At 43.2% G+C, this 72,089-nt stretch overlaps 1 protein-coding gene across 2 annotated transcripts; it reads left to right on the top strand.

The window, feature by feature from the left end:
* The first annotated feature begins 20,248 nt into the window (after window positions 1-20,248).
* LOC141116338 (uncharacterized) lies at window positions 20,249-69,635 on the top strand. Of its 2 annotated transcripts, none has more exons than XM_073608563.1 (6): window positions 20,249-20,314; window positions 42,234-42,560; window positions 45,861-46,163; window positions 58,753-58,860; window positions 65,763-65,806; window positions 69,196-69,635. In XM_073608563.1, the coding sequence occupies exons 1-6, from the start codon at window positions 20,281-20,283 to the stop codon at window positions 69,250-69,252; spliced, it is 873 nt and encodes a 290-aa protein (XP_073464664.1). In that variant the 5' UTR covers window positions 20,249-20,280; the 3' UTR covers window positions 69,253-69,635. The 2 variants fall into 2 exon arrangements, with proteins under 2 accessions (XP_073464664.1, XP_073464662.1); XM_073608561.1 differs by having other exon boundaries at window positions 65,763-65,824.
* The last annotated feature ends 2,454 nt before the right edge of the window (window positions 69,636-72,089 follow it).

Raw genomic sequence — 72,089 nt, 5'->3', positions numbered from 1 at the left:
CTTAGGCGGCCATTACGGAGCTCTCGCGCATGCGCCCTCTCGCAGAAATACGTTTAAAACATAATCAATGGGCGTAACACAAAACATGTGCAAGAAGATGAGCAGTCTATGAGGTTTTTTACTAAAGGAAAATATACTGTGCACTGCAAGTCCACTTTAAGTGCATTTGCTCTAGATTTGAATGGGAAGCTCTGAAACGAGGGGAAGCTCTGCTGGTTTCTATCATCCAATCATACACAAACAAAATAGCTGTTTTTCATTTTCCTTGCAAGTGATTGGGTATTCTTTCCAAAGTGAAGTTTTACCTCAATTATTAAGCTCTGGAGCAAGTGCACAGTGTATTTGCCTTTAGTGAATCACCCCCTATGTGTTTCATAGTACTTCTTGCTTCAACAGGACCTTCTTTGCCTTTAGAAATATATAGTGATCGATGAATAAATGTGTACTGATAAGAACAAAAAAAATAAAGTTCACAATACAAAAAAGAAAAACTATAATCAAAAATACCCAAATTCAAAGCAAATATTATTTCCTGTTCAGAAAAACAGAGAAAAGAAAAACTTACCACCACCACAGTAAAGACGCAATCCCTAGTCCAGGGGGTAGGCAGGGAGTGCCCACCAGCCCGTGGGGGGACCTTGCAGGACACCCAATAGCTGGAACAAACCCAAAGTGCATAAAATTAAAGATGATCATAGATGTCTGAAAAAAAAAAATATATATATATATGAAAGGGAGAACCGGTCTTACTAGGGAGTCATAAAAGCTAAATGTATGAAAGGTCTAAAAAGTAGGGATGAGCTTCGTGTTCGAGTCGAACCCATGTTCGACTCGAACATCGGCTGTTCGCCCGTTCGCCGAATTGCGAACGATATGGGCCGTTCGCGCCAAATTCGTGTGGCGCGTCACGGCCCATAATTCACTGCGGCATGGCAGTGCATTGCTTGCTGATGATTGGCCAAGCATGCACTATGACCCGCATGCTTGGCCAATCACAGCGCCGCCTGAACAGAGAGCCATAATTGGCCAAAGCCAAGGAGGCTTTGGCCAATTATGGCTCAGGGGATTTAGTACACGCCCCACACTATATAAGGCCGCCTGCACGGCGGCCCTGTGTAGTGTGTGTTCCGGCGTTCATTGAGAGAGAGAGAGAGACAGACAGTGTCATTTGATTTGAGTTAGATAGATTAGGCAGAACAGTCAGTCAGTTAGCTGCACTTACAGTGTATTGTGTATATATATGCATCCCAGGTGTTGCATATATATATATACACTGTATTCAGTTTAGCTAGATCCGTTCCTGTTATCTTCTAGACTATTTACATTTAGTGCAGTGCGTCCTGCTCACAGTGTTCAGCTAGATCCGTTCCTGTTATCTGCCTACTGACAGGCAGGCTTGTCTGGTTACAGTATATAAAGCTACCTGAAGAAAATTACTGGTGTTCTATTTGATCCTATTAGTACCACGGTCAGGCAGCTAGACTATTTACATTTAGTACAGTGCGTCCTGCTCACAGTGTTCAGCTAGATCCGTTCCTGTTATCTTCCTACTGACAGGCAGGCTTGTCTGGTTACAGTATATAAAGCTACCTGAAGAAAATTACTGGTGTTCTATTTGATCCTATTAGTACCACGGTCAGGCAGCTAGACTATTTACATTTAGTACAGTGCGTCCTGCTCACAGTGTTCAGCTAGATCCGTTCCTGTTATCTTCCTACTGACAGGCAGGCTTGTCTGGTTACAGTATATAAAGCTACCTGAAGAAAATTACTGGGATTCTATTTGATCCTATTAGTACCACGGTCAGGCAGCTAGACTATTTACATTTAGTACAGTGCGTCCTGCTCACAGTGTTCAGCTAGATCCGTTCCTGTTATCTTCCTACTGACAGGCAGGCTTGTCTGGTTACAGTATATAAAGCTACCTGAAGAAAATTACTGGTGTTCTATTTGATCCTATTAGTACCACGGTCAGGCAGCTAGACTATTTACATTTAGTGCAGTGCGTCCTGCTCACAGTGTTCAGCTAGATCCGTTCCTGTTATCTTCCTACTGACAGGCAGGCTTGTCTGGTTACAGTATATAAAGCTGCCTGAAGAAAATTACTGGTGTTCTATTTGATCCTATTAGTACCACGGTCAGGCAGCTAGACTATTTACATTTAGTACAGTGCGTCCTGCTCAAAGTGTTCAGCTAGATCCGTTCCTGTTATCTTCCTACTGACAGGCAGGCTTGTCTGGTTACAGTATATAAAGCTACCTGAAGAAAATTACTGGTGTTCTATTTGATCCTATTAGTACCACGGTCAGGCAGCTAGACTATTTACATTTAGTACAGTGCGTCCTGCTCACAGTGTTCAGCTAGATCCGTTCCTGTTATCTTCCTACTGACAGGCAGGCTTGTCTGGTTACAGTATATAAAGCTACCTGAAGAAAATTACAGGTGTTCTATTTGATCCTATTAGTACCACGGTCAGGCAGCTAGACTATTTACATTTAGTACAGTGCGTCCTGCTCACAGTGTTCAGCTAGATCCGTTCCTGTTATCTTCCTACTGACAGGCAGGCTTGTCTGGTTACAGTATATAAAGCTACCTGAAGAAAATTACTGGTGTTCTATCCCAGCTTAGTGCAGCTACAGGCCATTAGTATGTCTGGAAGGCCAAGAAGGAGAGGCAGACAGTCACAAGCCAATAAGAGAGGGCAAGCAGGCTCTGTGTCTAGTGCTGGTCGTGGAGACGGTGCATCCTCATCAGCACGTGGCCATGGGACACGCTGGGCCTTTTTTTCGGCAGCTGGCCGTGTTGAGCCGCAACATGCGGAAGACTTGGTCGAGTGGATGACCAAGCCGTCCTCATCCTCCTCATCCTCTCTCACCCATGCCCAGGGTGCTTTGTCTGGCAAAGTAGCGGCCTCTTCCCTCAGCTTAATGTCATCAGTGACTCCTTCCCTAGCTCCACCATGTCCTCATGAGGATTCCCTCGAACTGTTTGACCACAGTGTTGGGTACATGCTCCAGGAGGATGCCCAGCGTTTGGAAGACTCTGATGATGATACTGAGCTCGATGAAGGCAGTAACATGAGCACGGACAGAGGGGGTGCCCAAGAAGGACAGCAATCTGGCAGTCATGCTCCCCCTGCTGCAGCATACTGCCAGGTTTGCTCCAGTGATGAGGAGGGAGGGGATGATGAGGTCACTGACTCAACGTGGGTGCCTGATAGGAGAGAGGAGGAGGAGGAGGAGGAGGAGGCGGCACATCACCAACGAGGCAGGATGCCCTCCAGGGGCCAGCCTAAGGGCAGCACATTGACTGCATCACACCCCAAAGCTCCACATGTGCAGGGCGCTGCAGTCTCTGCGCGTTATTCAAAAAGTTCTTTGGTGTGGGCCTTTTTTGAGACGAGTGCATCAGATCGCACCGCTGCTATTTGCAACATATGTCTCAAGCGTATCTCACGTGGCCAAAACATCTCCCGCTTGGGTACCACATGCTTGACCAGACATATGTTGACCTGCCATGCAGTTCGTTGGCAAGCGTATCTAAAAGACCCACACCAAAGAACAAAGAGGATCTCTCCTTGCTCCTCATCAGCTGAGATTTCCAACCCCACTAGACCTCCAGTCCTCTCTGAGACCTGCAGTGAGAGGAATGAAGGTGTAGAATTAGGTGTGTCACAGCCAAGTACTTGTGGGCAATCTGCTTTTGGTACACCGATGTCAGATTGTACCAGGCAAATTTCCCTGCCCCAGCTGCTGCACCGCCGAAAGAAGTTTGCTCCCAGCCATCCACATGCCCAGCGGTTGAATGCTAGCTTGGCAAAATTGCTAGCACTTCAACTGCTGCCTTTTCAGTTGGTAGACTCTGCCCCCTTCCGTGAGTTTGTGGAATGTGCGGTTCCTCAGTGGCAGGTACCCAAACGCCACTTTTTCTCACGGAAGGCGATTCCGGCTCTCTACCGGCATGTGGAAGGCAATGTCCATGCCTCGCTGGACAGGGCGGTCAGCGGTAAGGTGCATATTACCGCTGACTCATGGTCCAGCAGGCATGGACAGGGACGTTACCTAAGTTTCACGGCACATTGGGTGACTCTGCTGGCAGCTGGGAAGGATGCAGGACAAGGTGCAGTAGTGTTGGAGGTTGTTCCGCCACCACGCCTCCAAAATGCTGATTGTGACACACCTCTCTCCTCCACCCCCTCCTCTTCTTCTTCCTCCATGGCCTCTTCCTCGGAACCAGCGGTGCTCCGTAGTCGTTCAAGGGGCTACGCAAGTACGCAGGCCAAAAGATGCCATGCGGTGCTTGAGCTGGTGTGCTTGGGGGACAGGAGCCACACTGGGGCAGAGGTTCTGTCAGCTCTGCAGGGGCAGGTTCAGAGGTGGTTGACGCCATGCCAACTTAAGGCAGGAATGGTGGTTTGCGACAATGGCACCAACCTCCTCTCTGCCCTCCGACAGGGACAAATGACCCATGTGCCCTGTTTGGCTCACGTCCTTAACTTGGTGGTGCAGCGGTTCTTGGGCAGGTACCCGGGCTTACAGGATGTCCTGAGGCAGGCCAGGAAAGTCTGTGTGCATTTCCGCCGGTCATATAATGCCAGTGCTCGGCTGACGGACCTCCAAAAGGAGTTTAACCTGCCCAAGAACCGCCTAATCTGTGACATGCCCACCAGGTGGAACTCAACGTTGGCCATGCTGCAGCGGCTGCACACGCAGCAGAGGGCCATCAATGAGTACCTGTGCGACTATGGCCCCAGGACAGGGTCAGGGGAGCTTGTTTTTTTTTTCCCCACGCCAGTGGGCCATGATCAGGGATGCATGCACTGTCCTGTCACCATTCGAGGAGGCCACGAGGATGGTGAGCAGTGACAGTGCATGCATCAGTGACACTGTCCCCCTTGTCCACCTGTTGGAGCACACGCTGCGTGGAATAATGGACAGGGCACTTGAGGCAGAACAGAGGCAGGAAGAGGAGGACTTCCTTAGCTCTCAAGGCCCCCTTTATCCAGACAGTGTTCCTGCGTGCCCGCCGATCACACAGGAAGAGGACGAGGAGGAGGAGGAGGAAGATTGTGTCAGTATGGAGGTGGAGCCTGGCACTCAGCATCAGCAGCAGTCTTTAAGGGATCAGTCCCAAGAAACACATGGACTTGTACGTGGCTGGGAGGAGGTGGCTGCGGATGTTGTCGTCCTTAGTGACCCAGAGGACTCCGGACCGAATGCCTCAGCAAACCTACGCTGCATGGCCTCCCTGATCCTGCAAAGCCTGCGTAAGGATCCTCGTATTCGTGGTATCAAGGAGAAGGACCAATACTGGCTGGCAACCCTCCTTGATCCACGTTACAAGGGTAAGGTTGCAGACCTTATCTTGCCATCGCAGAGGGAGCAGAGGATGAAACATCTTCGGGAGGCCTTGCAGAAAGCTCTGTGCAACGCGTTCCCAGAGACTGGGAGGTTACAAACTCCTGTTTCTGGACAACGTGTTGCTGAGGCTTCGGTCAGTCAAAGAAGGAGCGGTGGAGAAGGTGGCCGTCTGACCGATGCGTTCAGTCAATTTTTTGGTCCGCAGCCCCAAGGTATGATCGGTTCCAGCAACCATCGCCAGCGTCTGTTTTACATGGTGCAGGAATACCTAGGGGCAAGATCAGACTTGGACACCTTTCCCACCGAAAATCCTCTGGGTTACTGGGTCTTGAGGATGGATCACTGGCCAGAGCTTGCACAGTATGCAATTGAGCTACTGGCCTGTCCTGCATCCAGCGTTCTTTCGGAACGCACATTCAGTGCTGCTGGAGGCGTGGTAACCGATCACAGGGTGCGTCTGTCCACTGACTCGGTCGATCGGCTGACCTTCATAAAAATGAATCAGTCTTGGATCACCACCAGTTACCAAGCACCTGATGCTGATGTAACCGAATAATTTTTTTTGAAATCTCAGATCCCTTCAAAGACTGCCTATGCTGATGCTGAGTGACTATCCCTGAGTAATTATCCTCTTCCTCCTCAATCATCACGCTGATAGCTTGTAAGAACATTTTTGGATCTGGGCGCCACCACCAGTGCCTAAGGCACAATTTTTCAGCCCCTGTTTAACAGGGGCGTGTTAATTACAATTTTTGATGTAATACTTTGCAACAGGGCTCGTTCCTGCATTCCAACTAGAGTGTCTGTGAGGGGTTTCAGTGTTGTGGCACCAGCACCAGTGCCTAAGGCCCAATTTTTCTGCCCCTGTCTAACAGGGGCGTGTAATTACAATTTTTGATGCAATACTTTGCAGCAGGGCTCGTTCCTGCGTTCCAACTAGAGTGTCTGAGGGGTTGCAGTGTTGTGGCACCAGCACCAGTGCCTAAGGCCCAATTTTTCTGCCCCTGTCTAACAGGGGCGTGTAATTACAATTTTTGATGCAATACTTTGCAGCAGGGCTCGTTCCTGCGTTCCAACTAGAGTGTCTGTAAGGGGTTGCGGTGTTGTGGCACCAGCACCAGTGCCTAAGGCCTAATTTTTCAGCTCCTGTTCAACAGGGGCATGTAATTACAATTCTTGATCTAATATTTCACAGCAGGGCCCTGTGAGGGCTTACAGTGTTGTGGCCACAGCAACACCTAAGGCCCAAATTTCTGCTGAGTATATAGGGCAGGACCCTACTTTCAAACATCTAACTTACAAACGACTCCTACTTGCAAACGGAAGGAGACAACAGGAAGTGAGATGAAATCTACCCCTAGGAAGGGAAATTCTCTCCTGTAAGAGTTAATATGGGAAAACAATTTCTCCTTTCCACTGATGCTTTCCAATCCTTGTTCCACAAAAAACCCAAATTTTCAAAAAACATTTTTCATTGGGACAAAAAGTGAGGTGAAATCTTCTGAAGAGGAGGAAAGACAGCAAAACAAATGTCACAGGGGTGATAACCCTTCCCTATGTTTTCCAAAAAGCTTAAAAAAGATTTTTTGGCTGGAGCTAAACGCTTTAAAAATGTACCCGTTCAAAATTACAAAGAGATTCTACTTAACAACAAACCTACAGTCCCTGTCTTGTTTGCACCGCCTGTATACTGCTGTTCAGAGTATATAGGGCCTTTCCTTATTTTAATTTGGGTGCGGGGTTCCCCTTAATATCCATACAAGACCCAAAGGGCCTGGTAATGGACTGGGGGGTACCCATGCCATTTGTCTCACTGATTTTCATCCATATTGCCATGACCCGACATGACATTAAACCCGCAAGCAGTTTTAAATGAGATTTTTTCCTTTAAAAATGACATTTGGTGCAGGGACTGTTCTAAACACGGGAAACACGAGCCACTTTACAGGCCTACTATAGACACACCCCAGGTACGATATTTAAAGGAATATTTCACTTTTTTTTTTTTTACTTTAAGCATCATTAAAATCACTGCTCCCGAAAAAACGGCCGTTTTTAAAAGTTTTTTTTGCATTGATACATGTCCCCTGGGGTAGGACCCGGGTCCCCAAAACCTTTTTAGGACAATACCATGCAAATTAGCCTTTAAAATGAGCACTTTTGATTTCGAACGTTCGAGTCCCATAGACGTCAATAGGGTTCTAACGTTCGTGCGAACTTTCGGTCCGTTCGCAGGTTCTGGTGCGAACCGAACCGGGGGGTGTTCGGCTCATCCCTACTAAAAAGAAATGATCCAAAATATGGGTCTAAGGTAAAAAAAAAAGGCCCTAAACATCTCAACAAGGAGAATAAACAAAAAATCTAGTCAACAACCAGGTACATACAAATCTATCTTGATAAATAGAACATAGAACCAGGTCTCCCAAATAGTAGACATGAGACCAACAGAAAGCCCTTGTGTTTAAATATAATCACTGGGGTCCACACAAGTATCCACCAGCCTGTAAGGAAACCTTACACAGAGCCCAGTGACTGAAACAAACACAACATATATGTAGTGCAAACACAGCCAAGTGCACAGCATTTCTTCCCTCTCTCTCTCTCTTTCTGGTTCAGTAAGTCTAGGGAGTGTCTTTTATTTCAGATTAAACTTGCATGAGGTGCGGGGAACATGAGATACCCCCCCAAAAATAATAAAATGTTAGAGGACACTTCTCACTGAACTGACACTGTGGGGGTTATTTACTAAAGGAAAATCCAGTTTGCACTGCAAGTGTACTTGAAAGTAAAGTCGCTGTAGATCCGAGGGGGACATGCAAGGAAAATTAAAAACAGCATTTTAGCTTGCACATGATTGGATGATAAAAGCAGCAGAGCCTCCACTCATTTCAGATCATCCCCTTAGATTTAGAGCGACTGCACTTCCAAGTGCACTTTCAGTGCAAAGTTGATTTGCCTTTTGTAAATAACCCTCTGTGTCACAAAGCAGGCAAAAGAAATGAGATATGAGTTTCCAAAAGAACCTCTGACTGAGTAAGGACTAGTAACTTTTTGAAGAACAGAAAACTGCTCACAGTCTCCAGAGCTCTGAGTTTAGGTCAGTACTCACAATGCCACAGGATCATCAGTTGCACCTTTTGATATCCATCAAGCACTCTTCAGTGAGGGAAAAACAAAACTCACAATACCACAGGACAACCGGACACTTTCCTCAGCGGGCTCTCCAGACCAAAATCCTGGATAGGTCTTTGAAATAGGCCCCCAGCTATGCTACAACTGGGACCTCAAAGACACTCAAGCATCTTTCCAGCAGACTTTTTTATGGGCCACCTACTGAGCACTAGGGATGAGCCGAACACCCCCCTGTTCGGTTCGCACCAGAACATGCGAACAGGAAAAAAGTTCGTTCGAACATGCGAACACCATTAAAGTCTATGGGACACGAACATGAATAATCAAAAGTGCTAATTTTAAAGGCTTATATGCAAGTTATTGTCATAAAAAGTGTTTGGGGACCTGGGTCCTGCCCCAGGGGACATGGATCAATGCAAAAAAAAGTTTTAAAAACGGCCGTTTTTTCAGGAGCAGTGATTTTAATAATGCTTAAAGTCAAACAATAAAAGTGTAATATCCCTTTAAATTTCGTACCTGGGGGGTGTCTATAGTATGCCTGTAAAGGGGCGCATGTTTCCTGTGTTTAGAACAGTCTGACAGCAAAATGACATTTTGAAGGAAAAAACTCATTTAAAACTACCCGCGGCTATTGCATTGCCGACAATACACATAGAAGTTCATTGATAAAAACGGCATGGGAATTCCCCAAAGGGGAACCCCGAACCAAAATTAAAAAAAAAAAAAATGACGTGGGAGTCCTCCTAAATTCCATACCAGGCCCTTCAGGTCTGGTATGGATATTAAGGGGAACCCCGGCCAAAATTAAAAAAAAAAAATGACGTGGGGTTCCCCCTAAATTCCATACCAGACCCTTCAGGTCTGGTATGGATTTTAAGGGGAACCCCGCGCCAAAAAAAAAAAAAAAAACGGCGTGGGGTCCCCCCAAAAATCCATACCAGACCCTTATCCGAGCACGCAACCTGGCAGGCCGCAGGAAAAGAGGGGGGGATGAGAGTGCGGCCCCCCTCCCTCCTGAACCGTACCAGGCCACATGCCCTCAACATTGGGAGGGTGCTTTGGGGTAGCCCCCCAAAACACCTTGTCCCCATGTTGATGAGGACAAGGGCCTCATCCCCACAACCCTGGCCGGTGGTTGTGGGGGTCTGCGGGCGGGGGGCTTATCGGAATCTGGAAGCCCCCTTTAACAAGGTGACCCCCAGATCCCGGCCCCCCCCTGTGTGAAATGGTAAGGGGGTACGTACCCCTACCATTTCACGAAAAAAGTGTCAAAAATGTTAAAAATGACAAGAGACAGTTTTTGACAATTCCTTTATTTAAATGCTTCTTCTTTCTTCTATCTTCCTTCATCTTCTGGTTCTTCTGGCTCTTCTGGTTCTTCTGGTTCTTCCTCCGGCGTTCTCGTCCAGCATCTCCTCCGCGGCGTCTTCTGTCTTCTTCTCCTCGGGCCGCTCCGCACCCATGGCATGGGGGGGAGGCTCCCGCTCTTCTCTTCTTCTCTTCTTCTCTTCTTCTCTTCTTCTCCGGGCCGCTCCGCAATCCATGCTGGCATGGAGGGAGGCTCCCGCTGTGTGACGGCGCTCCTCGTCTGACAGTTCTTAAATAACGGGGGGGCGGGGCCACCCGGTGACCCCGCCCCCCTCTGACGCACGGTGACTTGACGGGACTTCCCTGTGGCATTCCCCGTGACGTCACAGGGAAGTCCCGTCAAGTCACCGTGCGTCAGAGGGGGGCGGGGTCACCGGGTGGCCCCGCCCCCCCCCGTTATTTAAGAACTGTCAGACGAGGAGCGCCGTCACACAGCGGGAGCCTCCCTCCATGCCAGCATGGATTGCGGAGCGGCCCGGAGAAGAAAATGAAGAAGAGAAGAAGAGAAGAAAAGAAGAAGAGAAGAAGAGAAGAGCGGGAGCCTCCCCCCATGACATGGTTGCGGAGCGGCCCGAGGAGAAGAAGATAGAAGACGCCGCGGAGGAGATGCTGGACGAGAACGCCGGAGGAAGAACCAGAAGAGCCAGAAGAACCAGAAGATGAAGGAAGATAGAAGAAGCATTTAAATAAAGGAATTGTCAAAAACTGTCTCTTGTCATTTTTAACATTTTTGACACTTTTTTCGTGAAATGGTAGGGGTACTTATGTACCCCCTTACCATTTCACACAGGGGGGGGGCCGGGATCTGGGGGTCACCTTGTTAAAGGGGGCTTCCAGATTCCGATAAGCCCCCCGCCCGCAGACCCCCACAACCACCGGCCAGGGTTGTGGGGATGAGGCCCTTGTCCTCATCAACATGGGGACAAGGTGTTTTGGGGGGCTACCCCAAAGCACCCTCCCAATGTTGAGAGCATGTGGCCTGGTACGGTTCAGGAGGGAGGGGGGCCGCACTCTCGTCCCCCCCTCTTTTCTTGCGGCCTGCCAGGTTGCGTGCTCGGATAAGGGTCTGGTATGGATTTTTGGGGGGACCCCACGCGTTTTTTTTTTTTTTTTTGGCGCGGGGTTCCCCTTAAAATCCATACCAGACCTGAAGGGCCTGGTATGGAATTTAGGGGGACCCCCACGTCATTTTTTTTTTTTTAATTTTGGTTCGGGGTTCCCCTTTGGGGAATTCCCATGCCGTTTTTATCAATGAACTTCTATGTGTATTGTCGGCAATGCAATAGCCGCGGGTAGTTTTAAATGAGTTTTTTCCTTCAAAATGTCATTTTGCTGTCAGACTGTTCTAAACACAGGAAACATGCGCCCCTTTACAGGCACACTATAGACACCCCCCAGGTACGAAATTTAAAGGGATATTACACTTTTATTGATTGACTTTAAGCATTATTAAAATCACTGCTCCTGAAAAAACGGCCGTTTTTAAAACTTTTTTTTGCATTGATCCATGTCCCCTGGGGCAGGACCCAGGTCCCCAAACACTTTTTATGACAATAACTTGCATATTAGCCTTTAAAATTAGCACTTTTGATTTCTCCCATAGACTTTTAAAGGGTGTTCCGCGGCATTCGAATTTGCCGCGAACACCCCAAATTGTTCGCTGTTCGGTGAACTTGCGAACAGCCAATGTTCGAGTCGAACATGAGTTCGACTTGAACTCGAAGCTCATCCCTACTGAGCACATGTCCACAAGGATTGCCTGGGTCTCCATAAATATTCATGCTGCGTCTCTGTCTTTCCTCCCATTGTGATTCCAGAACCCTCTAATATGCAGGGAGAAATAATCAGACCAGCAGCTTGTGAAAAACTGAGCAGGCTAGAATAATCAACCGCTGCTCCAGTGGCTACTTATAAAGTGAAGAATTCTCACATAGATATCAAAAATACACCCCTAAAGTAGTGGAAATCAGAGCCAGTCTTACCCAGAGTTCAAGACCAGGAGAACTCAGACATTAACTAAGGCCCCTTTCACACTGAGGCGTTGCAAAACCGCGGCAAAAACGATGAGCGTTATTAGCGCGTTTTTACCGAGTTAGCGTTAAAGATAGCGCTAACGCCCATGCGTTTTAATCGCGTATTTGTAGCGTTTTTTAAGTGTTCGCGTCAGCAAACAACCCGTCCCTCTTACATCACATCCTGTGCACTTCCTGTTTTTACGTCAGAGAAGAAATAGAACAGGGAGAAGATGGGGTTCCATGAGCTGCTGTTGTTATTTGTGCTACATGTTTGGGAACATATTCTCCAACAACAGAGACCACAACGTCGCTTTTTTGTTCATCCCATCACTCAAATGCACTCTGAGAGAGGACAATTTGTGCTGCTTTATTGTGACCTGAGAGAGCACCCTGATAAATTCAGAAACTACACTCAGATGAGCATTGCAACGTAAGTATATCCTAGTTCACTAAACCCTAATCCCACCCCTCCAAGTCCCAAACTCCTAACCCTAATCCCACCACTCCTAGTCCCTAACCCCCAATCCTAACCGTAATCCCACCCCGAGTCCCAAACACCTAACCCTAATCCCACACTTCCTAGTCCCTAACCCCCAATCCTAACCCTAATCCCACCCAGCCAAGTTGCAAACTCCTAACCCGAATCCCACCACTCCTAGTCCCTAACCCCCAATCCCAACCCTAATCCCACCCCTCCTAGTCCCAAACTCCTAACCCTAACCCTAATCCCACACTTCCTAGTCCCTAACCCCCAATCCTAACCCTAATCCCACCACTCCTAGTCCCTAACCCCCAATCCTAACCCTAATCCCACCCCTCCTAGTCCCAAACTCCTAACCCTCTAATCCCACCCCTCCTAGTCCCAAACTCCTAACACTCTAATCCCACCCCTCCTAGTCCCAAACTCCTAACCCTAACCCTAATCCCACACTTCCTAGTCCCTAACCCCCAATCCTAACCCTAATCCCACCCCTCGAAGTCCCAAACTCCAAACCCTAATCCCACCACTCCTAGTCTCTAACCCCCAATCCTAACCCTAATCCCACCCCTCGAAGTCCCAAACTCCAAACCCTAATCCCACCACTCCTAGTCCCTAACCCCCAATCCTAACCCTAATCCCATCACACAATGTCACAAACTCCTAGCTGTGGTTTTTAACAACAAATCTGTTTCTTTCCATAGATTTGACTTTCTTCTTGATTTGCTGACACCTGTGTTGTTGAGACGGGATACTAATTGCAGAGATGCAATATCACCATGCGAACGCTTACTTATAATGCTGAGGTAAGCTATGTTATGATTCCATGCATTTATTCATAAACCATAAACATACTACAATTTTTAGTTTGAAAAAACTAACATTTATTTTTTCAAATTGCACAACATATGCATAAAATATAATTATAAAAACTTTGATTGAAAATAATCAATAAACATGAAAAACATATGACATGAAGGTTTACTAACACTTGTAAGGCCCCTTTCACACGGGACGGATTCGTGTTGATCTGACCCGTGAACATCCGCTGCTCAGCTGGGATCTCTCCGTTTTTCCTAGCTGAGCCGGCGGATGACAGGGCGGGACCCGCACACTGTGCAGGGACCGCCCTGTCAGATCTCCACTCTCCCCGATGGGGGATCGGATGAGCACGGACGAGAGCGGGGACGGATGATATCGGGTGTCAGCGGATGTTCATCCACTGCATATGGATGCATGTATGTCCGTATTTCATCCGAAAACGGATGGATTAAATACGGACATACGGTCCGCACATGTGAAAGGGACTTAATATATCCAAATAGCTGAATTATAAAAACTTTGATTGAAAATAATCAATAAACATGAAAAACATATGACATGAAGGTTTACTAACACTTGTAAGGCCCCTTTCACACGGGACGGATTCGTGTTGATCTGACCCGTGAACATCCGCTGCTCAACTGGGTATCTCTCAGTTTTTCCTAGCTGAGCCGGCGGATGACAGGGCGGGACCCGCACACTGTGCAGGGACCGCCCTGTCAGATCTCCGCTCTCCCCGATGGGGGATCGGATGAGCACGGACCGCCTGTCCGTGTTCATCCGATCCGCTCTGCAGACGGATAGAAAAATAGGATTTTCCGCCATCTGCTGAATCGGACGAGAGCGGGGACGGATGATATCAGGTGTCAGCGGATGTTCATCCACTGACACTCGCTATCCCATAGGGATGCATGTATGTCCGCATTTCATCCGAAAACGGATGGATGAAATACAGACATACGGTCCGCACGTGTGAAAGGGGCCTAATTCAAACGTTATCTGCAAACTCAAAGTATGTAACTATTTCATAATTACAGATCTTGATAAAATGAGGGGTGAGGGTGCAAATCCTCTCTAGCGGTGTTAGGAGGAGTAAGAGGAGGAGGAGGAGCTTGAATTGGGGGATAATAATTAGGGGGCATGTCGTATTGGCCTGCATGGAACCTTTTATTAAATTGGGGGGTCATGGACATAATGTTTGGCCCACATGGAGAATTATAAGAAGGGGCACGATAAGATGATTCTTCCCATGGATTCCTATAACAAACATATTGTTGTGGGTTTGGGTTTTCTGAGGTTTGGGCATGTACACTTTGAGGATTTGATTTTTGTTGGTAAGATTTAATCACTCTCATAATGTCAATTCAAAGATCACATTGGAATTCTTGGTTCACCTGCACAATCAGAGGAATCAAACTTTTAGTAAAAGATGATATCTCGTGGTTTTCATTTTTTTGGCTATCAATCAGGTTTCTGACAACATCAATGAATTCCTGCGTTTGCTGTTTTTTTTTAGGTTTGGATCTTGAAGTTGACTTTCGTGGTGGCTCCGGTGTTGTTTCTCTGATATCTTCAACATTTTCCTCTTCTGCAACTTGTGGTTCATTAGTAGTGTTTTCTTGAGTAAGCTCCTCTGCCTCACTCTCACTCTTGAAATTGCTTTCTGTTCTGATTAAAATATAAATGATTAGACAGTGCTACGTGATTATTGCTATTATTTCTATACATTGCTTTTAAGAAAAATGTTACTACTTACTGTCTGTTCTGCATCACTGGTTTTAAACATTCTAATTCGTAGTAGTGACAGTAAATTCTCCTTTGTTTCCCGCTGGATCCACTTCTGATTTGTTGTTGTCTGATTAACTCTCGTTTGAAGTTGTCTCTTAATGTTTTCCATCGCTGCTTGATCAGTGTACTGAAAGATAAATTAAATTTTTTATTTTACAGATATCTTGCAACCAGAAATACATACTCATCGCTGCAATATGAATTTCGCATTGGGATATCAACCATAAGCGAAATTGTGAAGCAAACATGTGATGGAATCTGGGATCTGCGAAGTACAGTCATGCCAATTCCAAACATGGCTAAATGGGAAGATGTTGCACAGCGATTTTTGAACAAGACCAATTTTCCAAACTGTTTAGGAGCTATTGATGGAAAGCATATTAGGCTAATAAAACCATGTCATAGTGGAAGCCAGTACTACAATTATAAAAAGTATTTTTCTGTTGTTTTAATGGCAGTTGTCGATGCTGACTATAAATTTATTTATGTAGATATTGGATCATTTGGCAGCAGTGCAGACTCCGCTGTTTTCCAGCATAGTAAATTCCGAAAACGTCTTGCCTATAATGAATTAGGTTTACCAGATAACCGACCACTGCCTGGAACAGAAGGACCCAAAATGCCATTTGTGTTTGTAGCCGACAATGCTTTTGCTATTCACGAACATCTCATGAAACCTTATTTGCTGAGAAATCTAGATACATGAAAGAGGATCTTCAATTACAGGCTGTGTCGGGCACGTAGACTTGTAGAATGCGCTTTCGGTATACTGGCGAACAAGTGGCAAATTTTTCTAAAACCAATAAACCTTAATGTTGAAAACGCATGTAAGGTAATTAAGGCTGCGTGTATACTACATAATGTGGTGAGAGAGAGGGATGGAGTAAATTTTGAAGATACTCTGTCACACAATATTTAACCTGCCGATTTTCTGCATGTACGTGGACCAATAGTAGGATTCACAATTAGAGATGCTTTTGCAGACTTTTTTATGAGTCCGGCTGGTGCACTGAGTTGGCAAGAAAACATGATCTAAACCTTCAATTTATTCTGACTAAATACTTCCTTTGAATAGTTTGATGTATGTTTATTAAGCCATGTATCTGCAGCACAGTGGTCTAGTGGGTTGCACTCTCACCTAGCAGTAAGAAGGGTCGCTGGTTCGAATCCCAACCACGACACTACCTGCCTGGAGTTTGCATGTTCTCCCTGTGCCTGCGTGGGTTTCCTCCGGGTACTCCGGTTTCCTCCCACACTCCAAAGACATGCTGGTAGGTTAATTGGATCCTGTCTAAATTGTCCCTAGTATGTATGAATGTGAGTTAGGGACCTTAGATTGTAAGCTCCTTGAGGGTAGGGACTGATGTGAATGTACAATGAATATGTAAAAAGCGCTGCGTAAATTGACGGCGCTATATAAGTACCTGAAATAAATAAAATCTATTTGCTTCTGTTACATGCTATAATAATATAAATTGTTCATATGTTTCGTGAGTCAATAATAAAATTACTACATTACATAATAAAGTTATGAACCATATTTCATAAAGAGATTAAAGTCACACGTACAATGATGGGATTAGGTAGGTGGTTGGGACTAGGAGGGGTGGGATTAGGGTTAGGATTGGGGGTTTGGGACTAGGAGGGGTGGGATTAGGGTTCTGATTGGGGGTTTAGGACTAGGAGGGGTGGGATTAGGGTTAGGATTGGGGGTTTGGGACTATGAGGGGTGGGATTAGGGTTAGGATTGGGGGTTTGGGACTAGGAGGGGTTGGATTAGGGTTAGGATTGGGGGTTGAGGGGTGGGATTAGGGTTATGATTGGGGGTTTGGGACTACAGAGACATGGAATAGGGTAAAGAATACCGGCATTGGGAATAGGAACTAGATTGGAATTTCAGCCTACATTTCTCAGCCATTTGGTTTCTTGAATTCCAGTTTTGTATATGTTGGTCGGCAACAGCATTCCATCCAGCACTTTTCTTCAAGCAGTTGGAGTATCAGCTATGTTTCTTGTCCCAATTCCTCTGCATCTCTACAGATTCCTCTTCCATTGTATTGCTCTGTCTGGTCTCCTCTCCCCTTTTCAACAGGATTTCCTGGTATCCCAGCATCCTCCACTTTACTGCGGTCATGTGACCTTCCCCGTTATTGAAGCATGGGCATCAAAGAACAACCCCACCTCCCTACATATAGATGCTCTCTTTTCTGCTTGCATGTTCACCTTTTTGTGAGATCATGTGACTTTTCTACAGCTCAGGGCGGATTATAGGCGATATTCAGGCGTTTTTACAGCACTTTCAATTCATTTTAATGGAGAGGGGCATTTTTGAAGCGCTTTTTTCAACGCCCAAAAGCTGCTCCAAAGATGCTGCTTGCAGGACTTTTCTCAACGCCCCGCCAGCGCAACACCCCAGTGTGAAAGGGTCCATTGAGATGCATGGGGAGCGTTTTATGAACATTAATAGCGCTATTTTTTACAGCTAAAATGCCACAAAAACGCCTCAGTGTGAAAGGGGTCTCAAAATAAAAAATATATAGTGAACCAAATTACTACTATGGGTAATAGTTGCAGACAGCCCTCAGAAAAAAATAACAAAACATCCAAACACCAGTCTGCTAGATAGCAGATTACCCTCGCCTACTGCCCCTATGGCAACAGCAACATTTTGGATTATCCACAAATCAAACTGCAGATTTTATAAGAGATTTGGGCAAGAAATTGTTACACAAGCCATATTGTATTGTATAGTTACTAAAATGAATCTTTGCATTTGCCAAAACTGTCAAAAAAAAATCAAAGCAATGTAGCAATTGTGAAGTGCTATGTATACTGTTGTTATATGAAATGCCCCCAGGAGTTTGTTTCTGTTTTTATTATTGGCTCACTGATTTTATCAGAAGTCTGCACTAGGATAGAAATACAATTTTAGGCATCCTTGCAATAGGAATTTTGTTTTTCAGAGATACCCAATAAGGCTTGCTACTGTAGGAGTGTATATGCAGCATCTTTCCTCATTAGATCACTTGGGTTGATTTACTAAAACTGGAGAGTGCAATATCTGGTGCATCTGTACATGGTATCCAATCAGCTTCTAACTTCAGCTTGTTCAATTAAGCTTTGACAAAAACTTAGAAGTTTATTGGTTTCTATGCAGAACTACACCAGATTTTGCACTCTCCAGTTTTAGTAAATCAACCTCTGGTATTTGCTCAAATGGTTAACTCAGAAGAGGAGAGGAATAAAGGAGCAGAGGCCCTCGTTTGGACTCTTCAGGCAATGGACAAAAGTATAATAAAACAAATATTTTATTAACAACAAGATTACAACAGACAGGTCATATATAGAAAAGAGTTAAAAGCATACAATACATATTGACAAAAAATTGACACCGAATAGATGCTAGTGAGCCCCTGTGCGTCAATGTGTTTTGCTATTGCTTCTTCAGGACACACGGGGTTTTGCTTGAAAGAAAACAGGTCTCACTCACAGATAACCGGTTGTCTACACTAGAGGTTGACCGATATGGGTTTTTCTCTGGCCGATGCCGATATTTAGAAAATATATGATGCCGATTTTTTTGGGCCGCTATGTTAGGCCGATTTTTTTTTCCTTTCTTTTTTTCCCCTTCATCTCATAAAATCTAAGGCCCCTTTCACACTGGGGCGGTGCGGACGCCGATGGTCAAACTGCGCTGTTTTTAGCGCCACTTTACCGTTGGTATTCGGCAGCTAGAGGGGGCGGTTTTACCCCCCTGCTAGCGGCCAAGAAAGGGTTAAAACCAGCACTATGCTGGCGGTATAGCCATGCTGAGCCATTCATTTCAATGGGCAGGAGCAGTGTATACACCGCTCCTTCACCGCTTCAAAGATGCTGCTAGCAGGACATTTTTTAGCGTCCTGCCAGAGCACCGCTCCAGTGTGAAAGCCCTCTGGCTTTCACACTGGAGACACAGCAGCGGCTCTTTCAGGGCGCTTTGCAGGTGCTATTTTTAGCTCTGTAGTGCCTGCAAAGTGCCCCAGTGTGAAAGGGGTCTTTCAGTTAGACCCCTTTCACACTGGGGCGTTTTTCAGGCACTTTTGGGCTAAGTATGAATGAGTATGAGCTCAGCAATACTCATCCGTCCATCCATACGCAGCAATACTCATCCATCCATCCATGCTCAGCCATCCATACTCATCCATCCATCCATGTTCAGCAATACTCATACATCCATCTATACTCAGCAAAACTCATCCATCTATTCATACTCAGCAATACTCATCCTACCATCCATACTCATCCATGCTCAGCAATACTCATCCATCCATCCATACTCTAAATAGAAAAAAAAAAAAATCTTGATTTGCAAAGAATTGTGGGAAAAAATTACAACTTAAAAAAACTCACCATGCCTCTTTCTAAATACCCTGGAATATCTACTTTCCAAAAAAGGGTCATTTGGGGGTATTTGTACTGGCCTGGCTTGTTAGGGTCTCAAGAAATGAGCTAGGCCGTCAGTACTTCAGGTGTGATCAATTTGATTGGCACCATAGCTTGTAGTCTCTATAACTTTCACACAGACCAAATAATATACCCCGATTTGGATTATTTTTATTTTTTTTTAAGATATGTAGCAGTATAAAATTTGGCCAAAAATTATAAAGAAAAATTACTAATTTGCAAAATTTTATAACAGAAACAAAGAAAATTTTTTTTTTTCCTACAGAATTTTCGGTTTATCTATTTATAGCGCAAAAAATAAAAAACCCAGCTGTGATTGAATATCACCAAAAGAAAGCTATATTTGTGTGAAAAAAAAAAGACACAAATTTCATATGGGTACAGTGCTGCATGACTGAGTAATTGTCATGCAAAATGTGAGAGCACCAAAAGCTGAAAATTGGTCTGGTTAGGAAGGAGGTTTAAGTGCCGAGTGGTCAATTGGTTAATCCCAATGTGTGGGGACCAACAGAAATGCTGCAATTCCTTCAGTTAAGAGAACAAAAAGGTCCCATGCTCATTGCACATATTCTTATAATTCCCACACAAAGGTAAAATCACAAAATACAGAAATTACAGTAAGCAAAAAATTAAAAATTTCAAAATGGATAAAATCCATCAAACGTGTTAAGATATAAAAATTTAGTTCATTAATACCCATTACCACACAAACAATAGAAAATTAGAATCACAATGAATCTCACAATCACAAAGTTCTTTTCACCTCTGATGAGCACATAAAGAGTGGAGGAGGGGCATTTCCGTTGGTGATAGAATAGTACACTTAAAAGACAATTCATACAGTAGCAATACGCAGGAGGAGAGACGCAAGAGAAATGAAACTTATCACCTTTTTCATTTTGTTCAAAGGTAGGAATCATTTAAATTTTTTTTATCAATGTATTTTGCTGTATTATTGAATACTTTGTTGAAGCAGAGATTTATGATTAATCCCCAGGGGTTCTGCAACTTGCTTGTAAGCTTTGCTAATTGTAAAATGATTGCAAATTTGTATGATTTGCTAAATTTTTATTCAAAACACTGTGCAACTAGTCCACCATTAATACCCCAGTGTTAGCTGTTACCTGTAAAGAATAAATAAATAAATAAATAACTATTGTATAATATTTAAAATTGACTAATAATAGAAAACACTTAACTACACCAAGTGAACATGGGGTCAATTTACTAAAGGCATAAAGCATGTTCACTTTGCATGAAAACTTTCAATTTAAACAAACATTTTCAGGTCAATATACAACTCTGTCAAAATTCATTGCGAGCTCTATTTGCAAGATTTTATGTCTATTTTATTACTTTTCTTATTTAATCTGCCCCTGTGATACCTATACTAGGGTCAGATATTGGCAACCTTCATTTTTGATACATACTATAACTTTATTTTTTATTTAAATTAATTCCAACAGGAAATAATCCAGTATGGGAAAATAAAAGGCAAAATGACAAAAAAAAGCATACATAGTACATTTTTGCAATACATGCATTTGTGTTATATCTTTAACCACTTTAGCCCTGGAAGGATTTACCCCCTTCCTGACCAAGCCCTTTTTTGCGATACGACACTGCGTCGCTTTAACTGACAATTGCGCAGTCATGTGACGTTGTACCCAAACAAAATTGTTATTTGCGCTATAAACTAAAAAAGAGCGACAATTTTGAAAAAAAAGCAATATTTTTTACTTTTTGCTATAATAAATATCCCCCCAAAATATATAAAAAACCAAGTTTAAGCCAATATGTATTCTTCTACATGTTTTTAGTAAGAAAAACCGCAATAAGCATATATTGATTGGTTTGCGCAAAAGTTACCATGTCTACAAAATAGGGGATAGATTTATGGCATTTTTATTAATATTTTTTTTTTATTAGTAATGGTGGCGATCTGCGATTTTTATCATGACTTTGACATTGTGGCAGACAGATCGGACACTTTTGAGACTATTTTGGGACCATTGTCATTTATACAGTGATCAGTGCTATAAAAATGCACTGATTACTATGTAAATGTCACTGGCAGGTAAGGGGTTAAACACTAGGGGGCGATCAAGGGGTTAACTGTGTTCCCTCAGCATGTTCTAACTGCTGGGGGGATGGGCTCACTAGAACATGACAGAGATCACTGTATATAGATATAGATATAGATATAGTCGGAGTCCTCCGTCCTGATAGATATGAAACACATAAACACGTCACAAGACTAACAACATAAATAGACCTGAAGTGTGCCCTGGCCTGCTGTATGGTAAACCCAGATCTGCTGGGCGGTATGCCAGAGAAGGGCGCAAAAGACTTGGTTTAGGGAGGTAATGTTTTGTTTAAGTTTATGGTCTTCTTACAGAGCGAGCTTGCAAAAGGCTCGTGACGTTTCTACTTGTGGATTGGGAATATAGCGAGCAAAGCAGGTGGATTTCCACCTTCCCATTTTCCTGATCACGTGGTCCGGGACTCCGTTTCGTGAGGCTGCTGATGCTGCTCCAATACGGAAAGAATGTCCAGAATAACGGTTGGGGTCAAGGCCTAAGTTGCGCAGAAGGATCCTGACGTGAGTAGTGAACTGGTTGGTACTAAGCGGGCTGATCGGGAACGGCAGCAATGGGCTGTCCTGCGAGGGATCAAGTGAATGGGCTAATAGACTATCTAGGATGGCTACGGGGCACCAGGCGTTGTGCGTTCTGAAGAGCTTGATGTCAACCCCTGGACCGGACTGTTGTGTTTTGGATACCTCGAGGTGTATCGTGAAGTGGCTGTGGTGACGCGTGAGGTGGCGTCTGCGTAAGGCCCTATGACTGGTGCTGCTGACTGTGAATTCGCTGGGTCGTAGAAAGCCATAAAATGCCAGGTAGATGGCAGCTTGGATGACCAAGCTGGGCAAAAAACCGAAAGGTGAGCGTGAGAGTATGGTGGACATGTCTCAAAACATGGCACTGGTGACTGGTAAGCGTTTACCGCTAACTTGGGGTTTCTGCTTGTGGATGCCTCGGAGGATGGCCTTGACCGCATGGGTAGCGAACAAAGATGGTTTGTTAGGATCTAGAAAAGAGGTGAAATGCTGGATGCCAGCTAGGTAGAGTCTAATAGTGTTGTAGGATAACTTCAGCTGAGTGTGGCAGTATGGAATGAAGGCCAGGATATGATGGAGATCTCCTGGTATAGCCCCGGGGTTAGCCTCTAGAAACCTGTGATAGCTTTTCCAGGCAGCATGGTAGCCTTTCAGGGTATTGTGAGATAGTGACTGGTTAATCAGACTAGTGGCGTCATGAAGATGTCGCTTCAATCCAGGGTTAGCTGTGACCAATGTGGGATAGCAGACATGGTCGGGTCGGCTCCAGGTTCCTGCGAAAAGAAGGTTGTGTAGTTAAAGCGAGATAGCGCGTCGGCCGAAGTGTTGCATTTACCGGGGATATGAACGCAGAGGACATTAAATTGGTGCTGTAGTGAGAGTTGCACCAGCCTGCGTAGGAAGGACATGATGGCCAAGGACTTGGAGCGACCTTTGTTTATAATAGAGGCTGTGGCTAGATTATCTGTGAAAATGTCACTGTTTGTCCTACCCAGTTGTTGCCCCAGACGTGGGCTGCTGCAACAATGGGGTAAATCTCGAACATCGAGGAGGATTGACTGAACCCGGGGATCGAGAGTATTTCTGGCGGCCATGGTGCTGCGAACCAGTGGTGGCCAAAAATAGCTGCAAAACCTGTGGAGGCTGCGGCGTCCGTGATTATTTGGGGTGAAGTGGGAGACGCTGATGGGATAAACATCGAAATGCCGTTCCGGTTTGTTAGAAAATCGTCCCACCTGGCTAGGTCAGCTACGGCTGCCTTGTCTAGTTTAAATATTAGGTCGGGGTCTTGTACCTGGGAAAGGAACACCAGGAGACGTGAGACGAAGGATCGCCCTTGAGGGATGATCCTTATGGCAAAGTTCAGCATGCCAAGGAGGGATTGCAGTTGCTTTTTTTTTTTTTTTTTTTTTTTTTTTGTGCAGCCTTGCGTATTAGTGAATGTGTGGATGACTGTCCTGATGCGGGTCAATTTGTCGGGAGGCAGACTAGCTTGCATGGTGTGAGTGTTGAGTATGATATCCAAGAAGGTGATGATCTGTGCCGGGCCTTCTACCTTCTTATCCGCTAAAGGTACGTTAAGATTATGAAAGATTGTTCTGAGGCTGTTTAGATCAACTGGGGGCTCGTTGGGTTTCTCTATGAGTAGGAAGTCGTCTAAGTAGTGGATCACTTTCTGACAGGACGCATGTTGTGAGAGAATCCAGGAAAGAGACTGAGCGAAAGTGTCGAATAGCCACGGGCTGCTTTTGGAGCCGAACGTTAACTTGGTGGCGAAATAGTATAGACCTTTCCATTTGATTCCGTGCCACCGCCATAGGCACGGATCAATTGGCAACAATTTGAATGCGTCCGAGATGTCTGCTTTAGACAACCAGGCGCCTGCTCCTGCGAGAATGATGGATTGAATAGCTGAGTCTACCGTTGAATATTTAAGTGTAAACTCTTCTGAAGGTATAAGGGAATTTAAACTGGGTATATGGGAACAATGAGGCGTGGACAAATCATAAACTAAACGAAGTTTATTTGAAAACTTGCCCTTCACAAGGCCGATAGGGCTGACTCTCCATACAGAAAAAGGTGATTGTGTAAAGGGGCCGATTATGTATCCCCGGTCTAGTTCTGTTTGCAGCAGGGTGGTGATGGTTTCCTCGTCGGTAGCGGCTGACAGCAGGTTTTTGCATTCGTGAGTTGTGTTTGGGAGTGTGATAAGTCCGGTGTGAAAGCCTGTCGTGAATCCCCGGATGAGAAAGGCTGCCAGTGAAGGTGTTGGGTGTGAGGCGAGGTAAAACGCGAGCCATCCGACGTGCACTCGGCTTAGTCATTCGGGTTTAGGCTGTTTCATAGCGCAAGCGTACCTGGGGTCAGCTTTGTGGCATGTGAGACAGACATGAAGTAGTTTGCAGTGGGGGAAGTTACAACCCCCAAAGTTGAAGTTATTGCATATGGCTGCTCCCCCTGGTGCCTGGATGGGTCGTCCTAATCTGTCTGCCTGAGCCGGCTGAGTAAATGCCGTTGAGTGACGAGTGACGCTGGGAAAGAAGGGAGGGTTGGGGGGGCGTCTGCCACCTGACTCGGAGCGCCAGTTGGCCGTATGGGTGGACGACTGGCAGTTGGTACAGAGTGGGGAACGTAGGCCAGCGAAATGGCGACAGAACAGCTCTGTATCGATGGTACTCCAGTTGGTTTTTATTTAAAACTGGGAAAGTCTAGCTGCTGCTTTTGCTGAAAATGACCTGTGATAGTCATAAAAGCAGCATCCCCCATATTTATAACCTAGATCTACTATTGCGTGTAGGTATAGGTCCAGCTCCTCTCTCCTGTTGGGGTTGACCGTGCATAGCACGTCTCTGAACATGCCAAATGCTAGTACGAACTCCGCAATATTGAGTTTGCGGGTAAGCCTATGGTCTTTGGCCTTTAGGACGACGGAAACGTCTCCCCACGCATAGGACTTGTTTTCGGCTGGGTCGTGTACTGCGATGAGGAGGGATGCCAAGTTAATATCCTTCCCATCCATGATGTCCTTCCTGATGCCTGCTGGGACGAGATGTGCGGGGAGGACGTAGGTATAGATGTCGGGCGTACCTGTAAGGAGAGGCATGGGGGTGGCGGTGGTTACTGTAGATGGTGAGGGTGCAGCTTGATGTACCTCCAGGGTTCCCACTCTTGTCTGGACATCAGTGACTGCTGCCGATAGTGGGGTCACCAAGGAGTGCAGCTGAGTGATTGCTGATGAGATTGACTGTAGTGATGCCTGGGTGCCCGATTGGGCTGCCGCTGGCGAAGGAAATAGCAAGCTGAAAAGCTCAGCTTTCCTAGCAGTCGCAGGGAAAGGTATTCCCCTGCGGCGTAGTTCAGCTGTAGGCTTGGGGATGGTCCAAGCTCTGAGAGACTGTAAGTCGTCGTTTGCTGAGTCTGCCCCAGGTGACGACGGGGTGGAGGCGAGGTCCTCGCTGCTGGCCTGCGACATGGTGTCCGCTGCCTTGAAGTTCTAGTAGTGGAGTTTTAGTTTTTTTTTTTTTTTTTGAGGTCGAGACTTGGGTCGACCGGGAAGCTGAGGAAGATACTGTCCACACCTGTTGCAGGATGGATCAACTGAAGAACTCTACTGACCTGAAAGGGGGAAGGGTTGGAGAAATCGATGAGTAGCCGTGTTGCTACGAAAGATGAATGGCTGTATGAAGCCATTTTGAAAATGTTTGCGGTGATTTACAAAGTAAAAGAGTTTTTTTTTTTTTTTTTGGAATGTGCGGTGGGGTTTTTTGCTGTGCCGGGGGTCTTGGATCACTGAGCCGGTATGCGACTGGGCTGGGATTGGTTTGAATGAAAGAAGCGCGCTGTTGGTGAGTGCTTGTATGCTGAAGATCCGAATCGCAGAGCCGCTGTTTGCGACTGGACTCGGATCGGTGGGATGAAAGAAGCACACTGCTGGTGAATGTTTGTATGCTGAAGATCCGAATCGCAGAGCCGCTGTTTGCGACTGGACTCGGATCGGTGGGATGAAAGAAGCACACTGTTGGTGAGTGCTTGTATGCTGAAGATCCGAATCGCAGAGCCGCTGTTTGCGACTGGACTTGGATTGGTGGGATGAAAGAAGCACTCTTGTTGGTGAGTGCTTGTGTATGCTAAAGTTTTGAAGCATTGAGTCGCTTTTGCGACTGGACTCGGATCGGTGGGATGAAAGAAGCACACTGCTGGTGAGTGCTTGTGTATGCTAAAGATTTGAAGCATTGAGTCGCTTTTGCGACTGGACTCAGATCGGTCGGATAAAAGAAGCACCCTGTTGGTGAGTGCTTGTGTATGCTAAAGATTTGAAGCATTGAGTCGCTTTTGCGACTGGACTTGGATCGGTGGGATGAAAGAAGCACACTTGTTGGCGAGTGCTTGTGTATGCTAAAGTTTTGAAGCATTGAGTCGCTTTTGCGACTGGACTCAGATCGGTCGGATGAAAGAAGCACACTGCTGGTGAGTGCTTGTATGCTGAAGATCCGAATCGTAGAGCCGCTGTTTGCGACTGGACTCGGATCGGTGGGATGAAAGAAGCACACTGTTGGTGAGTGCTTGTAGGCTCGAATGAGGAACGGAGAAAGGCAGTAAGTACGGATGTGTGCGAATAACCGAGTAAGACCTACGAAGTTGTATATATATATATATATATATATATATATATATATATATATATATATATATATATATACACACACAGTGCCTTGCAAAAGTATTCATCCCCCTCGTGTTTTGTTGCCTCACAACCTGGAATTAACATGGATTGTTTGAGGATTTGCATCATTTAATTTACAGAACATGCCCACAACTTTGAAGATGTTTTTTTTTTTTTTTACTGTGAAGCAAACAACAAATATGACAAAATAACAGAAACACCCCCCTAAAGTTAATACCTTGTAGAGCCACCTTTTGTGGCTATCACAGCTCCAAGTCGCTTTGCATAAGTCTCTATGAGCTTGCCACATCTTACCACTGGGATTTTTGCCCATTCCTCCTTGCAAAACTGCTCCAGCTCCTTCAAGTTGGATGGTTTGCGCTTGTGAACAGCAATCTTTAAGTCTGACCACAGGTTTTCTATTGGATTGAGTTCTGGGCTTTGACTAGGCCATTCCAACACATTTACATGTTTCCTCTTAAACCACTCAATTATTGCTTTAGCAGTGTGTTTGGGGTCATTGTCCTGCTGGAAGGTGAATCTCCGTCCTAGCCTCAAATCACACACAGAGTGGTACAGGTTTTTCTCAAGAATATTCCTGTATTTAGCACCATCCATATTTACCTTAACTCCGACCAGTTTCCCAGTCCCGACTGCTGAAAAACATCCCCACAGCATGATGCTGCCACTACCATGTTTCACTGATGGTGTTCTTTGGGTGATGTGATGTGTTGGGTTTGCACCAGACATAACGTTTTCTTTGATGGCCAAAAAGTTAAATTTTAGTTTCATCAGACTAGAGCACCTTCCTCCATACATTTTGGGAGTCTCCCATATGCCTTTTCGCAAACTTAAAACGTGCCATTTTGTTTTTAGCTGAAAGTAATCGCTTTCTTCTGGCCACTCTGCCATAAAGCCCAACTCTATGGAGCGTACGGCTTATTGTCGTCCTATGTACAAATACTCCATTCTCTGCTGTGGAACTCTGCAGCTCCTCCAGGGTTACCTTAAGTCTCTGTGGTGCCTCTCTGATTAATGCCCTCCTTGCCCGGTCCATGAGTTTTGGTGTGCGGCCGTCTCTTGGCAGGTTTGCTACTGTGCCATGTTCTTTCCATTTGATTATGATAGATTTGATGGTGCTCCTAGGGATCATCAAAGATTTGGATATTTTTTTATAACCTAACCCTGACTTGTACTTCTCAACAACATTGTCCCTTACTTGAATGAATGTATGTTGTATATGCCCGTCCCAAAAAAACAACAATGCTCTGCGCTTAGTACAATATTCTAACGGTGTATGTGCGGCACATAAATAATTATATGACTAGTAGCAGCTGCTTAAATAGTAGAACATGTATATAGGCAATAATGAATCAATTAAATTAGATAAATATATAAATACACAATTATAAATATATAAATATATAAAGTGTCTCTTCGGTATTGCAGCAGCGCTGTGCACCCCAATTAAACAGGGTCTCTTTCTTAATCTATTTCAGAAAGTTCAAACATGGATCTGATAGCCAGAGTCCCACCAATAAATAATCAAGATGTATTCTGTGAGGGTAGTAATCCTTTCACCAAGCGATACACCACGTGCTGGGGTCCCCAATGAAAACTCACTCACCAGAAATCAGATCAATAAAAGCCTTGATTAATAGTAGTAAATCTGCATCAATATCCAAAGCGACCACCAGATGTCAGTATTATTCCCAGTAGTTCCAATAGGATATGTAGAAGAAACAAAAATGCTCACATAGCGTGATACTGCTAAACATCTTTATTTGAACCATCCAAACATCCCCTTAAAACCATGCGTACCAAAATTTAATAAACATTGAGCAAAGATAACAAAGTGCACTGTGCCTGATTGCGTCCTCCAGTCGTGAAAACCTGTCAGGAGCGCTCCCTGTGTGTAACCACAGTCACACGCTTCCTGGTTCCTCGGTTGGTGGAGCACATGCGTCACTTCCTGTGCGACACGTCCCTAACGTTTCGTCACTTCCTGGACTTCTTCTGAGGGCGTGACACACAAGAAAGGAGGCCGGTATTTATATAAGTGGCAGGCGGAACAGCCAATCAGCAGAAGCAGACGCCCGGATGACTCACACATCCCCGCCCCTAATGCTAAATACTGTCAGCAATGTGTGAAATAACATCATCCAGACATTCTGCTCCCATAGGTCGTATTAAGCATAACAATACCGGTTCTAGTGGAAGATGACCTAATGCATAAAAAACAAGTACCTTGAATACCTGCAATCATTCAGTGTATGCGGCGCGGACATTGATCCGCAGCGCTATCATTGAGCAAGCACACTTTCGGTATTCATTAAAACTGATTAAAATATTCTCTCAAAATATAAAAGTTTTCAGTAAACAAGAATTGTCTAGCAATTTTACATCATACATTGCTTATCCTATGAATAAAGATAAAAACTGCACAGCGATTTTCTAGCACGTATTGAATAATCGCATACGCTAAATTGCACCTGATAAACATATGTTGGAATATTAAAATAAATATATTGTCTAGTAATTTTACATCATACATTGCTTATCCTATGAAAAGATAAAAACTGCATAGCGATTTCCTAGCACGTATTGAATAATCGCATACGATAAATTGCACCTGATAAACACATGTTGAAATATTAAAATAAATATGTATTAAAATTGTATATCTAAAATGTATATATGTACATATATAAAATATATGACAATCCACATGTAAATATATGTATATAAAACATTTATATAAAACGTGATCATATTGGAGTCAAAATTATAATAAAAAAATTACACTGTGATAAAATGAAACTGGAACCATACCCCAGGGTATGTCTATGTGTCACTGATGAAACAATTTATGTCAAGCTCTATGTTAAGACCCTTGGGGGCAATCACATCCACAGAATAGATCCAATGGGTTTCACGTTTGGATAACTCTCGGATGCGATTTATGCCCCTCCAATGGGACTGGAGATGTTCAACCCCCCAAAATTCCAATCCCGTCGGGTCACTATCATGTTTTAATTTAAAATGCAGTGAGACGTTATGATCCTTATAGCCTATTTTTATGTTGTTTATGTGTTCAGCTATTCTCACCCGTAATAGCCTTTTTGTACGGCCTATATAGATTAAACCGCAAGGACATTTCAATGCGTACACCACAAAGGTGCTGTTGCATGTAATGAATTGTTTAATCCCGAAACTGCGATTATTAATCGGGAAAGGAAACTATCAATTCCTCTAAGAGGTCTGGAGACCTCCCTGCAGGCTTTGCATCTCCTGCATGCAAAAAAGCCGTTGCGATCCCAAAATGTCGGAGGACGTTTAGGAGGGTCAGTCACTTTCTTCACCACTCTGTCTCCAAAACTCGTGGTTTTTCTATAAATGAACTGGGGCTCAGAAGGTAATACTGTGGTGAGTTTCTTATCTAACCGGAGTATATGCCAGTGTCTTCTGAAGATCTCCTCCACTTCCTTGTATTGAGTATGAAATTGAGAAATAAAGCCCCACTCTTTATTACGATTTTTTTCTGTTGGTGCTACCTCAGAACCCACCGGCCGTGATTCTTGTAAGCATGTAATTCTAGGTATTTCAGCCACTTCCTCCACCACCTTCTTCAGTTTCTTCGGGTCATATCCCTTGGCTTCAAATCTCTCTGTAAGGACTTTAGATTGAATCCAGAACTGTGTATCTTCAGAGCAGTTTCTTCTTACTCTCATAATCTGTCCTTTTGGGATATTCCGGAGCCATAAAGGATGATGACCGCTTGAGATGGGCAAATAACTGTTCCTGTCTGTTTTTTTAAAATAAACTCTTGTTTCTAATTTATCGTTCACCCTATAAATGGTGACGTCCAAAAAGTTTATTTCTTCTTTATGCCATTCTGAAGTAAGCTTAATATTGTTATTATTATTATTCAAGGCCTGTATAAATGCTCCTAACGACTCAGATGTACCATTCCAGATAAAAAACAGGTCATCAATGAAGCGTTTGTAAAATATAAGTTCCGGCCTTTGTTCTCTAAAAATGGTCTTATCCTCCCACTCCGCCATGAACAAATTGGCTATGCTGGGCACGAATTTCGCGCCCATCGCAACGCCTCTTTGTTGTGAGTAGAATGTACCGTCATACCAAAAATAGTTATGACAAAGGCAGAAATCTTCTAGTACACATGGGTTTAAAAAGCGGAGTACTAACGGACAAAGAGAAAAGGTTCCTGTTACCCACCAGCAGTCGGATCCCCACGCTCTACACCTTGCCGAAGATTCACAAAGACCCCTCTAATCCTCCAGCAAGACCTATTGTCAACAGTATTGATTCGGTCTCGGCCAGAATGGGTCAGTACTTGGACCGGTTCTTGCAAAAGAGTGTCACTAATACCCGTTCATATATAAGGGACACTAAGAATTTTTTAAATTGTTTGCAGAATGTGAGCCTGATAGGAAGAGAGCAGGCAATTTTGGTCACAGCCGACGTTTCCTCTCTTTATTCCATCATACAGCATGATGATGCCTTATTGGCGCTCAATTGGGCCCTCAGTCAAAGAGAGGATCTTCCCCACAACCAAAAGATTTTCCTTAGGAATGCCTTGGATTTCTGCCTTTGTCATAACTATTTTTGGTATGACGGTACATTCTACTCACAACAAAGAGGCGTTGCGATGGGCGCGAAATTCGCGCCCAGCATAGCCAATTTGTTCATGGCGGAGTGGGAGGATAAGACCATTTTTAGAGAACAAAGGCCGGAACTTATATTTTACAAACGCTTCATTGATGACCTGTTTTTTATCTGGAATGGTACATCTGAGTCGTTAGGAGCATTTATACAGGCCTTGAATAATAATAATAACAATATTAAGCTTACTTCAGAATGGCATAAAGAAGAAATAAACTTTTTGGACGTCACCATTTATAGGGTGAACGATAAATTAGAAACAAGAGTTTATTTTAAAAAAACAGACAGGAACAGTTATTTGCCCATCTCAAGCGGTCATCATCCTTTATGGCTCCGGAATATCCCAAAAGGACAGATTATGAGAGTAAGAAGAAACTGCTCTGAAGATACACAGTTCTGGATTCAATCTAAAGTCCTTACAGAGAGATTTGAAGCCAAGGGATATGACCCGAAGAAACTGAAGAAGGTGGTGGAGGAAGTGGCTGAAATACCTAGAATTACATGCTTACAAGAATCACGGCCGGTGGGTTCTGAGGTAGCACCAACAGAAAAAAATCGTAATAAAGAGTGGGGCTTTATTTCTCAATTTCATACTCAATACAAGGAAGTGGAGGAGATCTTCAGAAGACACTGGCATATACTCCGGTTAGATAAGAAACTCACCACAGTATTACCTTCTGAGCCCCAGTTCATTTATAGAAAAACCACGAGTTTTGGAGACAGAGTGGTGAAGAAAGTGATTGACCCTCCTAAACGTCCTCCGACATTTTGGGATCGCAACGGCTTTTTTGCATGCAGGAGATGCAAAGCCTGCAGGGAGGTCTCCAGACCTCTTAGAGGAATTGATAGTTTCCTTTCCCCGATTAATAATCGCAGTTTCGGGATTAAACAATTCATTACATGCAACAGCACCTTTGTGGTGTACGCATTGAAATGTCCTTGCGGTTTAATCTATATAGGCCGTACAAAAAGGCTATTACGGGTGAGAATAGCTGAACACATAAACAACATAAAAATAGGCTATAAGGATCATAACGTCTCACTGCATTTTAAATTAAAACATGATAGTGACCCGACGGGATTGGAATTTTGGGGGGTTGAACATCTCCAGTCCCATTGGAGGGGCATAAATCGCATCCGAGAGTTATCCAAACGTGAAACCCATTGGATCTATTCTGTGGATGTGATTGCCCCCAAGGGTCTTAACATAGAGCTTGACATAAATTGTTTCATCAGTGACACATAGACATACCCTGGGGTATGGTTCCAGTTTCATTTTATCACAGTGTAATTTTTTTATTATAATTTTGACTCCAATATGATCACGTTTTATATAAATGTTTTATATACATATATTTACATGTGGATTGTCATATATTTTATATATGTACATATATACATTTTAGATATACAATTTTAATACATATTTATTTTAATATTTCAACATGTGTTTATCAGGTGCAATTTATCGTATGCGATTATTCAATACGTGCTAGGAAATCGCTATGCAGTTTTTATCTTTTCATAGGATAAGCAATGTATGATGTAAAATTACTAGACAATATATTTATTTTAATATTCCAACATATGTTTATCAGGTGCAATTTAGCGTATGCGATTATTCAATACGTGCTAGAAAATCGCTGTGCAGTTTTTATCTTTATTCATAGGATAAGCAATGTATGATGTAAAATTGCTAGACAATTCTTGTTTACTGAAAACTTTTATATTTTGAGAGAATATTTTAATCAGTTTTAATGAATACCGAAAGTGTGCTTGCTCAATGATAGCGCTGCGGATCAATGTCCGCGCCGCATACACTGAATGATTGCAGGTATTCAAGGTACTTGTTTTTTATGCATTAGGTCATCTTCCACTAGAACCGGTATTGTTATGCTTAATACGACCTGTGGGAGCAGAATGTCTGGATGATGTTATTTCACACATTGCTGACAGTATTTAGCATTAGGGGCGGGGATGTGTGAGTCATCCGGGCGTCTGCTTCTGCTGATTGGCTGTTCCGCCTGTCACTTATATAAATACCGGCCTCCTTTCTTGTGTGTCACGCCCTCAGAAGAAGTCCAGGAAGTGACGAAACGTTAGGGACGTGTCGCACAGGAAGTGACGCATGTGCTCCACCAACCGAGGAACCAGGAAGCGTGTGACTGTGGTTACACACAGGGAGCGCTCCTGACAGGTTTTCACGACTGGAGGACGCAATCAGGCACAGTGCACTTTGTTATCTTTGCTCAATGTTTATTAAATTTTGGTATGCATGGTTTTAAGGGGATGTTTGGATGGTTCAAATAAAGATGTTTAGCAGTATCACGCTATGTGAGCATTTTTGTTTCTTCTACATATCCTATTGGAACTACTGGGAATAATACTGACATCTGGTGGTCGCTTTGGATATTGATGCAGATTTACTACTATTAATCAAGGCTTTTATTGATCTGATTTCTGGTGAGTGAGTTTTCATTGGGGACCCCAGCACGTGGTGTATCGCTTGGTGAAAGGATTACTACCCTCACAGAATACATCTTGATTATTTATTGGTGGGACTCTGGCTATCAGATCCATGTTTGAACTTTCTGAAATAGATTAAGAAAGAGACCCTGTTTAATTGGGGTGCACAGCGCTGCTGCAATACCGAAGAGACACTTTATATATTTATATATTTATAATTGTGTATTTATATATTTATCTAATTTAATTGATTCATTATTGCCTATATACATTGTCCCTTACTTGTTTGAAGAGTTCCTTGGTCTTCATGGCAGTGTTTAGTTAGTGGTGTCTCTTGCTTAGGTGTTGCAGCCTTTGGGGCCTTTCAAAAAGGTGTGTATATGTAATGACAGATCAAGTAACACTTATTTTTCACACAGGGGGACATCATTTTACTAATTATGTGACTTCTGAAGGTAATTGGTTGCACCAGAGCTTTTTTATGGGCTTCATAACAAAGAGGGTGAATACATACGCACATGCCAATTGTCAGTTTTTACCGCTTTCCGACCAGCGCACGCCGATTTACCTCGGCAGAATGGAACTGGTAGGTAAAAGTACGCCCAGGTACGTCCCCTTTAAGAAGGAATCTCGCGGACTCGATGTCTGTTGGGGTGCCCGCGCTTGTGTCATGGAGAGGAAGAACAGGGAGATGCTTTTGTAGACAAAGCATTTCCCCGTTCTGCCTAGTGACAGGACAGAGATCATTGCTCTCTGTCATCGAAAGCAGTGATCACTGTCCTGTGTGTTGAAGCCCAGCCCCCTCACAGTTAGAATAACTCCCTAGGACACACTTAACCCCTTCACCGCCCCCTAGTGGTTAACCCCTTCACGGCCAGTGTCATTTACACAGTAATCAATCCATTTTTATAACACTGATCGCTGTATAAATGACAATGGTCCCAAAATAGTGTCAAAAGTGTCCGATCTGTCCGCCATAATGTCACAGTTATGATAAAAATCGCAGATCGCTGCAATTACTAGTAAAAAAAACTATCCCCTATTTTGTAGACGCTATAAATTTTGCGCAAACCAATCAATATACGCTTATTGCAATTTTTTTAACAAAAATATGTAGAATACATATCAGCCTAAACTGAGGAAAAAAATAGGGTTTTTTATATATTTTTGTGGGATAATTATTATAGCAAAAATATAAAATATTTTTTTCAAAATTGTCGCTCTTTTTTGTTTATAGTGCAAAAAATAAAAACCGCAGAGGTGATTAAATACCACCAAAAGAAAGCTCTATTTGTTGGAAAAAAAAGGACGTCAATTTTGTTTGGGTGCAACGTTGCTTGACCACGCAATTGTCAGTTAAATCGACACAATGCCGAATCGCAAAAAGTGCTCTGGTCAGGAAGGGGGTAAAATCTTCCGGGGCTGAAGTGGTTCATTTCTGAAAAATAATTTTATGTATATATTTTTCTAATTTTACTTCACCAACTTAGACTATTGTGTTCTGATCCATCACATATAATTCAGATTAAAAAAAAAACATTGAACTAAAGGCTGTAATGTAACAAAATAGGTAAAAAGCCAAGGGGGTGAATACTTTTTCAAGGCACTGTATGTACATATACATATACACATATATATATATATATATATATATATATATATATATATATATATATATATATATATATATATATATATATATATATATATATATATATATATATATATATATATATATATATATATATATATGTATATATATGTACATACAAAGTAAATTTATTTTTAACTTAAATTTATCCTGTATGAGGTTAAAGTGTGAAATAAAAAAGTATACAGTACATTTCTGCAACAAAATCAAATGATCTACCCCATGCTCAAGAGAAACAAGTGCGATTGTTGTGTGCATTACACAAAGAAAAGAAAATTATTATTATATAAAATTATTATTTATCTGGCCACTGCTGCCACCTTAAAATTCAGACCAAACACTCATATTCAAATTTGAATATTCAGAATTTGAGATCTGAGGTAGTGCTGCGATCCTCACTTGTGGGGAAGGAAAGGTCACAGCACCCTCACAGATTTCAAATTTTTAATATTCACATTTGATTATGAACATTTCTGCAATACATGCACATTTTCCAGTGTTTTCTTGTTTAGAGAAGCTTAGCCTAAAAAACCTATTGTGGGATGGCAACACACAGTATTTTTGCAGATGGAATGTTGCCAACCCTTCCAGATGTCTTTTCTAAACTAATTAACTGTTTCCAATTTCAGATCTCTACAAACTAAGGTTAATCATTCTTAATCTGGCCATAAATGGATCGAAATCTATCCTGTTCAGTAGGTACCAGCCGAATTTTGATTCCCGTTTATGAGAAGTTGATCTAATGTTTGGCTTCTCACAAATAGGCTTATTGAAAAAAGTTTTGTTCGATTAGCTGCAGCGTTAATCAGTGTATTCCGAAAGCAGAGGAGTCCCTGAAGTCAGAATACAACAACATAGCAGGGACAATTCCTCCATCTACCTCGCTTCTGTGGATGGGGAAATCAGTTCAGTTTTTTTGATCAGACCGCTGGCTGATTGAAAAAAAAAACATATGTGTGGTCCGCCTTTAAAATTTAAAAATCTTAAATTAAAAACATATTTAGCCCAGGGAAGCAAAGAACATAGACATTTTACATTTAAATCTCTGTTAGTAATAAAATTCAATAGAATATCTTACCACTTGTGATATTGTGCACCAAGGTTTTAATATTTTACATATTAAAACTTAATATAATTTTTAATATTTTGGACTTTGTCTCAAATATTACTATTAAGTATGTACTTGAAAATGAATGTAATATATATTTAAAAATAAATATATATTATATATCAAATATATAATATATTACAGTATAATATAAATAAATAAAAATATATATATATATATATATATATATATATATATTTATGGTCGGAGCCCTATGTCCGATATGGACATAGATAACACTTATAGTAAAGATAAGACTTACCATCGGAAATAGACCTGGAAGTGTGGACTTACCATATGAAATGGACCTGAAAGTGTGCCTTGGTCTAATGGCCGGTATGCCAAAATAAGGGGGCAAAAACATTCAGGTAGGGGTATGATATATTATTGGTTTTCAGGTATTCATTGAGCCAATTTGGAGAATGCCTGTGCCATCTCTACTTGAGGATTGGGTATATACCGGGCGAAGCAGGCTGATTTCCATCTGCCTAGTTTTTTGATGATGTGGTCTGGAACCCCCTGGTGGGTTGCTGCGGAGGCTGCTCCGATGCGGAAGGAGTGTCCGGAGTACTGACTGGGGTTAAGGTGAAGATTGCGGAGAAGTATCCTTATGTGTTTTACAAACTGACATGCGTTTAAGGGTTTAACTGGGAATGGTAGAAGAGGACTGGTGTCCGATTGTTCAGGCAGGAGTGAGAGGAGACGTTTAAGTACGGTGACTGGACACCAGCTGTTATTGGTTCTGTAGAGGTGAATGTCCACTCCAGAGCCTGTTTGCTGGGTTTTAGAAACCTCGAGGTGAAGGATGAAATGGTCTTGGTGGCGAAGCAAGTGCCGTCTGCATAATACTTGGTCTGTGGGGTGGTTATAGGTGAATTCGCCAGGTCGCAAGAACCCGTAGTAAGCCAACTATATGGCTGCTTGTAGGACCGTGCTGGGCAGCAGACCGAATGGCGAAGTAGCCAGAATAGTCGACATATCCCTGAAGATGGGCCCCGTAATGGGTAAGCGCTTAGTACTGATCACTGGTTGTTGTTTCTGGATGCCCCTTAGGATGGCTCGTATAGCGTGTGATGAGAACAGTGAAGATTTTGTGGGGTCTTCAAGAGTCAAGAAATGTTGTATGCCGGCTAGGTATAGCCGAATGGTATTGTAAGATAAGCCAGCTGAGTGTGGCAGTATGAAATGAAGGCCAGTACCTGTTTGACATCTATTGGTCCTTTACGGCAGGATGTGAGAAATTTATTGAACACCTTCCAAGCTGTCTGGTAGGCTTTGAGTGTGTTATGAGAGAGTGAGTGATTGATGAGCTGCGTTGCTCCTTGTAATGTTGAACTAGTCCAGGGTCAGTTGTGACCAGGCAGGGATAGGGGCCGACACTGGATCGGCTCCGGGAACCTGTTTGAAAAAGGAGGTGTAGTTAAAACGTGACAGTGCGTCAGCAGCTAAGTTGTATCTGCCTGGAATAATGCACCGTGTATGTTAAACTGATGCTGTAAGGACAGTTGTACCAATCTGCGCAGGAAGGACATGACTGCTAGGGAATTGGACCTGCCTTTGTTGATGTCTGCCGTGGCATGATTGTCGGTGGTGAAGATTACTGTTTGCCCTGTCCAATGGTGACCCCAGAGTTGTGCAGCTGCCACTATGGGATAGAGTTCGAAGAGGGAAGATGTTTGAATAAAGCCGGGTATCAACAGTATCTGTTGAGGCCAGGGTCCTGAAAACCAATGATGGCCAAAAATTGCCGCGAAACCTGTGGTGGCTGCAGCGTCTGTCACCCCTGGGGTGACAGGGCTGAAACCATGGGTATAATTAGGGATATACCATTCCGGGAGGACAGGAATTCGTCCCTCATAGATAGGTCCGCTATTGCTGCGGAGTCTAGATTTAAGATCTGATCGGGGTCTTGTGTTTCTGGCAGGAATCTCAGCAGGCGTGACCCGAAGGTGAGGCCTTGTGGAATAATTCGCATGGCGAAATTCAGCATTCCCAGGAGAGATTGCAACTACTTCTTGGTACACCCCTTGGTGTGGGTGAATTTGTGAAGGACCGCCTTAATGCGGGTTAGTTTGTCGAGGGGGAGACTGGCTTGCATAGCGCAGGTGTCTAAGTTGACCCCGAGAAAGGTGATGTTATGTGCTGGGCCTTCTACTTTGTGCTCGGCGATGGGAAGATTGAGTTTTCCGAATATCGCTCTGAGTTTGTCGAGGTCTCCTGGGGGCTTGCTGGGAGGTTCTATTAGTAGGAAGTCGTCCAGGTAATGGATGACTTTTTGTCACTGAGCCTTGTGTAACCGTATCCAAGCAAGAGACTGAGCGAATGTGTCGAAGAGCCAAGGGCTACTCTTCGAACCGAACGTCAGTTTTGTGGCCAAATAATATGCCTCCTTCCATTTGATGCCATGCCAGCACCAAAGGGATGGGTGGATAGGCAGGAGCTTAAAGGCATCCGAGATGTCGGCTTTGGAAAGCCAGGCACCTGTACCTGTTTTGATGACTGCTTGTATCGGCATGTCTACGGAGGAATATTTTAGGGAGAATTCTTCGGAGGGAATCAGGGAATTGAGACTGGGGATGTGGGAAGAATGCGGCGCAGACAGGTCGTACACCAAACGTAATGTATTTGTGAATTTGCCCTTGACAAGCCCCAATAGGGCTGACTCTCCAAGTGCTGAAAGGGGGCTGAGTGAAAGGCCTATAACGTACTCTCGGTCTAGTTCTGTTTGTAAGAGCCGATCTATGGTTTGTTCGTCGATGGCTGCTGAACAAAGATTCCCACATTCGTACGTACTGTGGGGTAGTGAAATGAGGCCTGTGTGAAAGCCTACTGTGAAGCCCTAAATAAGGTAGGTGGCCAGAGAGGGGGTGGGATGTGAGGTGAGGTAGAGTCTTAGCCATAAGACGTTGATCCGGCTTAGTCATGCCCTCTTCTGTTGTTTGACTTCGCACAAGTTCCTTGGGTGCGCTCTTTGGCATAAGGTGCAGATGTGGAGTAGGCGACACTGACTGATGTTGCAGGACCCGCAATTGTAATTATTGCAGATGGCTGCCCCTCCCACGGTTCGGAGTGGGCGTCCGAATTTGTCCACCTGAGGCGTTTGTTCAGGGGCCGACTGACCCTGAAGTGCACCGGAGGTAGAGGGAAATTTCGAAAGGACGTTTGATAGTCGCATTGGCGCACCAGGTGGCAGTGTGGATGGAGGTCTGGCAAATCGCACCTAGGGGTGAGCGTAAGCCGGCAAAATGGCGGCAGAAGAGCTCTGTGTCCATGAGACTCCAATTTGTTGTTGTTTGGAACTGTGTGAGTCTGGCTGCAGCCTTTGCAGAAAAGGAACGGTGGTAATCGTAAAAGGAAATCCTCCATACTTGTAGCCCAAGTCTACTACCGTATGGAGGTACAATCCATCTCTTCCCTTCTGCTGGGGGCGGCGGAGCATGGGACGTCTCTCAGCATGCCGAAGGGCAAGGTGAATTCTGGGACAGATAACTTGCGGTTCAGTCTGGGGTCTTTAGTTTTAAGGACCACCGATAGCCGCGGTCGGTCGAGCCTCCAGGAGTGCCACCCTGGTTTGTATGTCTGAGACCGAGGTAGACAGGGACGACACCATCGTGTGAAGTTGTGCGATGGCCGAAGATATTGACTGAAGGGATGCCTGTTGGGTACTGGGTCCTGCTGCTGGTGGGGGAAAAAGGAGCTTGAACAGCTCGCCTTTCCTCGATGCGGCGGGGAAGGGCACACCTCTGCGTCTTAGCTCCGCCGTCAGTTTGGGGATAGTCCATCCCCTGAGGGATTGCACGCTGCCGCTCTCTGAGACCGGGGAAGGTGACAGAGGGGCCGTGAAGTCTTCGCTGCCGGCCTGTGACATGATTGATCTGATGAGAATATCCTGTCTTTGAGCTCGTATTTTTTGGTTGACTGTAACCTATTGGGGGTGACATGAATTTCAAGTTTTTCCTTTGATTCTCTAAGTCGTACTTACCCAACTTATTTCTTGCCTTTTTTTTTTTTTTTTTTTTTGGTGATAATTCGTGAAGGGTTTGCTGACTTCCTTGAAGCAATGACTTGTATGGTACTTGCAATCTTGTGACAATGAAATGATTTTGAAATGTTTGCCTTGATAATGAAATGAGTGAACTCCATGACAGAGGTCCGGCTCGGTCGTGTCGTGATTGAGCCGACCGAAAACCGGGCTCTGGAGCATGTACTGAAATGAGGCAATTGAAAAGCAGTGGTGCACACCGGGACGAATCGGTGCATGATTGATGCATCTGGATTCGAATCGGAGCGCAGTGTGAACGAAATGAGAGAAATGTATTTACCTTAACCGAGGCTCGCATTGGTTGTGCCGCATTTTGCGACTAGCAAAATGGTAGCAATTCCCATGACAGAGATGCGGATCAGTCGCCCGATATCTGCGACTAGCTGTGATCCGGACTCTGGAGCATGTTTCTGAAATGAGGCCGAGCCCTGGGGCACGCCGTAATGAATCGGTGCATGGAGGATGCGACTGGATTCGAAGCGGAGCGCGGTAAGTGCAGGTGTAACATATTATTTTGCCATGACAGAGGCGCGAACCGGTCGTGCTGCTGTAGCGACTGACTACGAATCGGACTCTGGAGCATGTACTGAAATGTGGCAAATACCTGGGGCACGCCGAGACGAATCGGTGCATTTCCATGCGACTAAATTCGTATCGGAGTGTGCTACGTGGCAATGAAATGATAACCATGACAGAGGTACGAATCGGTGAGTCGATATATATATATATTTTTTTTTTTTTATCGACTGCTTATGACGTGACTCTGGAGCATGTACTGAAATGAGGCCGTAACTACTGGGGCACACCGGAGCGAATCGGTGCATCTTTTAGGTGCGACTGGATTCGAATCGGAGCGCGGTATGTGACTGAAATGAGAAATGATTTTGAAATGATAGAAATGTATCTAGAAATGTTCAGAAATGAGAAATGATTGGTATCAAACTGACGTGGTTCGATAAGATTGTGAACTGCGAATCGCTATGGCTGTCTGCTGACTCATGTTTTTAGCAGTTTAGACATGCCTGAAATGAAGCGACGCACGCGTCGCGGTGGTTTCCTTAAATAACACGAAATGGTTACATAACGATAGTGCGAGTGATATACATTGCGGTAACGTACGTAAAAGTTGTGGGAGCTTCGTAAGTTTGATATCACGGTTTAGTGACATGATATCTAACAATGCGTAAAAAACAAAAGTCCGACGGGACCCTACCTGCGACAGCCAAGCCAGACGCGTGGTACGAACGATACGAATCGGTAAACACTGACACTCGAGCACGAAAATAGCAATGCGGGAACTTCGCGAGACAACAACTTGCGGACGTTGGTATTCGAATAGTCGGCCTAGTGACGTAACGTATCGCGCACAGGAAACCGACAAGCACCACAGGTGAGCGGGCTGCTTAAATACCCCCCCGGGCTCCTCCCATAAATTCAGGCCACCATACTGGCCTTCCTATATATATATATATATATATATATATATATATATATATATATATATATATATATATATATATATATATATATGCATGGTTATTAGTTTACTGCATTCCTTTTTGTTATTCATATATATTTATTTATTTTCACAGTGGCTGGTGCTCATATTGTCTTGTATCAGCCTCAGGAGACGGTATCAGTTGACATCGGTGATACTGCAGTTATAGGATGTGTGTCTAATGATAATTTAGAATCTGGGGCTAGAATCAACTGGTATCAAGAGACTTGGACACCAGGAGATCGATATATTCTTGCCATATCCTGTCTGAATTATAAGGATAATGATTATGAATGTGAGCACAATCGTTATGAAACAAAACTGAAGATACACAAAGCAAAGCCAAAAGATTCTGGAGTCTACTACTGCACATATGGTTTTTCCAGAACCTTTGCAAATGGAACATTTCTTATTGTGGAAGGTAAGGTTTTCAATATCAATACTGTGTTTTGCATAAGTTGGCTGCAGAAAGGTTAACCAAGCAGGGAACACAATACTGGATTCAGATTTTTATTACATCCCACATTTGAATCTTCTTGGTTATCTGGGTTGGACTTGTGACGGTGAGTTATTGTATGAAGAGCAGAAGAGAGAAAATACAGGAGCGGGTTTCTGATAATTGATTTACAGATTTTTCTGTTACATTATATTAATTTTCAAGGCTTTCTGGTAAGAGAAGGAAGCACTAGCTGCTAGATGAGAGATATAGTGAATCCAAGTGTTGAATGGGCAGTAGAATACATTTTTTGGGATGCAATAAAGTATCTCAGTCAGCTGTCCTACCAATTAGATTTCTGTGGAGGCTGGGCATTTTAAAGTTCTGTTTAGTCATATTCTGCCCATCCACAGTACACTGAAAGAGCTTGTTATTTAATTTATACTGCACAATAAAACTAAATAACACCCTAAACCCTAGTTTTCAACAAACACGAAACCCCAATTTTCAACACCATCTCCTGGTTTTCCCTCAACCTTCTATTTTAAGACATCTACAGTTGTCTTCTATGGTATGTATATCAAAGTTTATGGGCCTTATGTTTTAAGGTGTTCTTACTAAAAACATACATTATTTTTCTCAGCTAGCATTAACCACTTCAGCCCCGGACCATTTGGCTGGCCAAAGACCAGAGCACTTTTTGCGATTCGGCACTGCGTCGCTTTAACTGATAATTGTGCGGTCGTGCGATGTGGCTCCCAAACAAAATTGATGTCCACAAATAGAGCTTTCTTTTGGTGGTATTTGATCACCTCTGCGGTTTTTATTTTTTGCGCTATAAACAAAAAAAGAGCGACAATTTTGAAAAAAAACACAATATTTACTTTTTTGCTATATTAAATATCCCCAAAAAATATATAAAAAACATTTTTTTCCTCAGTTTAGGCCGATACATATTCTTCATTCTTCTACATATTTTTGGTAAAAAAAATCGCAATAAGCGTTTATTGAGTGGTTTGCGCAAAAGTTATAGCGTCTACAAAATAGGGGATCGTTTTATGGCATGTTTATTAATATTTTATTTTTACTAGTAATGGCGGCGATCTGTGATTTTTTTTTTATCATGACTGCGACATTATGGGGGACAGATCGGGCACTTTTGGCGCCATTTTGGGACCATTTACATTTATACAGTGATCAGTGCGATTAAAAATGCATTGTGTACTGTGTATATGTGACTGGCAGTGAAGGGGTTAACCGGTAGGGGGTGCTGCAGGGGTTAAGTGTGTCCTAGGGATGTGTTCTAACTGTGGGGGGGGGTGGGCTACGTATGTCGCGACACTGATCACCGCTCCCGATCACAGGGAGCTGTGATAAGTGTCCTGTCACTAGGAAGAATGGGGAAATGCTTGTTTACATCAGCATTTCCGTTCTTCCTCTCTGTGAGACGATCGTGAGTATCCCCGTGGACATCAAGTCCGCGGGACACACGATCACACTCACTGAGCTCGCGGCGCACGTGCACCCACAATGCCGCATCTTAAAGGGCAATGTACAGGTACGTTAGTATGCCTGTACATGCCATTCTATTCACGTATATCAGCGTGAGCCAGTCAGCAAGTGGTTAAAGAGGAACTAAACCCATCAATGTAACTGTTCCCCAAAGCAGTTACATTCAAGGCATGCCATTAATAACAACTGTCAGATGGCAGCTTCCTTAAGAGCCCTTTCACACCGAGCTGCCCATAGCGTCGGCGGTAAAATGCTGCTATTTTTAGCAGCGTTTTACCGTCGGATTTGCGGCGCATTTCGGCCACTAGCAGGGCGATTTTAACCCCCGCTAGCAGCCGAGAAAGGGTTAAAACCGCCCGCAATGCACCGCAATAGCGGTATAGCCACGCTGCCCCATTGATTTTAATGGGGAGCAGCGGTGGAGGAGCGGTAAACTCACACCGCTCCTTCACCGCTCCAAAGAAGCTGCTGGCAGGACTTTTCCTGACGTCCTGCCAGCGCACCGCTCCAGTGTGAAAGCCCTCAGGCTTTTACACTGGAGACAATGGAGCAGCTGTTTGAGGGCGGATTGCAGGCGCTATAGCTCCTGCAAAACGCCCTCGGTGTGAAAGGGGTCTAACTGTCAAGGATAGAAGGGTTTAATTCTTCTTTAAGATTATGGGCCTTATGTTTTAACCTGTTCCTACTGAGAACTGAAGTTATTTCCCACAACTAACAAGATTTAAACCTTCAGGGCAAGCCAGTTTCTCAATAAGAATTGGTGGCTGAGGAGATGTATTTCTTATTCTTTGTAGGAGCAAGTTGATATATAATATTTATAAGATATATATATATATATACAGTTATATACTATAATACTATACTATACTACTACTACTATAATAATATACTATAATATATATATTATATAAAATACTGGAGGAACATTTGCATTCATCAGCCAGGAAGCTGCGTATGGGGCGTACTTGGACAGTCCAAAGTGACAATGATCCAAAACACAAGGTCAAGTGGACCTGTCATTAGCTACAGCAAATTAACGTGAAGGTTCTGGAGTGGCCATCTCAGTCTCCTGACCTCAACATCATTAAGCCACTCTGGGGCGATCTCATACGTGCAGTTCATGCAAAACAGCCCAAGAATTTACAGGAACTGGAGGCTTTTTGCCAGGAGGAATGGGCAGCTTTACCATCTGAGAAGATAAAGAGCCTCATCCACAATTACCACAAAAGACTTCAAGCTGTCATTGATATTAAAGGGGGGGGCAATACACGGTATTAAGAACTGGGGTATATAAACTTTTGATCAGAGTCATTTTGGTAGTTTCTGTTGCCATTATGATTTAAAAAGAATAAACACAGTTGATTGATAATAAATGGCTTCAGCTAAACACTAACCATGAGTGAAAGAAACGTTTTTCTGTTATCATTCATATTCTCTGAAAAATGTCCAAGAAATCATAAATTCTGCCAGGGTATGTAAACTTATGAGCACAACTGGTATATATATATATATATATATATATATATATATATATATATATATATATATATATATATATATATATATATATATATATATATATATATATATATATATATATATATATATATATATATAGTATATACTGTATCTCTCTTGATTTACTGGATGGCAGCTAGACTTTGCTGAAGCTTTTCTGACCCCTCAAACTGCCTATCCCCTCAAAGGTTTGAAAGTTGTGTTTCATATGGATTATATTGCTCATGTTCTACTTTCTCTAATCATCACTTGCAGAAGTTTCCCAACCCGAAATTCCAATCCATCTCCTAGTTCACTCTCATTATCCTTCTATCAACACTGCCATCCAGCTGGTTTGTACAGTGAGAGTAACTTCTCGCCTAGTTCTTATTACCTGGAACATCTCTGGTACATATCAAAAAGGCAAAATGATCTCTACAAGGGAACCTGGTGGCGCCTGGATTTTCCAAAACCTACTCTCCCTTCCCAAAGGCTTCATGAACTATGGGGATCATGTGACCTGCGAAGTCTGGTTTAGTACTTCTCCAGTCCAGGTCCACTGGACCATACCAGAAAGGGGTAAGTAATAGTTATTGTAATTATTCATGATATCAAACAATCAATTGTGCAGCAGGATAGGTACAGTATGTGTATGTATCCAGCTAAATTAAACACAGTGTCTTGTATTTGTACTTTGTGTTTCTGGTGTGCCCCTAATACACCAGTGTCTGTCTATGTGAACTTTGAATAATTTCCTCTACTATCCAGATGTAATAGGAATTAAAGAATGAAGCATTATATCTGTGTAGGTTATGCATTTAAAATCAGTTTATTTTTATGTAGCGCCCCCCTGGGTTTACCAGGGAGGTACCTCCAGAGGCAGGGGGCAAGCTTACATTTACCCCAGGGCTGAGTCCATGGCTATAATGGGAAGTTAGAACAGAATTTAGGCGCCAGTCACTTTAAGTATTTTTCAATGCTATAATGAGAACTTGAGAGAAGTAGTAGGAGAGAGGGTTAGGGGAGGTTTCAGATACCCTTTTGCAGATCACTTACAGACTCCTTGAATCCAAAGGCAAAACAGCTTTCTTTTATAGGATCTTGGATAATTGGATAGGTCTCTCACACAGACCTAGCAGCTAATAGAACTCCTGGATAAATCTCTCTCACAGACTTAGCAGCCAGGAGATAGTTACCTTGTTTAGATTGTAGAACAGCTTGACAGTACCAGAACTTTTAAGCCGACCCAGCGATACTGTTACTGTAAGGGTAGTTTAGATATAGGTGCGTCCTCCAAACGAGCCCTCCTGAGAGACCAGCCTTCATCCTGGCTCTCTCCAGCAAAGGTCCTCCCCTGGATCTCCTCAGCTCGGCTCGGCTTCTTCCACACAGGCAAGACAGCCTAAAGACCAACTCAGGATTAGTAGGCCCCAGACAGGCTTCTGGGCCTACTTGCAGAATTTGCAACAGCACATCTTCGGGCCAGGAGAGCCCAGAGGTAACAAATTGCCTAAAGCACATGGCATCTGTCCAATAAATACCCCTTCCCAAAATGTACAGTGGCCAGGAACCTCCTACTGGGCTGTTTCTGGAAAAAGAATATTCATTACAGCTCAACCTAGTTGTAATTCTAATACTGTCCTGTGGTACCAGTGACACCTACTGGCAACAGTGAGAAATGCACAACTCCATCAAGTTTAGAACAGAACCAAATATACAATCACATCTGAGCTGTTTACAGCTCAGCCAAAAACTAAATTTACACTATAGCCCCATTTTTAGGAACAGGGGGCTACATTTATAATCAAAAAAAGTTTATTAAATGAAACTTTTAAAAGTAAATAACAGTCATTGGAAACATTTGGTTATATGCCTAATCACTCGTCATTATATAGTATCTGAAGTCCAACATTTTTTATTGGACAGGATGGGGAAGGTTTGAAGGTCCCTGGTGAAGTTCTTTTTTTATTGTAGCCCTAGTAAAGGCAACTTTGTCCCCAGGACAGAAAGGAAGAGCAAATCCCTTTAGTGAGTACACAGGCATCATTAAAAACCTGAAAAAGGATTACATGCACTTAAAACCAGCAAGAGGGACAATGCCTATATTCAGAATTATAAAAAAAAAAGCAAAAGAAACACTAGTTCAACTATGTAGAATGCCTACTGGAGTTGTAGAGGGATCTAATGCAGTTTTGGGATCTGTGTCCTTTTACAGAATCGTGACTGAATAGTTATAGAAAGTAGCTGGTCGAAGACTGCATTCCATTGGGTAACACATTTGAAAGAGTAAAAAAAGATAAACTTATGTGTTACATTCTAGTGTAAACTAACCCATAAATAAGAAAAAAATGGCCTTTAAAAAATACAAAAAATGAAAGTAAGTGACATGCTCAGTATTTCAGAGTTATAATGAATATAACAGGAAAAGAAGGAGTACAAAAGCAGCTAAAGAAAAGATTAAAAAAAACCTTACAAATTCTACAAATATACAGTATCAACAGTAAAACAGAACAAAACATGAAGACGCAATAAAAGGTGAACATGGTCATAATTGAAAATAATAAATGTTTTGCTTCAGTTAATACAAACAGAAAATATGCTTTTATAGACAAAAGGGTAGTGGCAATAACATCATACTAAATGTACCTTGGTAGCTGACAGAAAATCAGATTCAAAACAGACTAGAAAAATTCAATATGAATAAATCACCATTATGAGATGGTACCTACTAGTCTCCTGGCAGCTTAGCTCTCTTATAGCCATTCTACCTTTCCCATTTTCCCAGCCATGCCATATTGATTAGAATGGGATAAAATAATTAGCATAGTGCAAATGTATACCAGGAAACTAGAGACCAGTCAGCCTAACATCAATAGTATGTAAAGTATTGGGGTAAATGGTATGTGACAGTATATTCAAGAATTTGTAAGACCAACCTGTTAACGTTCTATGGGAAAATGAGTATTCATTTAGAAAGAGGAAGTCTCGTAGCATATCAAATGAAGGTCTATTGGTGTTTAAGAAACTGTATGTACATAGATAGAAAACTGGTTACAGGTACAAGTCCAGAGAGTAGTGGTAAATGGCTTTCTAAAAAATCTTCTTAGCTTGTGAGCAGTGTGCCTCAGGTTCTGTCTTGAGGTCAATGCTGTTTAAAGTGATACTGAAGGTTGAATGAATGAATGATTGATTTGTAAAGCGCTGCAAATGCGAACTGAATCGCCTCAAGGCGCTGGATGCATTCTCTGATGTCAGCTTCTCAGAAAAGGAAGGTCTTTAGTTTTTTTCTGAAGGCCTGGTGGTTTTCTTCCATGCGGATGTTAGTTGGAAGAGCATTCCATAGTCGAGGTCCTTGGACTGCGAATCTTCGTTCTCCCTTTGCTTTGTAGCGGTATTTGGGAATGGTAAGGAGGTTTTGGTTAGCTGATCGAAGACTGCGATTCGGTGTGTAGTGTTTTATTTTTTCGCGGAGATATGGTGGGGCGTTTCCTTGTACGCATTTGTGGGTGAGGCAGAGGGTCTTGAATGTGATCCGATTCTTCACGGTTAGCCAGTGTAGGCTCTTTAGGGAGGGGGAGATGGATTCCCAGGGTTTTTTTCCTGTTAACAGTCTTGCCGCCGTGTTTTGGATGAGTTGTAAGCACGCAAGCTGATATTGGGGTAGTCCTACATAGAGCGAATTTGCGTAGTCGAGTCGGGAATTGATGATTGTTCCCACAACTGCCGCTTTGTCCTCTTCTGGGATGAAGGGGATGAGTCTACGTAGTTGGCGGAGGAGATGGTGGGATCCGGTGGCCCCAGTGGGATTTCACACTGGGGCCACGGTAGCGCTAAAGCACTGCTCGCTATAGCGGTGCTTTAGTGCTGTTTAAGCTGTGCTTTTTGTCCGCTAGCGGGGTGCTTTTAACCCCAAAGGAGGGGTTAAAAACATCTGTGTGGCGGCGCTTCGGAAACGCTTTTCAGGCGCTTCGGAAGCGCTGCCCATTCATTCCAATGAGCAGGGCAATTTGGGAGAGATAAATACAGCACTCCCAAACCACCCAAAGATGCTGCTTGCAGGACTTTTCGGAACTTCCCACAAGTGTATCGCCCCAGTGTGAAAAGTCACACTTGAATGAATGGGAGGCGGTTTTCAGGCGCTTAGCAAAGGCTATTTCAAGCACTAAAGTGCCTGAAAACTGCCCCAGTGTGAAAGGGGTCTAACGGTTTTCCACAGGGCAGACCCAATCCTCTTCTTTTTGGTTCCTTAACGGCACTCCTGGCTCCTCCGCTCGCTTGCTATGGTGGCACTTGTGCGCACTCGCTCTCAAACCATACTCTGGCTGTTCATAAGATACACAAAACAGGGCTCAGCCCCAGCTCCCTCCCTCCCTGGCTGTGATTGACAGCAGCAGGAGCTAATGGCTGCCACTGCTGTCTCTTAGCCAATGAGCAGGAGATCAGCCAAACTTGTGCACATCACTGGAGCAGGTAAGTATTGGGGGGGGGGGGGGGCTGCAGGGGAGCCGCATATTTTTAAAACCATTTTAACTTGTTTATAAATGATAACATGTTTAGAGAAAAGAATTCAATTTCAGTGTCTGCGGATGTTACCAAGTTATGTAGCAAAACAAATTTGGCACAGGATATAGAAATGTTACAGGAAGGGGTGGACAGCTACATGGTGGATAGGGATGAGCTGTCTGTTCGAGTCGAACATGAGTTCGACTCGAACATCGGCTGTTCGCTTGCTTGCCGAATTTCGGACATTATGGGCCGTTCGCGCCAAATTCAAGTGACGCGTCACGGCCCATAATGCTGGCTGATAATTGGCCAAGCATGCACTATGACTCATATGCTTTGGCCAATCACAGAGCCGACAGTGAAGGGTGCCTGTGGCCAATTGTGGCTCAGGGGGTTAAATGCCCCACACTATATAAGGCCCCCTGCAAGTTGGCCTCGTGTAGTGTGTTGGTGGCGTTTGTTCAGAGAGAGACAGAGTGTAATTTAATTTAGTTTGAGCAGGCAGGCAATTCCTGGTGTTCTGTTGCTAATATACTTCAGGCAGGCAGGCAAAACAGTTAGATAGCTGCTCACTGCAGATCATTCCTGGTATACTGTTGCTAATATACTTCAGGCAGGCGGGCGAGACAGTTAGCTGCAGTGTATTTAGTATATATATACATCCCGGCTTTGTATATGTGTATATATATATATATATATATATATATATATATATATATATATATATATAATATACACTGTATACAGTTTAGCTTCATCTCACTGCAGACCGTTCCTGGTGTACTGTGGCCATTGCCTGAGTGCGTGTTCAAAGACACTTTCAGCCAGGCAGGTGACTCACTGAACTGCAGTTCATAAAATATATATCCACTGCATTGTATTCCAGCCAAGCCTATACCTGACTGTAGGCCATTCCTTGAGTGCGTGTTCAAAGACACTTTCAGCCAGGCAGGTGACTCACTGAGCTGCAGTTTATAAAATATATATCCACTGCATTGTATTCCAGCCAAGCCTATACCTGACTGTAGGCCATTCCTTGAGTGCATGTTCAAAGACACTTTCAGCCAGGCAGGTGACTCACTGAGATGCAGTTCATTCAATATATATATATATATATATATATATATACAGGCTTGTATATACATAGTCTAGCCAAGCCTATATCTGACTGTAGGCCATTGCCTGAGTGCGTGTTCAAAGACACTTTCAGTCAGGCAGATGACTCACTGAGCTGCAGTTCATTTAATATATATATATATTACAGGCTTGTATATATAGACACTTTCAAAGACACTTTCAGTCAGGCAGGTGACTCACTGAGCTGCAGTTCATTTAATATATATATATATATATATATATATACAGGCTTGTATATATATATTTAGTCTAGCCAAGCCTATACCTGACTAGGCCATTGTTTGAGTGCGTGTTCAAAGACACTTTCAGCCAGGCAGGTGACTCACTGAGCTGCAGTTCATAAAATATATATCCACTGCATTGTATTCCAGCCAAGCCTATATCTGACAGTAGGGCATTCCTAAAATACGTGTTCATAGACACTTTCAGGCAGGTGACTCATTGAGCTGCAGTTCATTAAATATATATAGATATAGATATAGATATAGATATAGATATATATATATATATATATATATATATATATATATATATACACAGGCTTGTATATATAGTCTAGCCAAGTCTATACCTGACAGCAGGCTATTCCTGGAGTGCGTGTTCAAAGACACTTTCAGGCAGGTGACTCAGTGATGTGCAGATCATAAAATATATATCCACTGCATTGTAGTCCAGCCAAGCCTATACCTGACTGTAGGCCATTCCTGGAGTACGTGTTCAAAGACACTTTCAGGTAGGTGACTCAGTGAGGTGCAGTTCATAAAATATATATCCACTGCATTGTAGTCCAGCCAAGCCTATACCTGACTGTAGGCCATTCCTGGAGTATGTGTTCAAAGACACTTTCAGGCAAGTGACTCATTGAGCTGCAGTTCATTATATATATATATATATATATATATATATATATATACAGGCTTGTATATATATAGTCTAGCCGAGCCTATACCTGACTGTAGGCCATTCCTGGTGTACTGTTTTTAGTAAACTTCAGGCGTTGTTTTGCTAATCCAATTGTACAGTATATTTAAATTATTTGTCCGGTTGGTGAAAGCAACACCCTTCATAAAGACACCTCATCCCAGTGAAGACTAAATCAGAAATGGGGGGAAATAGAGGGGATTTTTGCAGTGTCAAATGCAGAGATATACACTAGACTTTTTATAAATAAAATATAGTATTTATTATCAAAACATTTTTAAAAGATAAAAGAGAGACAAACAAGGCATACTGTAACTCAGCAGTATGAAATTACAGGCATTTGGTGGTCTACATCACATACAGAGGAGTATTGCATTACAGCAAAAAAGATATTGCACACTAGCCCGACATGTTTCGCTACTCAAGCTTCCTCAGGGGATGTGCAAGGAGTTTTTTATGTAGAGACCACTAAATAGATGAAAAAACAGAATTATAACGACAATTCTCAAAATATACAAAATATACAGGAAATTTGTACATATAAAGTATTAAGTAGAATATGAACCCAGTTGCACGAAATAGATACTTACCCCATGCGGTAATAATACCCATGAGCCACCTGGCAAAGCCCCTGACTTAATCCTAAATAAACGAATCCCAGAGGGTCAATTTGGCAAGGTCATAGAGGGCTGATAGGAAGACACTGAGGAATAATAATAATAGAATTGCCAAGAGTTACATTTCTGGATTGAATATATATAGAAGGTAAATTGATATGGAAAGGTAAAGAAAAGGAAGAAAGGGGAAGGGGGGAGGGTTTCGGAGGGGGAGGGGAGGACTGGGGTGGGGGAAGGGGTAAAAATGGGAAATGGGTCAGGAAGGGGGGGGGGGGGAGGAGACGGAAACAAAAAGGGGGGGGGCTTGGGAAGGGGGGGGAAAGGAAGGAATGTCATTTTGTGCAGGGACTGTTCTAAGCACGGGAAACGCACGTCACTTTACAGGCATACTATAGACACCCCCCAGGTACGATATTTAAAGGAATATTTCACTTTTATTTTTTCACTTTAAACATCAATAAAATCACTGCTCCTGGAAAAACTGATGTTTTTAAAACTTTCTTTTGCATTGATACGTGTCCCTTGGGGCAGGACCGGGTCCCCAAACACTTTTTAGGACAATAACTTGCATATTAGCCTTGAAAATTTGCACTTTTGATTTCTCACATTCGAGTCCCATAGACTTTAACCGTGTTCAAATGTTCGAGCGAACTTTCGGTCTGTTCGCATGCTCTGGATGCGAACCGAACTGGGGGGTGTTCGGCCCATCCCTAATGGTGGACAAGGTTCATTACATGCAAAGTTATGTACTTGAGTGCTAAAAATATACATGCAAAAATACACATTTGAAGGGGCTCCTCTTGGGGAATTGCCGATGGAAGAAGATTTGGGGGCCCTTATAGATCACAAACTTAACAATAGCGAGCAATGCCAGGCTGCAGTAACAAAGTTAGCTGAATATTTACATGCACTAAAAAATGTATTTTTTCAAGAGATACATCAATAACTCTACCCCTTTCCAAAACACTGGTTTGGCATCATCTTTAGTAAGCAGTTACATTTTGTTCACCAATCCACAAGATTTAGTTCCAGAACTTAAAAAGAGTACAGCGAAGGGCAACAAAATTAAAAATGGGGCTGGAGGAACTCAGCCATGAGGAACAATTACAAAAATTACACTTATACATCCTACATAAGAGGTGCTTAAAGGAGTTGTAAAACCTCATGGTTTTTCACTTCAATGCATTCTATGCATTAAGGTGAAAAACCTACTGCTCTGCAGCTGCTCCCCAGCGCCCCCCTTTTTCTTACCTGAGCCTGATCATTCCAGCGACAGGGACGAGCACAGCAGCTCCAGCCACTGTCTCAGGCCCCCATTGGATAGATTGATAGCAGCGGGAGCCATTGGCTCTCGCTGCTGTCAATCAAATCCAGTGACACGGGAGTCAGGGGCGGGGCCGAGTCCTGCTGTCTGTGTCAATGAACGCAGCAGCAGGACTCCAGAGCGCGCCCACATGAATGCCCCCATGGAAAATGCCTCTCTGTGAGATGTCTCCCTCTTTATTTCTGATGTACATTTATGCCAGAGCTTGTGGATGGCAGTGTTAATTTAGTTGACTAAAACATTTTCTTATACTAAATTAACACTATTTTAGTTGACTAAAATAAGACTAAAACGAAAACAATTGAGATTACTAAAATACGACTAAAACTAAAATTACATTTTAGTCAAAAGAGTACAACTAAAACTACATTTTAATTTGACGTCAAAATTAACACTGGTCTGTAGTGCATGCTCAAACCTAAATACCATAAATAATAACATATTTGATTTTTTCACTCGAGCAGTATATAATGAGTTTGAAAATTGTAGTGAAATGCTTAAATAATGCATTACAATTTAACTACACCCATTCGATTTTAGATGATTAAAATGAGTTTTAGTCGACATAAATGAGTTTTAGTCGACTAAAATGAACTGGATGAGGATGGAACTCATGACTCTATGCTGTCTGTAATGTTGCAGTTTAGTGGGCCAATACCTTAGCTGAGGGTCTAGAGGCGCAGCTTTTTTCCAAACCAAATAAACCGTATCCGACTTATAGGCTTATACACAAAATATGGGAGAAAGTTAAACAACTACAAAAGGTTACGGGTTACACAGGGTACAGTCCTATTTGGGATAACCAAACCTACCCCGAATTGGCCAAGTTACAGCATGCAGCTAGGTGGCAAGGGTATGGGGTGACGCATATAAAACATATCATGACTAATGGTCATTTAATCTCCTTTGCACAATTGCAGTCTAGATATGGCATTCCCTCTAATATGTTATTTTATTATATGCAATTGAAACACGCGGTAAATGCCCAGTGGTCTCTGGGGGCCTCTGAGATGTCACCGACCCCAATCTTTGGGGTTATGCAGCAGTCCTGTTCTACCAGGGGCTTTATCTCCAACTGCTATGCTATGCTCCTGGAGGTATATCTGGAGAAATTCCCTAGCTCTGCACGTGAAAGGTGGGAGAGGGACATATACGATATCCCGGGAGACCAATGAGAGGAGGCTCTGGAGGCAGTGCAGGGGTGCTCTCTTAACATCTCACAGAGACTGTCACAATTATACAGTCTATTGAGAGTCCATCGTACCCCACTCAGGCTAAATTGCATGGGCATACGCCCTGACCCCATATGCGCTAGATAGGGATATAGGGGACTTAATACACTTGCTATGCAGGTGCCCGAAGCTTCATTGCTACTGGAATGCTGTGGTTACTACGGTGAACTCCGCATTTCAGATCTCCATGGACATGGATCCTAAACACTGTATACTAGGTTTGCTTGATGCTGTAATACCAGATAGGTATGTTAAAGAGGCCACATTCAGAGCATTGTTTCAGGATCGTGGGCTCATTTTACTTCATTGGACTTTCAGTACTCCCCCTTCGCCTCAAGTGTGGCTTGCACAGATGGGCACAACAGGTTAGAAAAGCTGATATATCAACATCGGGGCAGCTTTTCCAAATTTGAGAAGGTATGGGGTAGTTGGTTGGCTTCTCCTGGTTTGGCCCCAGCTAATTTAGTAATGGACAGGCTATTGTTGTAAAATTTATCACAAAAATGGAAATGTTTAATTTTGCTGGTATTGTTATGGCTGGAATTTGCATGCCCTTGCTTTCCAAATGTTTAATTCTTGTCTACCTGCTTTAATATGGTGTCCCTAGTGTCCCGGTTGTGCACAACCCTAGATATGGCTCTAAAGGGTGCTTAAAGCATTCACATGACCTGAACTACAATACTGGTATGCTGAATTGATATCTGATGTGAACTACATGTACTTTTAATGTCTGGTTGTACAAATTTGTGACATCTCAATAAACCTTTGCCTGATTTAAAAAAAATGTACTGGAGATTTTAGACGGCTAAAATGTACTGGAGATTAAGTCAACCAAATATGACTAAAACTAAAACAATTACAGAAGACTAAAATGGGACTAAAACTAAAATGCCATTTTAGTCTAAAGACTAAAGCCCTGTACACACGATCGGATTGTTGGACAACAAAACCGTGGACTTTTGTTCGAAGGGTGTTGGCTCAAACTTGTCTTGCATACACACGATCACATAAGTGTTGGCCAACAATTACGAACGTAGTGACGTACTAGACATACTACGTGGTTTTTCAGCTCTTTAGCGCCACCCTTTGGGCTCCTTCTGCTAATTTCGTGTTAGTAGAAGTATGGTAAGTGTTGATTCGCGCTTTTCATTTCGTGCTTTTCAGTTCGTTTCTGAACGCCCGTTCGTCAACCAGACATGTTGCGGAATCGGAGGAGATAACGTGTTATTTATTATTGGCCTTGGAGTTATTTTCTTTGACGTAATTTTTTTGGTTGAATAATGATTTGATTTGGTATATTTTCTATATTTTTGGATGCATAAAATGCACTTTTTGGTTAAGTTCTATTGGCAGATAGCATGTCTATTTTTTTTTTTTTTTTTAATGCACAATTGATAAAAAAAAACATAATAATATTGTTCTTGATATCACTAGAATAAAAAAAGCCTTTGAAAATTCGTTTGCAATAACTCCATCAGTATCACCAGCAAAGCAGCTTCATTATTATCCCATTAAAGAAGAATTTTGCCCTGTATTTGGAAATTTCATTATCTGACACGTCACCAATGTTAATTCTCCATTACGAACGCTAATGTACAAGACCGTCCGCTTCTACTTCTGAGCATGCGTGTTTGTACTTTGGACTTTTGTCCGACGGACTTGTGTACACACGATCAGACAATCCGACAACAAGCATTTGTTGCCGGAAAATTTCAGAACATGCTAGCCAATATTTGTTGCTGGAAAGTCAGACAACAATTGTCCGATGGAGCATACACACTGTCGGACTTTGCGCCAACAAGCTCACATCCACCATTTCCCATCGGAAAGTCAGATTGTGTATACGGGGCATAAGACTAAAACTGAATCGAAATTTGCTGCCAAAATTAAAACTGATGGATTGAGTGCAGGCTGGATTTTTCATTACATGCTGGGAATTTGTTGCTAATTCTGGCCATTGGGGTCACTGATCTGTGTGGAGATCTGAGGGTGAGATCGTCAGCTCCTCTAAGCTACAGTGCTAAGTGCTATTGATCTCTATAATTCGAGGTCTTTGCGGTCTGGTAAGAAGCCCCAAAGCACCTTGAGTGCTGAAGCACCTTTTACATTTTGAGCACAGAGCACCTTGTTTGGCACATTGATGGACTTTATATAATAATTGACTTTTTGATTATGACGGATCTATGAATTGTTTTTTTTTAGTCATTTATTTACTGTAGTTCCATATTTTTGTAATACCATTATTGTATTGCATTTTTTTTTTATTATTATTGATTATTTATTTATTTTGCTTAAATTGCACTGCCTTGATAAGTGGTTTATAATGATTTAGTAACCTTTCACATGCACATGGAGGAGATTTAATCTTAAATTGAGTAAGGGATTCTTTATGTTTAGAGCAGTGAAAATGTGAACCCCCTTTCCCAGGTAGTGGTATCAGCTGAGCATTTGAGAAAAATATACAGGGGGCAGGGCTTTTTTTCAGCAGGAACACGGGGGAACGCAGTTCCGGCACCTCCAGCACTGAATGTATGTAATAGCATGGGATGTGGGGTGTGCTGGAGGGTCTATTGATGTTGGCTTCTGGGGGATCTATTGTCACTGGTAGGGATATAATTTTGTGAGAGGGTCTATTGTTGCTGATGGGGGATTTATTGTTGCTGGGGGGTCTTATGTTGCTGGCTGCTGGGAGATCTGTTGTTGCTGCTAGGGGCTCTAATGTTGCTTGGGTAGATATTTTGCTGCTGGGTGTGATATTTTGTTGTGGGTGGTTCACTGTTGCTGCAGGGAATCTATTGTTGTTGGGGTGGAGTCCATTGTTGTGGGGGGAGTCTATTGTGGAGTGGGGATCTATTTCTGGGATTCTATTGTTGCTGGCTGCAGGGGATCTATTTTACTGCTTTTCTTTTTGTCATTACCATGTTCCATACAAATGATTTAGCACCACAAAATAATACTTGGTTCTGTATTCTCTAAAAGGGGTAGTACTGGTAGGTGGGTTGGGGGTGGAATCAAGAGACTGTGGTCAGAGGTGGGTAGGGGCAGAGACAAGGGTTGACTCAGACGGGGGGAGTTCCTGCACCTATTCTCTGAGAAAAAAAAAGCCCTGTACAGGGGTATGAGAATTTTGGTAGACTCTAACTCACACACATACCTACACTCACTGAAGTGGATGGACCTCTGTCTTTTTCCAACTTACAAGCTATAAAATGTTTGGACCTTGGAAAAAGATCCCATAGACCTGGCAAGGGTTTTATTTACCTTTCACTATTATATACAGCACTTAAAAAAAAGAAAAGTGTTTTGACTTGAGATATGCTTTAATGTGTATGGTATGTGTCTTTTGTTTGACATTTTGCATATTTGTCCATTATGTCATGGGGCTTTCAGTTTATTCTTGTTTTATGTGTGGTAATATTTTGATTTTCTTACAGATCAAACTGAAGAATTCATCTCTGTGTGCCAAAGTCTTGCTCTGTCAGTGTGTCTTATATTGCTATTAACTCTGGTAGTTCATCTCTTTTGGACATACAAGCAGAAAGGTAATGTGCCGAGATTCCAGAAATAATTAATGGCGAAACCTCACATTAAGATCATAGACAATATTTCTACAGTAGGATACAGGGCAATAATATCACAATTTTGGAGAATAGAGATAAGTAATTTCAATTGCTTAATTCAAAACTGGCCACAAATCTGCTTGGGTCACTATGAGCCAGGGTTCACCTGGAAGCAGTGGCGTAGCGTGGGGGGGGCAGGGGGTGCCGTGGCACCGGGCGCAACATTTGGGAGGGGGACAAAATCTCACACCATTGTGTGTCACTTTTGCCTCAATCCCCAAAATTACTATTTACTGTGTCCCCTGCGATCTGGTGGCCATGATTAATCTCATCTGGTGCCCTGTGATTTGGCGAATGGGATCATATGGTGCGGCGGGCCTGGCCTGTCCATGATCGCGGGTGGTGCATGCACGAAGGCTGTTCCTGGAGTCCCGTCCCACCTCCTTATTTGAGCCGCCGCTACCGGCTCCTCCTCCTCTCCGCCTGACCGCGCTGGATCTGGAACTGGCACTGGGACCAGGGCAAAAGCCCTTAAGTCCATGCGCTGCCTGCAAATCAGCACACCGGCGCTGAAAACCCCAGACATTGTCTGTCACAGACAGTCATCAGCCGGCATCAGCACGCACACAGTGTAGCAGTGCCAGTGCTGCATTTTTTTGTTCAGGAGCGGGCCGTGGGTGGGCGGGGCCTTGAGCTCCACTGACACTCTGGCCCCGCCCCTTGCTATGCGTGCAGTCAGTCACTGCTGCCTGCAAGCAAGTGTACGTGATCAGACTCAGAGGAGCGGAGGCCTCGGTAGGAGGAGTCAGCGCGCGGAGTGGAGTGCTGTCGGAGTGCTGGTGTCTGGTGGTCAAGTGAAACTAGTAGTAGCAGCAGTGTGGAGGAATTGATCGGATTTGAAGCTGAGCTGGCCAAGGTAGGGCACACTGGCAGCATATGATGGGCACACTGGCAGCATATGATGGGCAAACTGGCAGCATATGATGGGCACACTTGCAGCATTTGATGGGCACAGTGGCAGCATTTGATGACACAGTGGCAGAATATATTGGGCACACTGGCAGCATTTAATGGGCACACTGGCAGCATATGATGGGCACACTGGCAGCATATGATGGGCACACTGGCAGCATATGATGGGCACAGTGGCTGCAGTTGATGAGCACAGTGGCAGCATTTGATGGCACAGTGCCAGCCTTTGATGGGCACACTGGCAGCATATGATAGGCACACTGGCAGTGTTTGATGGCACACTGGCAGTGTTTGATGGCACAGTGGCAGCATTTAATGGGCACAGTGGCAGCATTTAACAGGCACAGTGGCAGCGTTTAATGGGCATAGTGGCAGCATTTGATGGCAAAGTGGCAGCTTTTAATGGGCACAGTGGCAGCATTTATATGGCACAGTGGCATCGTTTGGCACAGCTGCTGCAATTGATGGCACAGTGGCAGCATTTGAGGGCACAGCGGCAGCATTTTATGGCACTGTGTCAGCGTTTGAGAGCACAGTGGCAGCGCTTGATGGGCACAGTGGCTACAATTGATGGCACAGTGGCAGCATTTGATGGTACAGTGGCAGCGTTTGAGGGCACAGTGGCTGCAATTGATGATTTTTTTCAAAAATGTTCGTGCCCCGCCCAAAAAATTAGGGGCAACAGCCACCACTGAGGCTGTGGCTGTATTTTTTATTACAGAGCACACAGCATTGCAGCACATAGATAGCATTAGTGTGTTTAACTGCCTGATGGGCTTATTTTGGGCCTGGCTGGTTCACATATATGTGTTTTGGCGGCCCACATTTGAGAAGGCACAGCAGCCCAGTCATTCGAATGGGCTGCCATGCCTGCGTTTCCTGAAAAAAAAAATGTGCATGCATCATGTAATAGGCAGCACACACCTGCCCATCAAGCAGTGAAATACAGCACTGTCTGTCCATTCTGCTTCTGCACCATGTGACTTACCTGCAGTTTATGCACCGGCAAACTTGCTGCATTTTTTAGATGTTTAGGCCACTCTTTTAAAAACACAGTGCGTCTGTGTATGCATGAACTGCAGGTAAGTCGCATGGTGCAAAAACAGAATGGATTTCAAGGCCACAGCATTTTTAAAATGCTGCATGCACCTTTTTTTCTGCAGGAAACGCAGGCATGGCAGCCCATTCAGGATTTGGCATTATAGTGTAGTGGGCAGTGTAGTGGAGTTTAGTGGGCAGTGTAGTGGGGTGGGCAGTGTAGTGGAGTTTAGTGGGCAGTGTAGTGTGGTGGGGTGGGCAATGTAGTGTAGTGGAGTTTAGTGGGCAGTGTAGTGGAGTTTAGTGGGCAGTGTAGTGTAGTGGAGTTTAGTGGGCAGTGTAGTGTAGTGGTATTTAGTGGACAGTGTAGTGGAGTTTAATGGGCAGTGTAGTGGAGTTTAGTGGGCAGTGTAGTGTAGTGTAGTGGGCAGTGTAGTGTGGTGTAGTATTTAGTGGACAGTGTAGTGGGGTGGGCAGTGTAGTGTGGTGGGGTGGGCTGTTTAGTGTAGTGGAGTTTTAGTGGGCAGTGTAGTGTCGTGGGGTGGGCAGTGTAGTGGAGTTTAGTGGGCAGTGTAGTGTAGTGTAGTGGAGTTTAGTGGACAGTGTAGTGGGGTAGCAGTGTAGTGTGGTGAAGTTGAGTGGGCAGTGTAGTGTGGTGGGGTGGGCAGTGTAGTGGAGTTTAGTGGGCAGTGTAGTGAAGTGTAGTGGAGTTTAGTGGACAGTGTAGTGGGGTGGGCAGTGTAGTGTAGTTTAGTGGGCAGTGTAGTGTGGTGGGGTGGGCAGTGTAGTGGAGTTTAGTGGGTAGTGTAGTTTAGTGGACAGTGTAGTGTAGTGAAGTGGGCAGTGTAGTGTTGTGGGGTGGGCAGTGTAGTGGAGTTTAGTGGACAGTGTAGTGGGGTGAGCAGTGTAGTGTAGTGGAGTGGTCAGGATAGGAATCAGGTTGGTCAGTGTAGCAATCAGGTTGGTCAGTACTTATGTAGAAAAGGAAGCGACTCAGGGAGTGCTAAAAGTCTGCAGGTTGGGGGGGTGCAAATTACTTGCCTTGCCCTGGGCGCTGACAACCCACGCTATGCCACTGCCTGGAAAAGGTAATTTGCTTGACCAGTGAACCTGATTCTCAGTTCACCCAACTTGCTGAGTATGCGGTGAGTCCCCCCTTCCCTAAAGAGAGAGGTTCACACTTCACGGAAGGGGTGTCCCTTGCGACATTACTGCCCTAATATAGAAGTACTATACTTCCTTAAAAACGATAGTGCCTAGGGGGAAGTGTATAGAAGATGTGAAGCGGCACACATCCAGCCCGATGCATGTAGGTGTGATGGCCTCAGCTGGCACTGCTCCACTGGCCACTTCCCTGATGTGTCTCCAGGATTTTAACAAACATTGTTGCAGATTCCTATCTTTTGTTATTCTGAAGGAATAGATGTTTGTCTGTGTCCATGTTCAAAAGGAATCTAGAGAAAAAGGTATATTTACAGGGAGGGTGGGACTTTGTGTGAAGCACGTGGCAGTAAAAGGATAGTTTGATGAACAAAAAGGAATTTTATTTGAAAACTAAATTGTAAACATACATATTGTCGGTGACATTGGTATAAAGTAACATACATGTTAGACCATTTGACACAGTCCATATATACATGTTTTAATAACAATGGTATGGAATAGTCAAGAAAATAACACTAAAATTGATGGTAATCTCTCATGGTATGAACACATAAAATTCCCTAGTTCACCTTAAGAAAAGTGGTATATAACAATGATTCAAAAAGTATTGCCTGCAGGACCTATGGCCTCACTGGACCTGTGAGGGTAAAAATTACATAATAACTTAAAGATTCTTGGTGAGATTGGTAAAGACAAGGCAACCGGTAGCTCTACGCTTTTCGTGGCTTTAATGCCACTCGTCAGGAGCAAGCGTGTGTGTTATCTATAAAAAATATTGTAAAAGTAAGAGGAAGGATAAAAATTATAAAAAGACAAAGTTTGGGGTAGAGTATAAAACCTCCACAACCAGGGCTTACTTACTAAGGTTTGGTGTATTGATGGTGTGGTGGTGGGGCCCTGCAAACAGTCCGGAAACAGCTCCAACCGCGAGTTGAGGTGGACAGCCCCACAGATTTGGAAGGGGTGATACCCAGGGTAGGCACAGAAAGCGAGGACATTCTGGGAAGGAAGGAAGGAAATGTGAGCAAGGGGAAGTGAAGGGGAGGGGGGAGAAGAAAAGGGGGGGGGGGGGGGAAAGAGGGGAGGGAGGGGAAAGGGGGGAAGGAAAGAGAGAAGGGGGGGGTTAGGTGGAGGGGTGGTGTTGGAGATGAGGGTGAAGGTGGCAGGAGTGTAAGTGGAAGGGGGTGATAGAAAAGGAAGAGGCCATGGATAGATAGTAAAGATGATGAGGCCATGATTGTGGTGATGAGTGTGACAAATTTACCTCGTGAAGATGAGGAACCCAATTGAAGGGAACCAGGAGGGCCAAGAACAACCAAACAGTGTGGAGATCAGTGTGTGGAAAGCCTCGAGTGCCGGGACCACCCGGGGAACGCCCCTAAATAGACCACCTGTGGGAAGCTCCACCAATGTCACGACGTGTGATGAGGGGAGGAGCGCCATGCGCTGGACTGCCGGTACTCCGGCACCGACACACAGTCAGTTCCCCATTGTCCACGAGCATGGTATACACAGCCTGTGCACGGCGGCGTCAGAAGGACGCCACATGCATAGCATAAGGTGTGTGACATTGATGCGTTAATGCGCATCCGCCCTCCCCAGAAGCAGGAGGGGTGGGGGGGAGGGGGGAAGCCCGAAACAGGAGAAAGGCCAGACAGCAATGCAGCCCAAAATAAACCCACCATCAGCAGAAAAAACTGCTAATTAACCAATTGGGACAGTACAAAATATGGAACAATTAGAAAGATGGCAACCTCTTCCATTTTATTCATAATGAATCTGTGTGAGAGTGGTTTCATAATTACCAATCGGCTGCTGCACCTGTAGGGCTCAAATTAGAAAAATGGCAGGGTCTTCATCCCTTTAGATTTGATTTCCCTTTAGGAGTTTCTCATCAAAACTGACATTTTGTTGTTGGGGATGCCAAAAATCTGACTTGTATCTTAGTGGAGACTTCTGGGAAAATCAGTGAGCCAATCACACAAGCAGGAAAGGGGCGTTCTGTACACCATCTGTATTCAGAACGCCTTCAGGTAGCCAAATTACATTGTATTTTACAGAAAGTTACAGCACTGCAGATTAAAAAGGAAAGGCAATTTTTGATGACATTAAATTACAATATGACTTGTGTCGCAATTGTACATGCTACATTTTGTTTTAACATTTGCAATTTTTTTCCCCACAAAAGTGGAGTTAGCCTTTAAGGTCCTTTTAGCAGCCACCAAAGACACTTTTCCACTCTATCCATGGTAGTTGTTCTCCATGGCACTGCACAGCTCCCCATGAATTTTGTTTGACAATCCCTTGCGTATTAGCCTACGAAATGGCCATTGCTTATTTGGTATATTGGTATAAGTTGGTATATTCTGGTATATTGATAATACAATGGCTCACCACCAGAAAACTGGTCCTACACCAGGTTTAAGATTCCCATCTGCTTCAGGGTACAGGAAAGGCCACAGGATCTCAACAAATAGCTTCTTAGTTGCAAGACAGTCCACACTTTCTCACTGTGTCCTGCTCCCCACCACCTCACAGACAGGTGCTGACCCCTTGCTTTCCCTTTTAAGGCCTCCCCTGCAGGCAGCTTAAAGGATATGTTCACCTTTTGGAACATGTTACATGTTCCCTGCAGCTGCAGCCTCTCCCAGTGACAGCGGGCGGGGATCTTCTCCCGGTGCTTGCTGTCACTATTTTTAAAATAATGCAGCCATACTGGGATCTACCTACACAACTGTGTCATTCATTCACAATTTCCTGTGAATGACCTGAACCACAAATACCATCAGCCTTATAGTTCTGAACAGACTACAAAGTCGCTAATGAGCAGCCTCATAGTTCATTCACAGCTTGTAAACAGCCAGCCCATATGCAGGCATCGGCTGAGAGCTGCAGGGCTTGTCTGCAGTAGTCTGACATTGCACCCCTGATCCACTCATCATGGGTCCCAATGCTTTCCAGGCACATTAGGGAAAAAATAATAAATGTACCTTTTTTTTCCTGCAAAAATATGTGCATTTATTTTTTTTTCCCAAAAGGTGAACTTATCATTTAAACCTTTCAGAATCAAAGTCCCTGTAATCAGGGCTGGAGGCTCTAGATGAGTCTCTAAATTCTGGATCCCACATAAGAACTTGCAAGTTACCCCTTTTCAACTGGAACCCCTCACTCTGCATCAGTAAGAACCCCTGAGTATTCCAAGACTGCATTCAAACCCCCCCCCCCCCCCTTATAGGCACAGTGGGGAAACATACATTGCTTCCCATCCAGACCAGGATCAATCCCCTCATCCTGTACAGTAGTCAGACACTTGATTATCACGTTTTGACACACAAAAGCCAACACCACTAGGCCAGTTTTACACATTTTCATTATTTTAGTAAACCCTAAATAAAATATTTTACATGCTTCTGTTCAAATGAGCAGATGGTTTGCAAGTATCATATGTCAGGGGAGACTTAGTTTAAGACAATGCCGAGGAAGCCTGCAACTCGCTCTCAAGTTCTGTACAGCCTTTTTGAAAAAACGTAGTTTTATATAAATCCTAGAACATTTCATTGGAGTAGTCAAAACACCAGAATGCTCATGATTGTGATCATTACTAACTGTAACGGGACAGTCCTTAACAGGACAACATTCTTGCTGAGTTTATTTCATATCTTTATACATTTTTCACTGAAAAGTAATCAACATGCAATTTTGTATTTCAGATAAAAATGCTCAAGAGGCCGAGGGAAAGGATAGAAGGACTTCAGTAAGATCTTACTTGCATGTAAATACATAATTGCATTACTAGTCACTGGAATATTACATGTTTGATGCTAAAATGCAAGAGCCAGTGAAAAACATGGCAATTGGTCCTAGTAGGTAAAACTTCACTCACGACCCAGTCCATTCATGTTTGGAAATCTTCAATTTATTATACATTTACAACTCTTTTACTTACAAAAATGGTCACACATCTTAGGCCTGACAGAGTCAAGTTTTAGGCAAACTTGTCACAAACAAAAAAACAATCCTACCCTACTGGGTACCCTCCATTGCTTAAATATATTGTCAGTGTCACTTCAATCCCAGTTTCTTTAACAAGTTAATGTCAATTACCAGCAAGATCCAGTATTATATGCAAGGGCACACTTTTTGGTACGCCCCATGCCTCACATCTAATAGCACAAGGCTTGAGTCTTTGGGGTTTATTTACTAAAGGCAAATAGACTGTGCACTTTGCAAAGTGCAATTTCACTCTGCAAGTTCAGTTGCTCCAGAGCTTAATAAATGAGGTAAGGCTTCACTTTGCAAAGAAAACCCAATCACATGCAAGAAAAATTAAAAAAACAGCATTTTTGCTTGCACGTGATTGGATGATGGTAGTCATCAGAGCTTCTGTTCATTTACTAACCTCTGGAGCAACTGCTCTTGCAGAGGGCAACTGCACTTTGCGAAGTGCACAGTCTATTTACCTTTAGTAAACCAACCCCTTTGTGTTTCCTTCGGATGGAGGATAGGCATCACCTGGAACCTGAGTGAGAAATCTTGACATCTTATACTGTGCCAAGGGGTGATCTTGTTGGGAGACCATCTGGACCTGGAGAAAGGCCTTGGCTGGGCTAAAGCCACAAGCGCTAAAGATCCCTTGTAATGAAGGATCAATAGGAGCTGGTAAGTGAGCCTTTCAGCTGTTGGTGGAGGCACTGATATTTAAGATCACTACGGTGGTAGATGGTGGAGACTGACATCAGGATTTACTTTCACATAATTTGTGGACTGTTCTAATCATCTAATTTTTACATTTGTATATAAATGATTGAATAGCGTGACCTTTATCTAGTTTATGTTTACTCACTGTGTATATGTCTCACAGAAGGTTTGCTGCTTACACTATTCATTCAGAAAATTTCTTAGCGCGTTTTTTTTCAAGTTTTTTTTTTATTCTGTCCCATACCTGGAAGTTTCTGCCTGTAGTTTGAAGGAATTGAAGCAGGAAAGTTCAGGCACCAGAAGGTGCTTAGCACAGGATAGGTGGTTAGATTTGGCTTCCAACTACTAGCGTTTTCTTTCAACTACTGTAACTACCAAAAGGTTACATTTGTAAAAAACAGTGCAGTGCTTTGGATAAATTTAAAATAAATGTAAGTTTATAAATATAAAAAAAAGAAAGAAAATTAGGTGATAATCAAAAAGTCCAAAGTGTCAACACCACAGTGACAATCCAAATGTCCGTTTCAAAGGTCACCATGTTCTAATCTGTAATGGGCCCAATTATCCAGTGATCCACCACCATGGAGAAAAACATGCTTGCTTACCAGAGCTATTGGGATCTCATACCATAAGTACAGAGTCAGACATGCATGTGTGGTTATAAACTACAGTTCAAAGGGATAAACACATCTTCATTAAGATCCCACTGGTCTCAGTACAGCGAATAAAGCTCTCCAATAGGATTCCACATATACACTCATGGCTGGTCACAACTCAGCATCCCATTTATTAAACATATGAGGGAAAGCAATGCCACGTAACATAAAACTGCCAGAAACATTTTAGTAAAAAAAAGGAATAACACTCACAGATTATGATGAGTAACAGAGCTTGTAAAAGACATCCATCCCGGGAATCAAAAGAGTGACTTCCTAGGCATGAGTACGCAGTGACACCAGGAGTACAGTCTCCATTCAACATGTGTCATCATAACTGACATCATCCGAGGCTTAGGAGTCACTGTGGTTTTGACACTTAGGACTTTTTGTTTACCACCTGTTTTTTCATATTTATACACTTACATTCATTTTATATCTAGCTAAAGCACTGGGCTGTTTTTTAATTTAACTAGTATCATTTATGTCAATTGATGTGTTAGCTGGAACCCCTCAACTTTCTGAATGGACCTCTGAGTGTAATTTCTTCTTCTATTTTTTGTTACATTTGTAAAACAAACAAGTTAATATTGAATGCCCCATTTTGGAAATATACTGTTCCCCAAATTCAGACTATACGTTGTAGAAAAAAGTAAAAACCTACTTCAGACAATTTAAAAAAATTGCATTGAACATTTAGAGGAAAGAACATATGAGGTCTGTCCAGGAAAAAGTCCAGCCATTGTTAAAATAATTATGAACGGTTTACACAACATCGATGTAACCTGGCAGCCAAGGAGAGTGGGCTGGATGCACTTGTGAGCAATGGGGGTTATTTACAAAGGCAAATCCACTTTGCAGTACAAGTGCACTTTGAAGTGCAGGGGGACATGCAAGGAAAATAAAAAACAGCATTTTAGCTTGCACATGATTGGATGATAAAGTCGGCAGAGCTTCCCCTCATTTCAGATCTACCGTTCAGATTTACAGCGACTTGCAGTGCACTTGTAGTGCAAAGTGGATTTGCTTTTCGTAAATAACCCCCAATGACAACTTTGCTGTAATTGTCAGTGGGGGGTGCTAGACACAATAGAGCGAGCATGTGTACTGTGTGTCTGTTGAATTCAAAATGACTGAGTGAGTAGAGCAATGAATCTGCATCAAATTCTGTGTTAAGCTTGAACATTCCTCTGCAGATACTATTCGCATGATTCAGGGAGCGCAGCGCAAATAAAAATTTGTCACAAATGCATCAAAGATGGTCTAAATCTGTTGATAGTGTTCTAGAAGGCCTGCAACAAACAGAATACCTACGGGCCGCAATCAACAAATTATTGTGACTGACACTACAAGAACTAGAGGCCGATCTGGGTATTCCAAAAACTACTGTGCCCAAGATTTTGTGTGAGGTCCCAAGGTGCCTATTTTGAAGGGGACTGATGCGTAATTGTCCTATATACAATGTTTTGTGTATTTTCTTCAATAAAAGTCTCTATTTTTCATATATCATGGCTGGTTTCTTTCCGGACAGACCTTGTGTATCATGTTCGCATTGCAGTCTATAACCTCACTAGGGAGAATAACTTTGCCTATGGTCATTGGTCACTGGGACATGCATGAGTGAAATCTTACCAATATAGTCACAGACTAGAAAAAAAAGCACATTGGTTTAATAGTAGGGAGTTGGGTTAGAACCCCTGCCGCTGTTTTATTTCATTATGTCAGGAAGTCTTTGTTTAATTTGCATTTGATCACCAAGACAAGTAAAACTATTTCCTTTTATTTTTAGGATGGAATTGTGTATGCACATCTGGATATGGGCCAAATCACCCAAGGGAGAAAGTAGCTGAGGCAGCAAAATTGTGAAACTTCAGAGAGTACTAAGCTTTACAAATAACAGACATTACTAATAACGGCTTCTCAAGAAAATGAAAACACTTTGCTTATATGTCATCTGTATGTTGCACTTTGCTGATCGTCATTGCACTTTTTTACTGCCTTCCTGGATATGCCTATGTATTTTGATTATGCCAACTGCAGAATTAAATAAAAAATCATGCAGTTCAAATGTTCAGGATAGATATAAAATAATGTAAATTTTTTGTTTTACTTTTCTAAACCTATAGAATATATCTGTATTTCCTAACTCAATATAAGCTGCTAAAGTAGATCTTAAAGTGGTTGTAAAAGCACAAGGCACATTCTATACATGAAATTAAAAAACCTTCTGTGTCCAGCAGCTACCCCCAGCCCCCCCCCCCCCCCTCCCCCCAATACTTACCTTAACCCTCTCTTGATCCAGCGATGGCATTGTGAGCCTTGGCTCTCTAGGGACTCGCACTCCTGATTGGCTTTTGGCAGCAGCGGGAGCCAATAGCTCCCGCTGCTGTCAATCACATGCAGTGAGCCAATCAGGAGACAGAGGGCTGTGAATGAACACACAGAGCTGGGACTCGGGAGTGCGACCGGCAGGAGGGAGGGGCCAGGAGCGCCAGCGTGGGACCGAGAAGAGGAGCGTCTGGGCTGCTCTGTACAGAACCACTGCACAGAGCAGGTAAGTGTAACATGTTTGTTATTTTAATGTAAAAAAAAAAACAAGGGTTTAGTAACACCTTAATATTTTTGATGCTCTTTATAACACTCAAAACCTTCACCTCAGGTCCATTTTAAAGAAGAAGTTTGGCCAAAGCTCTCCTGTGGATCATGACAAAAAAAAATATGTTGGGACTTTGAATAAACCTCCAAAGGTAGAATGTAAGAACACCAAATGAATAAAAAATGTACAAATTTATTAAAGCATTATTAAAATATACAGGTTGGAAAACCTTAAGATTTATTTATTTCATGATATCATAATCTAAAATTAACTGCCAATTATATGACGTATCCACAAGTATAAGTTGGCAGGAAGATATGTATATAAAGGTGTAGCACTACCCCCGCAGTAGTTGCTGATGTTCAGGTTCCCATTGCTGTACAGCCAGTCACATAGCAATTTCCTTCATTCACACAAACACAGAAATCAGTCCTTGGCTTGATTTTTTTGTTGGTTTTTTCTTAGGGGATGATAACTTGGATGGGGTAGGGAATTATGTGATGCCCAACTTGAAAAATGTCTAGAACACAGAACAAACAGGGGGCAACTTCCTCCCTATTCACACAAAGATCCTCCTCTTCCTTCCTCCTGTACAAACTTGGTTCACTATTTACAGCAACTTCTGATCACTCCGGTGAAATTAACAGTCTTGTCAATCTATTGGCTCCTGTTTCTGTAAATCACAGTCAGTGAGCCAATGAGGAGAGAAGGGCTGACCCATGCTCTGTGTGGCTTCGACAGAGGAACCAAAAATAAGAGGATCAGGGTTGCTATGTGCAAAACCATTGCACAGAGCAGGTAAGTATAACATGTTTGTTATTTAAAAATAAATTTAGAAATAAAAAAATAATCTTTAATGTCACCTTAAAAACAGTCTAACCCACCACAGCAGTAGGTATCGCTATCTTCATTTAAGTTTGATAGAGTAGGGACGAATATTCAGCTTTACTTTGTCATGTCTTTTTACCTATGTGTTCACAGGGAAAAACTACAGCAGGCATCTCAGGCCCTTTGGCCCTTTGGCATCCTTGCAGGCTTAACCGAAACTTCCTCACTGTTGCCGGGGGTGGCAGCAGACACTTTTACACAGGGAACTGGGTTTGTAGGTTAAGTCTCTTGCTCAACAATATTATCTCCAGTGGTATTCCAAATAACAGGACAACTCACACCATTCAATGCCCTCATTAGCCAAATGCCATGCAAGCAAATGGGCAACTTCTTCTCTACCTGAAGCATCTTGACTTTAAACTTGCCACAGCCCTCTGCAAGTAACAACTCTGCTTCCACCAGCATTGGCAACTCTCTCCTGGAACTAAGATTAGGCTTTACAATTGCAGTAGCTGGGGTCACTGCTATCAACAGACATTAACTCTGGTCCCTAGGCAGTGTTTGGGTATTTGTAGGGCGTCCACAGTAGTCTTTTTTATTGCACAGACTAAAGTACTTGGTACAGCTCATCAAAAAAAAAAAAAAGTACTGTCTGTTTAAGGACTTCTAGTTTCTCTCCTGCAGGTTCTCGCCTTCAGTACACCCAGATTGTCTCGTGCAGAGAAGCGCAGCTCATAGCACTTACAGTTCATGGCACCTACTTTTTCAGCAAATACTCAAACCATGCCATTGCATAATCTACAATATGTGGGAAAATGGCTCAAGCATAGCACTTCCAAGATCCCAATCTACTCACAAAATCTTCTTTTTAGGGTAGTACATGCCCATTTTTATTATAATAAAGTCCCAAAATCACACAAGGATTGTCCTCCCAGCAGGTTTTTAGCCTTTAAGTTCCAATTTTACAACATACAAATACTCATCACTTTAAGGCTACCGCTTGCTCTTGCAACATGGCTGCTCTGGCCCCCAAAACTTGTTGGTCTACTCTGAAAACAATCCTCACAACTCAGACTCTTCTGCACACATACGCCTCTGCCTGCTATCTTACAGCAAAATGGAATTCTGAGGAGGATGGAGACCTGAACTGTAGTCACCTCTCTTGCAAAAACCTGCACACACCTGCACGATCAGTATTACTGGCTGCCAGCAAAATGTGGACCCAGGATTGGAAGCTTTTTCCTTCCCGAGTAGGGATG

This window comes from Aquarana catesbeiana, linkage group LG13 (genome assembly GCF_042186555.1).
Source record: "Aquarana catesbeiana isolate 2022-GZ linkage group LG13, ASM4218655v1, whole genome shotgun sequence".
NCBI classification, from domain to species: Eukaryota; Metazoa; Chordata; class Amphibia; order Anura; family Ranidae; genus Aquarana; species Aquarana catesbeiana.
Note: the sequence above shows the minus strand (reverse complement) of the source record. Positions and strands in the feature narration are given on the sequence as shown.

What these genes read in the sequence shown, in the direction of transcription:
- LOC141116338 (XM_073608561.1), top strand. Translation starts at nt 20,281, where the DNA reads ATGAAACTTATCACCTTTTTCATTTTGTTCAAAG. An exon ending in AACATTTCTTATTGTGGAAG is followed by an intron (nt 42,561 to 45,860) that starts GTAAGGTTTTCA and finishes CATCACTTGCAG; the next exon opens with AAGTTTCCCAACCCGAAATT. An exon ending in CTGGACCATACCAGAAAGGG is followed by an intron (nt 46,164 to 58,752) that starts GTAAGTAATAGT and finishes ATTTTCTTACAG; the next exon opens with ATCAAACTGAAGAATTCATC.